Below are 72089 nucleotides of genomic sequence, written 5' to 3'. Positions count from 1 at the left end.
CTTTTAGCCATAACAAGCCTTACATTCATTTTCTTCTAATTGGTTAAAAACTCTATTATTCAAAAAAGGCTGAGCTTAAAATTTTTAGTGCTATTCACCCCCTTTTAGCACTCTATTGGGACCAACAAGTAGTATCAAAGCCATACCCTCAAATTTAAGACTTAACATCCTTAAGAAAGGTCCATATGGTTTTACAAAAGTCAGTTGTTGCTGAGGGTCATGCTAGAATTCGACCTCATGCTCAAATATGAAAATAATCAATAAATTAAAAATATAACGTAGCAAAAAAATAAACTAGCATATAATCAGAGAAACAGCCAAATCCTATAAGATCAATGTTTGTGTTTTTCATGTAATTTTCTAATTATTTATGAACATTCATAAGTTTAACAGTTACATACCTTGCTTTTGATATTGTAATCAAGAGCCAGTTAAATCCAAAAGGCTTATGATGAAGCAAGTAACTCGAAAAAAGAATAAGACAGTTTAAAATCTTGCAGTCGAAATCTTTGCTTCTTCACCTTTAGGATTGGTCAAATCTTCAACCATCCAAGTGTTTGGCCTTTAATAATAATCCACACACTGACCGAATAAGATCTTCTCAATGGTAGGATTATTACTTGTGCTTACAAGTTTTGTTTCTAAGACAAAAAGATAAAAAATTCTTATCGAATCCTATTTTTGTCAGACAAAGAAAACTATTTTTCCTTTCTTATTTTATGAAACGACTGAGAAATGGCTGAAGACTTAGAGTTTTAGTTGGCTAACATAACATATATATATAACCAAACTAAGTTGTAACCCTACATACAATAGTTGTATTTTAATTCAATTAAGTCTTTGTGAACTTAATTAATTTTTTACTTTATTTTGGTCTGTTTCAATTAAGTCCAACTTAATTAATTATCCTTATTTAATCCCAATCGTGTCACTTAATGTGTGTGACCCATTAGGCTCCTAACATATTGGTAATAAATATAAATCCTAATCAAATATTAATTTGATAATTGATTTATATTTATAGATCATGAGCGGCATCTAGCAATACATCATGACCATCCGAATGTTAAAAAGTCAATTAAAGAATTTAACAAAGCCCTTCAATGGTAAGCCTCTCAGTGCAATACGATTCTTTCATCAAATATCCGGAATATGTCATAAAGCATGGCTCAGTGTCTACTTATAACATTCCATATTAGTTCTCATAACTCATGACTAACTCTGTGAATTTAGGAAACTAACTTTCCTTAAATTCATCATGCTTTGGCCAAAAACTTTATACAGTTAATCAAGAATTAAAAACAAGTGAGATACATTCCCTCATATCACTTAGAGTGATGAATCCTCTTTTAACCACTCATTCACCTTCATATGCTTCATGGCATACCCAAAAACATCATGTTTAGGCATTTGGTCACCTCTAGACCCGTAAGGGTGAAATCAAAATGTCATTCCCTATACAAAATGACCTGATGTCTCAAATCCAAAGACTTGTTGCATGGTTATCACATGAGAACATATTCCATTAACACTTGAGTGAAATACCAAATGAAGTTCTCATAGCGGATCATGTTTAGTGAACTTGTTTTTTAACAAGCACCTATATGTTATCCACAAGTATCCCATATACTTCAATCTATGAAATCGATTGCTTACTTCCCAAGTAAAGAGGCTTAACATGTACCAGTCTTTGAGCATTGTCAATGCCTTGTCTTAATAATAAAATGACCATTAACAATTTTAGGAACATGGCTTTGATGTAAAATGATCTCATAATTGTAACAACTTTACAATTTTCTTACAAGGCCTTTATATTCCATAGGCTTCATCCAATTAGTACTTAATAACTCATTATTATTACACTAACATGAAGGAAAACCTCTATCACATATAGTTATGTGATTAAGTATGTATTAAATGACAATCTATATTCCTTGACCAATCCAATTGGCTTAAGAGCATATACCAACAGGTCAATCCACAAATAAGCCTCCTCTATTTGATGGATTAAACTATGGTTATTGGAGCACTAGGATATGTATATACATTAAAGCCCTTTACTATGAAATGTGGGATATTATCACAAAAAAACCCTATTCTCCCACCTCACTTAGTTTTGTCACTAATGAGAAAATGCATAAACCAAAAGCTGAATGGACCTACGTTGAAGTCAAAAATGTCCAAACAAATTTTAAAGCCATCAACACCCTTCATTATGCATTGACTCCCTTAGAATTCAACAAAATCTCTAGCTATACTACAATTAAAGAGATATGGGAAAAACTTAAAGTCATTCATGAAGGGATTTCATAAGTAAAGAAGTCCAAAATTGCCCTACTCACCTTTAATTATAAATGTTTAAAATGGAACTAAGGTGAAGATGCCTCTACCATGTTCTATAGGTTTACCAATATTACAAACAAGCTTAATCAACTTGGAAAAATCATCCCTAAACATGAGTTAGTTGAAAGGCTACTTAGATATGTCCCAAAAAGCTAGAAACCAAAAGTCAATGCTATCTAAGAAGCCAAGGATCTCAATGTGGTCACACTTTATAAAATTTATGGCTCCTTCCTCACACATGAACTTGTAATGAAGGAAGAAAAAGAGGAAAAAAAGAAATAAGCCAAGGAGAAGAGGAAAAACCTTGCACTCAAGATTAGTTGACTTGAGGAAGAACTTGAAGAATTATCAAGTAATGATGATGAAGAATTAGCAATGATGGCCAGAAGGTTTAAGAAGCTGATAGGACAAAAAGCTAAAAGGTTTGGAAAGAAAAATTACAAGAAAGACCAAGGTCACTCTTAAAAAATAAGCACAAGGGTGATCTCAACAAAAAAGATGAAATGATCTGCTTTAAATGTAAGAAATCAGGACATTTCAAATCTGATTATCTAATGCTGAAAGAAGAATCTTCAAAAGGAATGAAGAAATCAGAGGAAGCAATGGTAGCAATAACTTGGTCCAATAATGACTCTTCAAGCTTAGAAGAAGAAAAAGAAAGCTAAAAGAAAAGGCTAATTTCTACTTAATGGCAAAAAAAGAAAAAATTAAGGTAGCTTCTAGTTCATTTGATATTTCCTATGATGACTTGCAAGATGAATATGACTACTTATATGCTGAATTTGAAAAACTTGCCTTGAAATATAAAACTATGAGGAAAAAAACTATTGCATTGAATAAAGAATTAAAAAAAATTAAGCATGAGTACAACTCTGTTTTTAATCAAAGAAACATGCTTCAAATTGAACTTGAACAATCCAAAACTGATTTTGAATTCTTGAAGCTTGAATTGGAAAGTAAGAATTTAGGATTACAAAGAGTTTGTGATGAAATAGAAGAGAGATCGAAACTAAAATCAGAAGGTGAAGAAAAGGCTTAAAGAAACCCAAAATTTAGAAGGAAAGTTAATACATTTGCATGTCATTGTTATATATTTGATAAGAAAGGACATTTGTCTTATGATTGCTTCTTTTATGATAGAACTTGTCCAAAAACCAAGTTAGTTTGGGTTTTTAAAGGATCCCATGTGATTGCTAACCCCAAATACCCATTAAAGTATGGGTACCTTTAAAGAAAAACTAAAAAGCTATCTTGTAGGTTGAGCAAGGACAAAAGAAATAATATTTTGAAGCTCAACCAAGGAAAAACAGCTTTAGTTCTTGGACAGTGGCTATTCAGGGCACGTGACTGATAATGAGAACTTGTTTTCCAAGCTTGATAGAAACAAAAGTGGTAATATCTCCTTTGGTGATGACTCCAAAGGTGTTATTGATAACTCTATTATATAGAGTTATTTTGACACATTTTGAGAGCTTAAGTAATTAGATCTTTGAGATTTTAAGTTCGAGTTGTAGCATTTTAGGTATTTTTCTAGATTAAGTTTGATTACATGTTGAGTAGTTAATTTAAGTTATTTTAGCTTAATTTTATGTTATTTTTTTAATTACTTTAAGAGTAGTTATTGCTAATTTCTCTTATTGCTTTTGTAGGAAATTTGATGAAAAAAGCTCATTTGATGAAAATTTGTGCAAGAATGGTAATGGCTTCATTCATATATGTTTCGGTATTCTGACCATATCTCTCTCTACAGAGGTCCAAATGAGGTTATTCTTGAACCAATATAATTATAAGAGGAAGGCTACAACTTTTATGTTTACCACTTTGCCATGTTCTGATTGAATCATGGTCAAAATATTTGTCTAATTTGGAGCACTGCAATAGTATGCATGGACTGAATATGATGCGGTATTTGGAGAATATCTTTCAACCCAGAAGTCCAATTGATGTGATTATTAAGCCATTAGAAATCTAAGGAATAGGGCTACAACTTCTATGTTTACCACATTTCTCATTTTGGAACAGATCAGGGTTAAAATCACATTCGAAGTTGATAGACCGCTACAGCATTAGGAGAACAAGGTTGCAACGTTTGTGAAAGGAAGCGCACCATACATTTTCTCGAGGCTAGAGTGTTGCAATGCTACTGCAGTAAAAATTCAACACCACAGCACTAAGAAATCAAGGCTGTAGCATCAGGCGATTTTCCAAAATAAAAATTTCAAAAGATTTTGGAAGTTAGGTTACTTGGAGCCTATTTAAAGGACTTTTCTAAGAGGTTTTGTGGGGGAGGCAGTAAGTAACTATTCTAGAGATTTGGAGCCAAGAACAAAGCAAGAAAATAAGAGAATTTGATAGAGAATTGAGATTGTAAAGCTTCAATAGTTAGTTTCTTTCTCTATTTTTGTGTTTCTTTTATTTTCTTTGACTTAGATTCATGGCTAAATTTCTTTGGATGTTGTTTTTATTAGGGATTATAAGCTAAATTATCTTTTCTAGGATTGTGGTGGATTTCAACATGTAGTTTGAATATTAGTTGCTTTTTTATTTATCATGAATGGGTGTAGTTTTGCTTATTCAAATATGTTCTTATTGCTTTTGATTGTCTAGCCAACAATTAACTAATTTATGAATCTAATTGAGACTCGATAGAGAAATTTTATATTAGACTAATGTTTGAATAGTGCATGTTCACGTCATTTAGGTGATCTGATTCATGATTCGGGTAGACATGCACCAATTGTCGTACATAACCACATTAGGACAATGGCTTAATGAACTTAATTTAATTGATTTCTATAGACATGTAATGAACTAATTAAGTTAGGTATTTGTACAAGCAACTCGACGGAGACTTGTTCATAGCTTTGGATTCTAGGTTAGTAAAACCACCCAGGAAAGATAAATAACAAGAAAAGCTAGTATCATATGAAATGTTGAATAAACTCATAATAATAGGTATTTAATATACTGCTTTTCATAGCTTTTTTAGTTTGTCAGTTTATTTAATGTTTATTTTTAATTAGTTTTTCTTCAACTTCAGATTACTTAAATAAGATTAATTTATCATAAATTTTAGTGCTTAATAAAGATTTAGGAACAAATTTTCGTGGGACCGATACTCTACTTCATCACTATATTTCTTATTCGATACGTATACTTGCGTGTGCAAAATAGATAACAGTTATCCAAGGAATTAGAACCATTGTACTTCTTGATGATGATGCATATGACATTGAGAAGAAAATGGAGAAAATGAGCTTAGATAGCAAAAAGAATGATGGAGAAGGATGATGATGAACCACCACTAAAAGACTTGCAAAGAGTTGAAGAACAACACAATGATCTTCTTAGTAGCTGGAGATTTGTACGAAATCATCCTCAAGAACTTATCATTGATAAGGAGATTAAGATAAGCTTGTGAGTATCTTGCATTCATATCACAAGTGGAACCAAAGAACTTTGAGGAAGCTGAAAAAAAAGAAAGTTGGATGATAGCTATTCAAGAAAAGTTGGGCCAATTTGAAAAAAACAAGGTTTGATCCTTACTTTCAAGGCCAACCAACCATCCAATTGTTGGAACAAAATGGGTATTTAAGAAAAAGATTGATAAGTTGGGAAATATGGTAAGAAACAAGGCAAGGTTAGTTTTTCAAGGCTACAATAAAGAGGAAGGTATTGATTATGATGAAACCTTTGCCTCAGTAGCTAGATTATAAGCTATTAGACTTTTACTTACTTATGCATGATTTATGAACTTTAAATTGTTTCAAATGGTTGTTAAAAATGCATTTCTAAATGGTTTTATTCAAGAAAAAATATATGTGAAACAACCCCCGATTTTGAAGATTTTGAAAAGATTAATCATGCTTATAAATTGTACAAAGCATTACATGGATTGAAGAAAGCTCGTAGAGCTTGGTATGACAAGCTTTCAAAATTTTTAATTAAAAAGGGATATACTAGGGGGAGTGTAGATAATACTTTGTTTATTAAGAAAAAAAAAGAATGATTTGATTGTAGTTCAAATTTATGTTAATGATATAGTATTTGGTGCAACTAATGAAAGGTTTTGTAGAATTTTGCTACGGAAATGCAAGGAGAATTTGAAGTGAGCATGATGGGATGTGAGAATTTTTCTAAAGTTCTTCCTTAGTTTACAAATCAAGCACTATGAGGATGGAATATTCATCAACCAAGAGAAATACACCAAGGAAATGCTAAAAAAAAATTTGGTGGGATGAATCTGAAGTCAATTGGAACTCCCATGAGTCCTTCCACAAAGCTTGACAAAGATGAGAAAAGAAAAGAAGTGGACCAAAAACTCTATAGAGGTATGATTAGCCCACTTCTTTATTTGACTGCAAGTAGACCTGATGTCTTATTTAGTGTATTCCTATATGCAAGATTCCAATCATGTCCCAAGGAATCACATTTGACTACTGTAAAAAGGATTTTTAGATATCTCTTGGATACTTAAGCTTAGGCCTATAATATCTAAAAGGATCATCTTTTAATCTTTTTGGATATTCTAATGCTAATTTTGCTGGTAGCAATACTGATCGGAAAAAAACTAGTGGTACTTGTCAATTCCTTGGAAGCATGCTTGTATCTTAGTCTTGCAAGAAACAAAATTATGTTACTCTATCAACTACTGAAGCTGAATATATATCACTAGGTAGTAGTTGTGCACATATACTATGGATTAGACAACAACTAAATGACTTTGGAATGACTATTCATAAAGTTCCCATATATTGTGATAATATGAGTGCCATTAATATCTCCAAAAATCATGTTCAACATTCTAGAACATAGCACATAGAAATAAATCATTTCATTAGAGATCATGTGTTTAAGGGAGATATTGAAATAGATTTTGTGGACATTGATAACTCTATAATATATAGTTATTTGGGCTTAATTTTGATAGTAATTTAGCTTAGTTCGTGAAGTAATGCATAGAAATTAGTAAATTTTATTTCATTATTTTAAATTAGTTATTTTAGGTAAGTCAATCTAATCTTAATTAATTTTATGCTTAATTTGGTGTTAATTTGGATAAGATAGGTTGTTATTGATTTATTTGTGCTTCTATCAATGTTTGAAAGAAGAATTTTAGTAAAAAAAAAATAGCAATTTCAAGGTGCAGACTTCCACTACATATATTTTGGTATTGTGGTTATAACTGTCTCTAAAGAGATCTAAATGAAGTGATTCTTAACTATTGGAAAGATAAGAGAAAAATCTACAACTTTTATGTTTACCACTTCACCCAGTTCGGCTTGGAAGATGGTCAAAAATCTTGTCAAAGTTGACACACTGTAGCAGTCCTAGAGTAATTATAAGTTTTTTTAAGTAATTGGGCAAGGCTGTGACTCACATAGTCTGATGTGGAAATCCTAGTTCAAATTGAATTCTTTCTTCAACCAACTTGGCCTAACTTCAAAGCCTATAAAAACGACCTTTCAGAGGACTTAAATAGGGGAGAACGAAGAAACACCAAATTAACAACTAAAAGTCAAGCCATAAGAGTCATTGAAGCTAAGAAGAATTTGAAGAATTTCAGTAGATTTGGAGATCAAGAATACAATTCTTGAGTTTTTCTATCTTTTCTTTTATTTTCTTATTTTCTTGGTTTTGTTTTTAATGTTTAACATTTATTCAATGATGATGTGTGACTTGATGGGGAACTAAATTGTTAATCTAAGATTATGATTGAACTCATTATGTAGTTTGAATTATTTATCTCTCTTTTGATTATGTTTGATAGATTTAGGTTGCTTATTTATTCTATTCTTAATGTTTCTAATTGTCTGGTCACCAATTAGAGTGATTTGGAAACCTAAGTTAAACCTTGGCCAAGGAGATTTAGGTAAACCTTGAATAGAATAGCTTATGATTGAATATACTTAGTTGATTAGGTGGTTTGATTTGCATATAGGGTAGACATACACCTATAAGCTATACGTAGTCAAAATTAGAGCACAAACTTAATAAATCTTTCTTCAATATAATTTGCATAGATATATAATAAATTAATTGGGATAGGTATTTTTATGAGAAACTCGACAGAGACTTATAAATAATTTAGGACTCTAGGTTAGCAACTTAATCCATTAAACTAAGTTAAGAAGAGAGACAATAATCATATGAAGTATTGAGAGATATTATAATCTTAGGTCTGGTAGTTGATTGAAGTTTCAGTAGTTTTAATTTTTCTTTTTAATAATTTTAAAATTTGATTGTTTGAATAAAATTAGGGCGTATTAATTTTAGTAGTTAATAGTAGGAATTAAAACAATTCTCCATGGGAACGATACTCTATTCATTACTATATTACTCTGTTCAACAACAGACACCTTGCATCAATTGGTTGATATTTTCACAAAACCATTGAATGAAGAACAATTTTCTAGAATTAGGAGAAATTCCAGAATGATTGATGTCAATGAACTTTAATTTATGTTGAATTCATCATGTTTTGATGATGTGTTGTATGATAATCATGGTCTCATCTTAACATAATTGATTAGAAAATGGGTTGATGAATGATAAAAGAGAGATAAGGTTCACCATAATCAGTTAAGTCCCCCCTCTAATCGATTAGAACATTTCTGTCCTAGGATAGCTAAGTAAGTCAGTAAATTCATAATCGGTTAAAGGTGTTGCTAATTGGTTAATAAAAATTTCACCCTTTAGAAAACCTTAAGTTAGAGACATAGTAACCTATTAAGACATGGGCTAATCAATTAGAAGACCTTTGGCATTTAAAGGACTTTGGTATAGGAAATTTTGGAAAATTAAAAAAAAAATTGGGCAAATGGTACAAGAACCACCCACTCAAAATGTGGGTAACCGATTAATAACCCTTCATAAAAGACCTCTCCATCTACTAAGAATCATACCTTGAAAAGCCAAAAAGTCCCAAGAAATTACTAAATTCTCTTTTCTGCTTCTCCCTTTAAAACCCGAGAAACCCTAGAAAAAGAATCCCATGGCAAAAACATTTTTTACCCACAAATTAACTGAGAAAAGAAAAAGAAAGAGGAAAGCTGATGACTCTTCCACGCTTTCCTTTAAGAAGAAAAGAAAAATCAAAGAACCTTCAGCCGTGAAGATGAAGGGAGGCAAAAAGAAAATGACAAAAAAAATGAAATGATCGACAGATGCAAGAACCACCTCAGGCAAAGGTATTGGTTTTCGAAATCACTTGCATGTTGACACGTTTAGAAAAATTAAGAATGCCACAATCTTTTTTGGAAGTTTTTTTACTAGAATAGTTTCAGTGATTCATCAGCAGTGAAAGAAGATTTGGAAAGGTATTTTGAAATATTGAAGCTAAGGTATATGAGTACATTTAGAGATAGAATGTTTATCCCTTCTTTGGCTAAGGAATTATACTCTAGAATGGCTATTGATGAAACTGAATTGGAAGATCAAGAAGGATTTGCAAAGGATGGCTTGAATGTGTTCTTAGAAGGTAGAGATTTTCAAATCAATGCCCAAGATTTAAAAGAACTTCTCAGGACTGAATTTGAAGTAGAAGAGTACAAGATGCTTGAAAAATATGACTCAAGCCATCTTTGGGAGATTGTAACTGAAAAAAAAGAAAAGTTTCCTTGTAGAAGTTATGCCAGTGAGATTAAGAATGCTTATCTTAGGATTCTACATTATTTCATAGCAACCACTCTGCATGGAAGAAGTAACAGTTTTAGCTACGTTAGTGCACAGAACTTGTGGCTGATGGAAGTTGTTTTCAAAGAAATTCCATTGAATGTGGGAAGGTATATGGTAAAAAGAATCAAGGCAACCTTACTAGGGGATAAAGCAAACTTGTCTTATGGAAACATTCTTACAGCTTTGGTAAAAAGGAAAGAAACTTGGAATGTAAGATTTCAATATGATATTGCAAGGAATAACGATCAGGGGATATTTCTAGAAAGTGTACTGAATATGGGATACAAGATAAAAAGAAATGAATGCATTAAAGTCACAAAAGTTACACCTCTGCCCCTTCCAACTGGATGTCCTTCAACACCTTTCACCAGGGCTAGTCACTTCCTCAAAGTGACATGATATTTAATCTCCTCATGAGAATTGATGAGAAGTTTATTGATCAAGCTAAGAAGATTATGAAGATTGAAGAGAAACTTCAACAGCTTGAAGCCCTGTTACATCCAACCAAAGAAATAGAATCTCCTGAAGCCCTAGCCACTGTTGCAAGTCAGTCTAGTAAGAGAACAGCTCCAGAACAGTTTGAAGTTACTGCTTTTGATCATGAAAGGGAAATTGAAATAGAAATGCCAGAGAATGAAGATGAGAATCAAAATAAAATGGAGGATTTTGAAAGAGAACCAACTAAACAAAAAGAAAAGGAAAAGCACAAGGAACCAACTACAGAAGAGAATAAGAAAGAAGAAGAAATTGAAACAAAATCGACAGATGAACCAATTTAGCTTAATGAAGAACAATCACTAGTAGAGAAGAAGAACAATGACTCTCCCACAGATTCAGAAGAAATTAAGGTGTCCAAGTTCATTGATGATATCTTAAAAGAGGCCAAAGCTTATCAGGAAAGAGAAAAAGCAAGAATGGAGGAAGAAACTCAGTTGGCTAAAAAAAAAATTTGAAGAGACTGTCATTCAACCAGTCCAGAACAAAGGCAAAACTATAGCAACTAGCCAAAACCTCCTAGAGACCTACTAGTAAAGGCAAAAAACCTATGGCCACTAAGACTAAAACCTTTAGAAGAAGAAAGTCTACCAGACTGGCATTGAACTCTACTTAAAAGCCTTCTAAACTTGCAATCCCCTAGCCCATTTCATCCATCTCATCCTCATCATCGGACCATTCATCCCGTTCCTCTCCCAAAACTCTCAATCTTCATTTGGCACTGATGAATCCTCACCCTCCTCAAAATCAAATTGGGATCTTTTTTAAATGGTGCAAAAAATGGGGAGAAAAATAGGGAGGTAAAACAATAGAAAGAGGAAAAAAAGTTGGTAATAAAGATAGGAAAGCTAAATCAATCCTTTAAGATATGCTTTTATTGGTTTTGTTTTGGGATGTTTTATGGTATGGTTTATGAGACAATGTTTTATGCTATGAGCAATGGTTGAATGATGGAATTATATTTATGTTTATGTAGTTTATATTGTGCTGAGATCTTATATTTGTATGTTGAAATTATATTGAATGGCTGGACATTGGTTTCTATATATATGTTCTTGTGATTGAATGTCTTTATGTTGGATAATTTTATTAGCGCATATATTTAAGGGGAGCACATATCTAGGGTGAGCACATATCTAGGGGGAGCAATCCCAAATCTGCACATAAATTCTTTTTACAGACATTATACTCTTAATCTATGAGTGTTTTGTCATCATTAAAAAAAGGACAAGATGTTGACTTCATATGTTTTTAATGATCACAAATCATTCCTCATTCATTAATGTCTAATCTTGTTATTTAAGTATGCAGGATTTAATTTAATTCCTTTAACAAAATTGGTAATTCAAGGCAAGTCAATAAGCTTGCTAAGTTTAAAGAAAAGTTAATCAATCAAAGAAGGAAGGAGCAAAGTAATCAACAAAAACAGAACTTTAGTAACTGATTAACAAGGGACCTTAATCAATTAAGGCATGGCTGTGTGATAAGTTGAAGCAAAAAAGAAATATGCTAATTGATTAAGAAGTTTGGTTAATCAGTTAGAGCACAAGGTCCTAGTATATTCAAGCGCCAAAAACAAGTTTGAAAATATAGTTGACCATTGAAGGGAGCCAAAATGGAGAAGTTCAAAATTTGAAGAATTTCTAGTTAATCTTAATCGATTATGGTTGAAGGAAATATATCTTCAATCAGTTAAAGGAAGAGCTAACCAATTAGAAAAAGACTGTTGTGTAAAGAATAATGAAAACGGAAAGTTTGTAATAAGTTAGAGTCTCTTATAATTAGTTAGAGTAAAGAACTCAGCAACAAGATAGTGCAAGGCAGAGAAGTTATAATCGGTTAGAGCTGTTTGTAATCGGTTAGTCGAAGTTTGTCTCTCTTTTTGAATTTAACACTAGAGGACAAATTAATAACTCGAAATGCATCAAAGTTGTTTCTAACGACTAAAAACTATTTCCAATAGAAAAATCAAACTCCTCAAGAATAAAGGAAGCCCCAACAATCAAAGAAAGAATTTTTGGAGAGAGAATAGCCATTTTGAGCAAAAAGCAAAATATTCTTCACCAAAAACACTTGATCCTCATTTCAAATCTAGAAAAAGTATTTGAGCTTGATTGTAATCAGTCCGAACTTGTAAAGGTACTTAGCAGTACCTTTTTTTTCTTGTTCTTGGGAAATTAGAGTGTGGGAAGCACTCTAAAGTTTGTTGTAAAGTATTAGAGCTTGGGTTGAGAGCTCACCTTGTAAAAGCTTGGTGAAAGCTATTAATTCCACTAGTATAGTGAAGTTGGGTTAAAAATCCTTAACTAGGAGATTAAGGTAATGGATGTTGGTCAAAAGGACCGAACCACTATAAATAGTCTTGCATTGTCCACTTCTCTTTACCTTTCTTTACTTAGTGTCTTTTAGCCACTACAAGCCTTACATTCATTTTCCTCTAATCGGTTAGAAGCTCTATTATTCAAAAAGGGCTGAGCTTAAAATTTTTAGTACTATTCACCCCCATTTAGCACTCCATTAAGACCAATAATATTGTTTGTAAATACAAATTCTACTAAGTCAATGTTAGTTCATAATGTTTGTTCAAAGTCTGCTTATAGTTCTTTAAGTCATGGATTTGATATATGGCATTATAGGCTAAGCCACGTATCACCACAAAAAATAAAATAGATTCATAAATGTTGTTCATATGTGAATTGTACAGAAGATTTTCAATGCAATGTACGTCCTTTAGCTAAACAACAAAAATTACCTTTTCCTTTACACAAATAATCCATAATAAAACCTTTTGTGTTTATTCACGTTGACATATGGGAACCATATAGCACACCCACATTAACAGGACATCATTTGTTCTTAACAATTATTGATGATTATTTTCAATTTACTTAGTAATTTTTTATGAGAGTCAAATTTGATGTTAGGACTATAATTCTTACATTTTGTCAAATGATACATACTCAATTTCATGCATCAATAAAAATCTTAAGATTTGATAACGAACAAAAATTTGAATTGGATGATTTTTATTCAAAACATGGTATTGTGCATCATTTGTCTTGTGTGGAAACTCCACAACAGAATGGCATAATGAAAAGAAAACATCAGCATCTTCTAAATGTTGCTAAAACCTTTTTATTTCAAGCCTTTATTCCTACTAGGTTCTGGGGAGATTCTGTTATCGCAACCACACATATTATCAATAGAATTCCCTCACCAATTCTTCACAATAAATGAAATACCCCATACTTTGATATGGTGATAAATAAAATTGATCGAATGCATATTGAGGTCAATTAAAATGTTTAGAAGTGATAAAAGATGAAAGGAGTAGTTTAGGATAAAATGTTTCTCAAGTGAGAAAATAATAATAAAATAATAATAATTTTATCAAAGGAAAATTTGTGAGATAAAAGGCGATTTGGAAGTCAAGTGAGGCATAATAAGGTATTTTGGGTACCAAGGAGACAAGATAAAATTTTTAGAATAAAATAATATTTTATTAATAAAATATTATTAAAATATTAATATTTAGCCGGATGTCGAAGTCAATCAAGAAGAAAGATCATATGGTTGATCCAAGTGGGGGAGAAGATGACAAGCTCGACTCTATAAAAATATTTATCATGACATACATGTGGTGGATAGCATGTTTACATGCTAAGAGAGTCTTGAAAAATTTACAAAAGTCGGTATTGTACCTAGAGGTACAATAAAGTTGATTTAAGCCTCGAACTAGATCAAATAGAGAATTTACAATGAAATTAAGAATTTTAAAGTCCCAGAATGGGTTAATATGGTGATTCGGAGTTCGAGGATCAATTTGGAGTCAAACTGGAATTTTCGCTATCCAGGGGCAAAATGGTCATTTGCCACCTGGGGACAAAATGGAAATTTTTAGAAAAGATTTTTGGCCCCATTTGACTTATTGGAGTAAGATTTGAGGTTTAGAAGTGAAAAATTTTAATTTCGGTATAATTTGGAGTAAAAGGGTAAAATAGTAATTTTACCATTCGAAATCAAAAATTTAATTTTTTGAAAGGATTTTGATCAAATTTAATTATTTGGAGTGTGAAATGAGTATGAGGAGTGAAAATTATGCATTATGGAAAATTTTCAATTTTTGGGGTAAAAATGTAATTTTTGAAAAGTTCAGGGGCAAAAGTGTAATTTTGAAAATTTTGCTCCACCAAAACTTTGGAAAAATCTGGAAATTTCACTTAAGACTTGGATAAGTCAAAGGGAATGCATGGTGAAAAAAATAGGACAAGTGAATGGCTAGAAAAAAAAAATGAATTAATAAAATATTTAAAATATGAATAAAATAATATTATTTCATTAAACAATAAAAAGGCATAAAAAAAATCAGCCCACCCATTCTTCTTCTTCAACAGTCGGCCAAGCAAGAAACAAGAGAGAGAAAGGAGAAAACAAAACCCTAGAGAGAGAAAATCAAAGAAAAAGTGTGAATTTTCAAGGAAATTAAGTGAAAAAGGTGAGATTTTTTCTATTAAGCTTGAGTTTTCTTATTCCCAAGCATTTCTCTTTATTTTCCATGATTAAATTACATGTTTTCATGATGAATTCAATTCTGAAAAAATGGGTTAGGAGAGAGAAAGTTGTTGGATTTATTTGATTTTAATTTATGTTAGTGTTTTTAGTTAGTTTAGCATATTTAGAAACAAAACAACAAGAAAAGAATTTATTTTCTCTCCCAACCATTAATGGCTGAATTTACCATGTAGTGAGTGAGGATGAGTTTGATTTTATTCTAGGAGAATTGGTTAAGGAATAATGAATTATGAGCCTAGAAAAATAATGGGAATTTTCGGAGCAAAAATACGAATTTTTACCCACTAGGGGTATTTTCGTAATTTGCTATTGGGACTGATAATTTGCATCACACTGAGGGACATTAAGTTAATTTGGGTGCAATTGAGGTATAGAAACTGAAAAAAATTAAATTGGAGTTTAAACGAACCCGTTAGGAATTTAATCGGGTGATAAGACGAATTAGGCTAATACCGGATTTAGATAGTTACCAGTGCATTTTTGCATTCCATATCATGCATTGGTAGTCCAAATTAGTTTAATTTTGATTTAGTACCAACTTAGTGAAATTCTCGATTTTGCATTGTGTCAAGGTGGTGAGTCCTCTAATAAAGGCAAAGAAATTGCATCCGAGGACCAATAGACAGAGTGCTTCGAAAGTCTGCATTCTAGACATTGTGAGTAAACTTATTATCGTCTTAATTATCTAGAGTAGTTTTATACAACTATGTGATTTTATGAAAAATGGGTTTAAATGGTAAATTGTTATGTTTTAAGGGAAATTGTGATTTTATAAAATGATTTTATAAATTTTCTGAAAAATCGAATATTGGTTTTGAAAATAGAGTAATTGGAGACTGCTAGTTTGTGTTGCAAATTTATGGTTCTGAATTGAATGGCTTATGACAATAAATGAGCATGAATGGCTAAACTGATTTTGGTGTTATAATTATTTATACTGTGTATTCAGCCTTGAGAGGCTAGGTTGTGATAAATTGCCATGACATGCTAGAATGAATTTTATTGATTGGTGGATTATATATTAATTATTTACTGCAGAGGGGGTTCCGTGGACTAGCCTATTAGAGAGGCACGGTAAACTCCATTATATTATTACCTCGAACGGAGAGGCGCGTAGGGTATCTCCTGGGGTATAGCTTAGGGTTCACTTCACGCCAAACCACCACGTGAAGGGGAACTCAGCCAACGCCAAGGAACGGCTGTATTTTTTTCAAACAAAAATATATTTTAAGTGTACACAAAATTTTAACAGCCTTGGCGGACTCGGTTAGATGCCCTGCGCAAGGTATCACCGAGTATGAGTTTTGGCACGAGCCAAAGTTTTAAGAAATTCATAAGCCAAGTTGATTACTCGATTTTTATGAATTGATTTTATTTGGTTGAAATGAGTTGAATGGTAATGAAATTACAGTATGATGATTTATTTTAATTGTCTCCATTTACTCGACTTTAGATAGTTTAGATGGTATCTGTTTACTCGTTGGGATTTTATAATCTCACCACCCTCATTTCCTCACATTTCAGGCTCAGGGAATTTCGTAGTTAGCTGACTTGAACAAGGACCTTCATTTGGACTCGAATCGGTAAAAGCTGTAGGTTTCCAGCTTCCGATGCATTTTGGATAGATATGGGCCCACGTGTCACTGTAAAAGAAATTTTATGCTTTGGTTATTTGCTTTATAGTATATATGAATATAATTATCTTTTACGCTATAAGAATTATGTACCGATAGTTTTATGAAAATTATTTTACAAGAAAATAGTTTATTTTATTGAATATTTTTATCATATTCAAATGGTCAAATTTTCACTTCAAATGAACGTTTTAGATACTTAATTTTTTTTAATCATTAAATATATATTTTCGGCTTACCTACTACATTTTTAGCAAGTTTCGAGGTTTTCGATAAAAATGACGAAAATGCCCCTGTGAGCAAAAAAAAAAAAAAACAATATGTTATGTTATAATTTGGAAATGATTTGTAATCCTTCGTATTTTGATTATTTGATAACTATTGCTCACCGGGGAAGTGCGAAAGCTGATACGAGAGCTTTGCGAGGTTTCGATCGACATTCGGGGTGAAGAATGTTTGTCGAGGCTTCGCGGCGGTTGTCACGGGCTCGATGGGGAGTTCCGGGTCGTGACAATAAAACTCTTTTTGAATAGATATATCAAAAACCTAGATCATATTCTCATTTCAAGGTTTTTGGTTCCTTATGTTTTGCAAATACTTTATCACAACATAGAAGAAAATTTAACCCTAGAGCCAAACCATGTATCTTTGTTGGCTATTCAATTGGTGTTAAGGGATACAAGCTCTGTGATTTAAACAGTCATAATTGTTTAGTTTCCAGAAATGTTGTGTTTCATGAAACAATGTTTCCTTTTCAAAATTTAGGAACCAGAATTTATTCTCTTAAAACAGAATTTTCTCCAAACATTTCTTTACCCACACCACATTCTTATTTTAATGAACTAGTTTCCTTTCCTACAAATTCATATTCTTTTCAATATTTTACCACACAACCAAAATCTTTTTCTAATCCTACCAAACAACCAAAACCTTCTTCTACATCACATAGCTCTTTTAGTCCCAGGAAAAGTGGTAGAATAAGAAAAATACAAAAACAAAAAGAGAATAAAAAAATACCAAAATATCTAGATTCTTATCAATGTGACTTGCCTTCACTAACCTCTAATGTCACAACATATCCTATTAGTAAATATATGTTAGTCAATCAGCTTTCTATAAATCAAAGGACTTTCACTACCAACTTGTCACATATTCCTAAGCCTACCACATATGCACAAGTCGTTTAACATGTTCAGTGGAAAAGCGCTATGCAAACTAAATTGAATGCTTTAGAAGAGAACAAAACTTGGGTTATGGTTACTATTCCTTATAATTTTCCAGTTATTGGTTGCAAATGGGTATATAAACTTAAACTTCTTGTCGATGGCAACCGTATGGGTTTTTTTAGCATTAGCTACCACTCATGGTTGGTCATTATCACAATTAGATATTAAAAATGCTTTTCTCAGTGGTAACATTGTTAAAGATGTTTATATGGAGCTAAATCAAGGGTTTGTCACTCAAGGGGAGTATCCATTAAGTGCTAAGTTTGTTTGCAAGCTACAGAAGTCAGTGTATGGTCTTAAACAAGCTTCCAGACAGTGGAATACTAAGTTTACAGAGACTTTAGTTTAGCATGTGTTGGTCCCAATAATATGTGCTAGAGGGGGGTGAATAGCACAATTTGGCTCTTTCAAATATTACCTCAAAGTCTAGATAAGGGCGAGACAAATGAAAGAAAAAAAAATGAAACAAAACAGAGTAAATAAGAGACAGCAAAATTTAGAGTGGTTCGGTCCAAGACCTACATCCACTACCTTGATTATTCAACCAAGGATTTTCCTAACAAATCCACTAAGAACTAGTGAAATTCACTAGCTTTCACCAAGCTTACAATGGCTTTTACCAAGCTCAGCCAAAACCTTTTATGTAAAGCCTGACCTTATAAAATACTTGTCATGACATACATGTGATGGATAGCATGTTTGCATGCTAGGAGAGTTTTGAAAAATTTACAAAAGTCAGTATTGTACCTAGAGGTACAACAAAGTTAATTTAAGCCTCGAACTAGATCAAATAGAGATTTTAGGGTGAAATTGAAAATTTTATAGTTCAGGAATGACTTAAAATGGTGATTTAGAGTTCGATGATCAATTTGGAGTCAAACCGAAAATTTTACTATCTAGGGGTAAAATGGTAGTTTTGCCACTCGAGGACAAAATGGAAAATTTTTTGAAAGATTTTGATCACATTTGACTTATTGGAGTATGATTTGAGGTTGAGAAGTGAAAAATTATAATCTCGGTATTTTTCGGAACATAGAGGTAAAATGGTAATTTTGCCACCTTATGAGCAAAATTGTAATTTTACACCACCCGACACTTGTCCAGCACATGAATTTTATCCAATATTATCATGGATAATTGAAGGAATTTAAGTGGTGGAGAGAGAAAGCTTAATAGTTAAGAAATTACAAATGGACCAATAATGTGGTGACATGTGTCAAGTTTATATCCATCATTTATTTAGCTTTAAAATAAGCATAAAATCAGCCTATTTTCTTTCATATGGCCGGCCAAACCAAGAACAAAGAAGAACATAAGAAGAAAAGGAAGAAAACAAACCCTAGGTGGAAAAAATTCAAGGGAAAAGTGTGAAAATTCAAGGAAACAAGTGAAAAAAAGGTAAAATTTTCAATTAAGCTTGAGATATTTCTTTCCCATGCATTTTTCCTTATTTTTCATGGTTAAATTTCATGTTTTCATGGTGAATTCATGGCTAGCCAAATGGGTATGGAGAGAGAATGATGTTGGATTGATTTGATTTCAAGTTATGTTGGTTTTTTTAGTTAGTTTACCATGTCTAGAAGAAAAACAACAAGAAAAGAATCCATTTTTCCCATGAATCTTCATTGGCCGAATCTTCCTTGATGTGTGTGGGTGATGGATTGTTATTATTTCAAGAGAAATGGCTTAGAAACTGATGAATAATGGTGAGAAAATTAAGTAGGAAAAATCACAGTGTTAATGCACCATTATTGATCGAAAATTTTAAGAAGAAAAGTGAAGATTATTTTGCCAAATTTTAGGTTATTTGACTTTTGTTTAGTGAATTAAGGTATTGGAAAAAAAATGGAGCAATTTAGAGCTAAATTGGATGCATTGGCCAATTAATCGGGTGATAAGACGAATTAGGCCAATACCAGGGATTAGATGGTTACCCGTGCATTTTGCATTCCATATCATGCATTAGTAGTCTAAATTAGTTTAATTTCGATTTAGTACCAAAGTAGTAAGTTTCTCGATTTTGTACTATGTCAAGGTGGTGAGTCCTCCGATAAAGGCAAGGAAATTGCATCCGAGGACCAGTAGTCAGAGTACTTCGAAAATTCGTACACTAGACATTGTGAGTAACCTTACTATCATCTTACTTATTTAAAGTGGTTTTTATCCGATTTTATGATTTTATGAAAAATGAGTTTAAATGGTAAACCTTTATGTTAATAAACAAAATGTGTTTAAATGAAAAGATTTTATAAATTGTCTTGAAATTGAATGATGATTTTGAAAATAGAGTAATTGGAAACCCTTGATGTGTTGTAAATTTATGATCTGAATTGATGGCTTATGTTAATGTGTTGGCATGACTGACTGGGTTGTGTTTTTGGTGAATTGTATGAATTGTCATGTTTTACATTTACAGGCTGGATAGTATTATATTAGTCATGTCATGTTGTCAAAATTTTATTATATGGTGGGTTTAACCTGCTGCAGGGGGCGAGTTTTCTGTGGACCAGCCTATTAGAGGGGCACCTAATCCTGATATATTTTACCTCTGTTGGAAAAGTGAGTAGGGTAACTCTCGAGGTATGACCTTAGAGTTCACTTCACGTCAAACCACCTCGTGATGATGAACTCAGCCAACGCCAAGGAACGACTATGTTTTCTAAATAAAAACATGATTTATGAGTATATAACTTTTTAATAACCTTGGCGGACTTGGTTTGGGATAGCCCTCGACCAAGTATCCCTGATAACTAAGTATGAGAATAATATTTGGCATGAGCCAAGTTTTAAGAAATTCATAAGCCATGTTAATTACTCGAGTTATATGAATTAATTTTATTTCGTTGAAACAAAATGAAAGGTGATGAATTTCAGTATGTTAAATTGTTTTATCTGTCTCCATTTACTCAACTTTAGATATTTTAGATGGTATTTGTTTACTCACTGAGATTTTATAATCTCACCACCCTCCTTTTTACCCATTTCAAGCTTAATATAGACTGTAGATAGCTGATATTGTCAAACGCTACAGTTGGCTTTCCTTCCTCAAAAACTGTAGGTTTGCAGCCTTCGTTCATTTTTGTCATTTGGGGGTCCACTTGTTACTATAAATTAAATTAAATACTCTGGCTTACTGTATTACAGTATATATGAATTTATTTGTCTTTAACGCTACAAAAATTATTTACGCAATGTTCTAAAAATATTGTTTTATGAGAAAATTGAATATTTTATTCTATATCTTTATTATATTCAAATAGTTATAATTTCATTTTAAATAAAAGTTTTATACGTTTAAATTTATTTTTTATTATGAATTATGTGTTTTATACTTGCATACTACATTTTTAGCTAGTTTCAAAACTTTTGAAGGAAAATGACCAAAATGCCCCTGTGAGACAGAAATCATTTTTTATTGATTTCAGTTGGAAAAAGCTTAAAATTCTTTAAAAACAAGGTTTGGTGATGATTACTCACAGGGGAGACGAGAAAAACGGTACTAAAGCCTTGCGGGGTTTCGGTTGGCATTCCGGGTAACGAATGTACCGAGTTGTGACATTTTACACTAGTTTTTCACGGGCTAAACTAAAATCCAACACCTAACTTTTGAAGGCTAAGTTAGAACCTTAACACTTTCAAGTAATCCTAGCTTGAAATAATCACTTAGAGTGACTCCCTCACTCTAAGAATACAAGAAGAGAAGTAGAAGAAAGTACCTATGATCAGAAGTTGATCTAAATGGTATAAGGTTGAGTGCAGAATACAAGTACAAAGAATGGGTGTTAAGGTGCAGCAGGGTACAAGAGAGATTTTTTGGTTTTTCAACTCTTATGTGACTTAAATCTCTTTAATCATTCTAAAAACTGGTTTCTAACTATGGAGAAACCCTTTTGTACCTGGAGAAACATCTCTGATGGGAGTTTGATAGTTTTCTAACCGTTGGAGACAGTTGGGAGTTGGTTCTAGCCGTTACTCTATCTTTTAGTGTAGTTTTCAAACTTGCAAGCAAAATGCTCTTAGCCGACTAAATGATATCTTAGTCGACTAAGTCGTCTCTATTTTCTACTCCCTGTCTCTGGCAGTTCTAGCAGTGTGCACTTAGTCGACTAACCCATTTCTTGGTCGACTAAGTTGGTTCTGTCTCTCAATATTCTTCAGCCCACCATTTCTCTAATTTAAACTTTAGTCAACCAACATTCTTCATTATTCAGCCAAAGATCTTTCTTCTTGTTGATCAACCATTTTTCTTTATTTTTTATGGTTTTTGATATACATATTTGAAGGGTTGATTCATTATTTTTCATATGACTTTTTGTCCTGCACACTTAGATAGAAATGTTAAACATAAATGAAATAGGAATGTTTTACTATCATCAAAAACTAATGGAGCCAACAATCTCCCCCTTTTTGATGATGACAAAACATTCCTTGGTTAATCAGCACAGTGTCCTTTTTATTCTTTTTGATTTCAGCAAATAATGAGTATTGCTCCCCTTAAGTGTGCTTATTTAGCTTATTCATTTCAGCAGGTTTTATTCATGAAAAAAAATGTCACTATAAATTCAGAGCGTATATATATATGTAGATCTTTTAAAGGAATTTGTAGTAGATGAATATTGACAATTTCTCATCAACATTTCAGCAGTATCTGTCAACAGCCTATTATTATACAATTTTGTCTATATCGTTCATTATTCAACTGATATACTATATACAACATCCATATCCATCCATAAGTATAATTCATTCTAAAGATCAGTAATCAGTATACAAATCTCAACATCAGTGCAGTGACAGACTTTTATCATCAGCAGTTAAAATGTTATAAGCAGTAGGATATTAGCAAGCATTCAATTATCACCATCAAAATACTATAAACATATCAGCAAAATACCATAAGCATCCACAAAAATATCAACAGCAAAACTACAGTAAAGTGTTTGATTGTCATCATGGCAAAACTAGTAGGAAAACAAAAACAACAGTTAATATTCTTAAAATGCCCTTTGTTCATTTCTGATAATTCTTGGTACCTCTACTCTAACATTTTTTTTTAATTTATTCTTTGGTTCTTGCACCCCTGGTTCTGCCATTTTACTCTCCCTTTTTGTCAGCATCAAATCAAGGGGTTTCTAGTCATCTGAGGTGTTAAAGGGTGAGGATTCAGTGCCATAAAAAGGATTCAGAGGAAAATGAAAGGGTTCTCTTAGAGGTGATATTTTTTATGCAAAGGTTCTTGTGAAGATTTGTTAGAGACATTGATTGGATCCTAAGGAGAAGAGACTATAGCTGGTTTGGATTTCTCTGCCAATCGAGAAGACTTCCTTCTCTTGAGAAATGTTGTCTTTGTGGCCATAGTTTTCTTCCTCGTCAGTGGTGCTGTAGTGGCTTCCTTCTCTTGTGATAGTACAGTGACTTTATGCTTCTCTTTCCCAAAGTTTACTTTTACTTTAGGAACTGAAAGAGATGCTGCTTTTTGTCTTTTCCCTTAACTACCCCTTTCTCAACTTGTTCCTCCTGAACCATTTATTGGAACAAACTCATGATTGAAACCTCTTCAGAGTATAGAGGAGAGGGTTGAGGTTCTGGTTGAGGCTGAGGTTTAGTGGGGATATTTTCTTGCTCAGATGCAATCACTTTGGTACCTTAATCAGATTCATCCTTATCCTGTAACTCAGGTGAAGGTCATTTTCTTGGCTGTTCCTCTTTTGGCTCATGACTTTCAACCGGAACACCATAACTTACACCATGAGGATCAAACCCTTCTGCTTGCAAGCCTGAACTTCCAGCACCTTACTGTGTTGGTGAAGCACTTGGTGTTTCAAAAGAAACTGCAATAGCAGGTTCTGATGGCTTTTCTTTCCCTTTCAGTTCATTCTCCAGTTCAGCAATTTTCTCTTCAATTTTCCATAATTTAGCTCCTTGATCAGTGAGCTTTCCATCTATCCTCATCAATAGATTCAAAATCATTTCACTAGAAAATTGAGAGGATGGTGCCTTAGTTGGTGCAGGAATTGCAGAGACTTTGGGTGTTTTAGTAAATTTTTCACCATCTAGCTTATAACCCATTTTAGGTAGGCTACCCAAGTAGATAGCCTGGTCTCTATTCTTCACCATATCAAATTCATATCTTTTTGCCCGAACACCTTTCTTTTGCACTAAGGATGTGATCACATTTCCATAATGCAGATTGATTTTCTCAAGTTTGCATGCACCTCTCATATTTTCAATCATAAATTTGCCTACATTCAAAGCAACCCCATTAAAGGCATGTTCCATCAGCCAAAGATCTTAAAGGCTGATGTAACTTAAACTCCCACTTCTACCATGTATATTAGCTACCACAAAGTAGTGCAAAATCCTTATCTGTGGACTGGTTATCAAACCAGCATTGCTCTTTGATGAATATTTTTCCTTTCTCCCGGTTATGATTTCCCGCAATGAGGATGGGTCATGCTTTTCTGGAAACTCGAATTCTCCCTTCTCACATTCAACTTTCAGAAGATTTCCAAGATCATCAGCTGTCACTACCCGAAACCTCCCTCAGGCCCATGACAATCGCCGTAACGTCCCGATTGACACTCATTATCCGGAATGCTAACCGAAACCCCGCAAGGCTTACATATCAATTTCTTTCCTTTCTTGTGAGCAATCGTTGTTAAATTTTGAGTTTTTAGAGAATATACACTATTTTAGATCAAAAACAATCAAAATAAAATTTTTGCCACATAGGGGTATTTTGGTCATTTTTTTCTCAAAAATTTTGAAATTGGCTAAAACGTAATATACAAGTACAAAACACATAATTCATATTCAAAATGAGTTTAAAAGTCTAAAATCTTCATTTAAAATGAAATTACGGTTATTTAAATATAATAAGAAAATAAAAGAAATATTAAGGAAAATATTCTATTTTCTTATAAAACAATATTTATAGAGTTATACGTGAATAAATTTTATAGCGTAAAAGCTAAATAAATTTATACATACTAAAATACAGTAAGCCAAAAATATTTAATTTAATTTACAATAACAAGAGGGCCCCTAAATAAACAAAAGTAAAGAAGACTGTGAACCTACGATTTGGAAAATGCAGATCCAATGGTAGTCCTCGATGAGATCAGCTATCTACAGTCTATACTAAACCTGAAATGGGTGGAAAGGAGGGTGGTGAGATTATAAAATCCCAATGAGTAAACAGATATTATCATAAATATCTAAAGGCGAGTAAAATGGAGCCAAGTTTAAACAACAAATTTCAACCCATTTCATAATGTTTCCAATTTATTTCTTAAACCATAAAATATTTGTAATTTACCAAAACAGTTGTTAAGGCTTATGTCTTTTATTAAAACAAGGCTCAAGCCAAAACTAATCCTCGGGGATACCTTGGCCGAGGCATTTAACCGAGTCCACCAAGGGTGTCAAAATATTCACACGTGAAACACATTTTTATTTTTAAAACAAGTTGTTCCTTGACGTTGGCCGAGTTACATATTCACGTGGGGGTTCAACGTGAAGTGAGTTCTAATACTACCCCGGGAGTTACCCTCATCGCCTCTACAACCGGAGTAACTATATAACTGGGTTTACCGTGCCACACAAATAGGCAGTCCACGAAAACCCGTCACTGCAGTGACCAACCCACCAATTTTAATAAATTTCGACAATATAACGTGGCTTTTATTTATTTATCCAGCCTGCATAGTAAAAACAACTTACATAAATTTCCCAATACACTCACAAAATATAGCCACATATACTCATTTCTCATAAGCCATTCCTAGGAAAATATATAATTTTTAAGACAGTTAACAGCCTCCAATTACTCAATTTCATAATCAATACAATATATTTTTATTTGTCACATTTATTCCTAAAACATCAAAAATCCTGTTTTAATCTCGTTCTCATTTCATAAAATACATAAAGGGCATTTAAAAATAAACTCTAGATAATTTACAATAATAATAAGTTTACTCACCGTTTGTACAAACTAAAAGTTTTCTAAGCGCCCCGATCACTACTCGTCGGGTACGACTTCTTTGCCTTTTCTGGAAGGCTCTCCTCCTAGACACATTACAAAAATTTACACAATTCATCACATTGATGCTAAATTACTATATAATTAACTTAAATCCTACTAATGCATGGTATGAAATGCAATAGCCTAAAACGGCTTAAACGCGGTATTAACCTATTTTTGGCACTTTGCACGATAAATTGCTAACCCGCTCCATTTTAGCTCTAAATCATCCCATTCTCTCTCCAACATTTCTAACCATTAAATATCAGCCAATAACCTTCTAAAAATAACAAAATCAGCTCACTCCCTTCCTTGGAAAATTCGGCCAAAAATGGGACATTAACTCGGTAAATTTTCTACTTTGTTTTTCTATCACATTTAATCATTTTTCATCATTTTCTCTTCATTTCTCTTAGAATAAATTTCATATCATCATCATTATACCTCATTGCAGATTCAGCCAAGGGTGGGTATTGTGAAAATTTAATGATTTCTTGCCCAATTTAATTTCTAAATACATTTAACTAACTAAAACTATCAATTTAACTAAAAATCAAAACCTAAAAATTTCAATTTCTCTCCCCTAGAATTTCGTCCAGCCCTTGATATCACTTTTTGATCTCTCTCCTCAAGCATGCTAAATGGAAATAAAGGCATAGGAAAGGTAGAAATCAAGCTAAAATCGAAAAATCTTACCGTTAGACGCGTAAATGGGCAAAAAACGCGAATTCCCCTTTGAATTTTCTTGTTTCTCTCTGGTTTTTCTTTTTTTCTTCCTTTCCTCTCTATTTCCTCTCTTGTTCTTCCTTATGGCTGGCCAGCACTTAAAATGGGGTTTAAATGGGCTGACTTTTCATTAAAATAATATTATTTTACTTTTAAAATGCCACGTGTCACTTTCCCATTGGCCCATTTTTAAAATTTCATGCATTTGTTTCCAAATTTTCACCATACACTTGTCCCACATATCCATAGCTTAGATAAAATTCTCAGACTTATCCGAAGTCTCGATGGAGTAATTTTTGAAATTTACACTTTTGCCCCCGTAAAAGTGAAAAATTACATTTTAGCCCAAAAAACTGAAAAAATTCCCATAGAAATATTTTTCATCCCTTATACTCATACCATTCTTCAATTTGTCAAATTTGATCTAAATTCTCTCAAAATCTCAAATTTTATCCGTGTTGGTAAAATTACGATTTTGCCCCTACACTCCAAAAATCACCAAAATTAAACTTTTTCACTTCCTATCATTAAATTATACTCCAAATAGTTAATCTTGGTCAAAAATTTCACTCCCTGATCAAATTATTATCTTAGGTGGCAAAATGACGACTTTTGCCCCTTAACATCAAAATTTTCAATTTTACCCCTAATGAACCCTCGAACTCCAAACAATCACTTTTAGTCATTCCTTGACTATAAAATATTAAATTTCATCCTATAATTCCTATTTGAACTAGTTTGAGGTTAAATCAATTTAAGTGTACCGTTAGGTACAATATCGGGTTTCATCTATTTTTAGGTGTTTTTCTAGCGTAATAACATGCTACTCAGTTTATGTATGTCATGACATGTGTTTATAGGGTCAGGTTTTACAACTTTACCCCCCTTAAAAATAAAATTTTGACCTCAAAATTTCACTTACCAGATTCGACAAATAGATGCGGGTATTGGTTCCTCATCTGATGCTCTACTTCCCATGTCATTTCTTTCATTCAAGCATTATTCCACAATACTTTCACCATTGGAATGCTCTTGTTCCTCAGCACTCGATCCTTTCGATATAGAATACGTAACGACTGCACCTCGAATTTCAAATCTTCATGCAGTTCAATCGGTGGTGTCTCTAGAATGTGGGAAGGATCGGGAACATACTTTTTCAACATCGAGACGTGGAAGACATTATGGATCCGATCTAACTCCGGGGGTAATTCAAGTCTATAAGCCATTGGTCCAATCCTTTCAATGATCTGGAATGGTCCAATATATCTCAAGTTGAGCTTTCCCCTCTTCGCAAATCGAATCACACCTTTCATTATCCAATAAAACACCATAATTTACCACAATAATATAATCAAATAAAACTTAATACCACAAAGTATTCAGATTATTACCTTTCCAAGGAGAAACCTGAAGAAAAACTTTATCATCGATCTCAAACTCCAAGTCTTTTCTCCGTTTATTTGCATAGCACTTCTACCTATCCTGGGCTACCTTTAGCCTCTCTCGTATAACCTTGATCTTGTCATTAGTTAGCTCGATCAATTCCACACTCACTAACTTTCTTTCACCCACTTCATCCCAACAAAGTGGAGTACGACATTTTCTTCCATATAAAGCTTCGTACGGTGCCATACCAATGCTAGACTGAAAGCTATTGTTGTAAGCAAATTCCACCAATGGCAAATGTCTGTCCCAACTCTCAATAAAGTCAATGACACAAGCCCGTAACATATCCTCCAAGGTCTGGATAGTCCTCTCTGATTGACCATCCGTCTATGGGTGAAAAGTAGTGCTAAATTTCAATTTGGTTTCGAGAGCTTCTTGAAATTTCAACTAGAATCGAGAAGTGAATCGAGGATCTCGGTCTGACACTATAGAAACGAGAACTCCATGTAGCCTCAAAATTTCATCTATATAGAGCTGAGCCAGCTTCTCAATAAAGTATGTACTATGGACATCTAAAAAGTGAGTGGACTTAGTCAATCGATCTACGATCACCCAGATTACATCCTTTCCCCTCTGTGTCTGCGGTAGTCCCAAAACAAAATCCATAGTCACGAGTTCCCACTTCCATTTCGAAATCGGTAAAGGTTGAAGAGTACTTGACAGTTTTTGATGCTCCGCCTTGATCTGTTGGCATGTGAGACATTTGGCTACAAACTCTGCTATGTCTCGTTTCATACCCGACCACCAATAACTTGCTTTAATAGTCCGATACATCTTGGTGCTTCCGGGATGTAAAGCATAGGCAGAAGAATGAGCTTCCTTCAAAATAGCTCGTCTCAACTGATCATCCTTAGGGACACAAATTCGATCTCTAAGCATCAAAGTACCATCATCGTTGAGTCTAAACTCACTAGTTTCTCCATCTTGCAGCTTTTGAACTTCCTGTTTCAACCAATCATCAGATTTCTACAATTCTCTGATCTGATTCAACAATGAAGGTCTCACAACGAAACTAGCAAGCAGGGTTCCATCCTCACCATTATTCAATTGGATCCCTAGAGATTTCATCTCAAGTAACATCGAAAAATAAGAACTCCAGAGTGTTGCTAACAACGATGAAGATTTACGACTTAAGGTATCCGCTACCACATTTGCCTTTCCTGAATGATAATCAATCATCAAGTCGTAATCCTTAATCAACTCCAACCATCGTCTCTGTCTCAAATTAAGCTCTTTCTGGGTGAGCAAATATTTCAAGCTTTTATGATCAGTAAAAATCTGACAACGCTCACCATATAAACAATGTCTCCAAATCTTCAATGCGAAGACTATTGCTGCTAACTCCAAGTCATGAGTAGGGTAATTCGTCCCGTGCTTCTTCAACTGTCGGGAAGCATAAGCTATTACTTTTTCATCTTGCATCAATACGCACCCTAATCCCAACTTAGATGCATCACTGTATACCACAAATTATTTTCCATTAACAGGAAGTGTTAAGACAAGAGCGGAGGTTAACCGGTTCTTTAGCTCTTGAAATCGATTTTCATAAACATCATCCCACTCATACTTAACTCCTTTACGAGTCAAACGAGTCAGAGGAGCTGCTATCAAAGAAAATTCCTGAACAAATCTCCGGTAATAACCAGCTAAGCCAAGGAAACTACAAATCTCAATTACCATTCTCGGTTCCTCCCATTGTAAGATTGCCTCAATCTTCTTGGGATCGACATAAATTCCAGCTTCAGACACCACATGTCCCAAGAAAACCACTTCCTTCAACCAGAATTCACATTTAGAGAACTTGGCATAGAGTTGTCTCTCACGCAAAGTTTACAACACAATGCGCAAATGAACAGCATGTTCATCATCATTCTACGAATAAACCAGGATGTCATCTATGAATACTATCACAAACTTATCCAAGTATGGATGGAATACCCTATTCATAAGATCCATAAAAACTACCGAGGCATTAGTCAAACAAAACGGCATCACCAGAAACTCATAATGCCCATAACGCGTCCTGAAGGCAATCTTGGAAACATCCTGCTCCTTAATCCTCAACTGATAGTACCCAGATCTCAAATCAATCTTAGAGAATACCATAACGCCTCGTAATTGATCAAAAAGATCATCTATCCGGGGTAAAGGATATTTATTCTTGATGGTCACTCGGTTCAGTTGACGGTAATCAATACACAATCGAAGAATGTCATCTTTCTTCTTGACAAATAGGACTAGTGCTCCTCAAGGAGAAATGCTAGGGCGAATGAAACCTTTATCCACTAAATCTTACAACTGGACTTTCAGTTCCTTCAACTCTGCCAGAGCCATTCTATATGGAAGGATAAAAATAGATGCAGTACCCGGAAGTAAATCAATAGGGAACTCAAGCTCTCGATCAGGAGGCAGTCCCGGTAAATTATTAGGAAATACATCAGGAAACTCACTTACTATTGGGACATCCTCTAACTTAGGTTCCCCCTTTGAAGTATCAATCACGTATGCCGGACACCCTTTCTGCACTAATTTCGAAGCTTTGATGGCCGAGATTACATAGGACGGTAATACTCGACGTTCCCCTACAAACACAATCTCTGCTCCCTTTGAATTTCGAAGAACAACTTCCTTTCGAAAACAATCCAGGTTCACCCGATGTGTAGTTAACCAGTCCATACCCAATATTAGATCAAAACCAAGATCTCTAGAGGAATTAAGTCACCCCTAAATTCTTCCTCGCCTACCCTTACCCCACAATCTCTATAACAATTATTTCTAACTAGTTTTTCTCCTAAAGGGGTGTGAATTATAATTTCTTCCTCTAATGGTGACAGGTTTCTATCAGCAATCGATGCAAATGTGGTGCTTACATAAGACCTATATGAGCCAGAATCTATCAAAATATAAGCATCTTTATCAAATAAAGACATAGTACCTGTCACTGCTCCAAGTCGGACCCGTGCCTCATCTTCCGTCACAGCGAAAACTCTTGTCGAGGTACGAGTTTGTGGTCTCAAAGGTGGATGTGCCGGGGTATTACTCTCCACATCGGACCATATGGCCACTCTCTGTCTCGGTGGTAACCCAAAAGAATCTCTCCTCTGCATATCAGTGTGTGAGCTAGTGAAGATGATGCAACTATCGTGGCTCGTCCTAACCTTGGGCAATTACTCCTAATATGACCCGTCTATCCACATTGGAAACATCTTGTTGGCCCTCTACATAGCCCACTATGATAATTCCCACAATTTTTGCATCGGTCAGAACCTCCAAAACTCTTCCCAGAACCAGTCATAGCAGATCTGCTAAACCTTGAAGGTTTCTGTTGTGATGGTGGAAATGGAGGTCGAGGAGATGTCACGAAAACAGAAGTAGTACTCCCTAAAATCGCTGAGTCCTTGCCTCTTTTTACTGGCTGACTAGAAAACATACCAGGATTTCTCCTTTTTGCAAACTTAATCCGAATCCTCCTATTCTCAGCCCGTAAAGCCATCTGTACCACCTCCTTATGTGGCTCCCTACCAGTCACTGTCATCCGCTCTCTAATCTCATTACGGAGCCCTTCCTTGAAATAACTAGCCTGATCCTGCTCAGATTTCACCAGATCTGGCACATATAACATCAACTCGTTAAAACGAGTCTCGTACTCCTCTACAATTAGATTCCCTTGTTTCAAACTCAGAAATTCTCTATTCTTTTCTTTCTGATGAAAATAAGTGAAATACTGACCATCGAATTCTTTGAGAAAATCAAACCACGTCTGAGGAGTAGTGAAACGAGACTTCACTGAATTCCACCAAGTACGAGCCCTCTTCTCTAATAATCTCGTAGCCACCATCAGCTTCATGTCGTCATCTAATCTCATATCAGAAAGGGTCTCTGAAACCTGATTAATCCAGTCCTTTACCACAGTGGCATCCAACTCACCCGCGAAAGACACACAACCGAGCTGTCTAGCCTCCTTTAGCTTCTTGGAAATGGATACATAGGTGGAACTTGACCAGTCTGAGCTCCATCAGCCATTGCGATAAAGAAAGCTACCAATGCCTGTGCTGCCTCAGTAGGCATGACGGGAATACTAGTAGGTGGCGGAGGAGGTGGAGGATGTGGAGGACTATTGGCCTACTCAGCAGCAAGTGTTGCCCGAATGGTAGACGCAGTTGATTCTTCCCCTACTGCATCTAGTTGACGACGTTGGGAATGATCTTTTCCCCTCCCAAACGATCTAGTGAGAGGTGGGCGTCCGCGTCGAGGAGGCATAATAATCTATAAGAGAAAATGAGCAAACTTAGGGAACCTTAGGCTCTATATGAAAATGCATGCATTCTATTCAACCTAACAAAACTTAATCCGGGGCCGCACTGATACTTTAAATTTTTAAAACCACTTTAAAACCAAAAAATCTTATCTTTAAAATCAAAAGCTCTGATACCAATCGAATTGTCATGACCCAGAACCTCCCTCAGGCCTATGACAATCGCCTTAACGTCCCGATTGACACTCATTATTCGGAATGCCAACCGAAACCCCGCAAGGCTTACATATCAATTTCTTTCCTTTCCTGTGAGCAATCGTTGTTAAATTTCGAGTTTTTAGAGAATATACATTATTTTAGATCAAAAACAATCGAAATAAAATTTTCGCCACACAGGGGTATTTTTGTTATTTTTTTCTCAAAAATTTCGAAACTGGCTAAAACATAATATACAAGTACAAAACACATAATTCATATTTTAAATGAGTTTAAAAGTCTAAAATCTTCATTTAAAATGAAATTACGGTTATTTGAATATAATAAAAAAATAAAAGAAATATTAAGGGAAATATTATATTTTCTTATAAAATAATATTTATAGAGTTATACGTGAATAATTTTTATAGCGTAAAAGCTAAATAAATTTATACATATTAAAATACAGTAAGCCAAAAATATTTAATTTAATTTACAATAACAAGAAGGCCCCCGAATAAACAAAAGTAAAGAGGACTGTGAACCTACGGTTTGGAAAATGCAGATCCAATGGTAGTCCTCGATGAAATCAGCTATCTACAATCTATACTGAACCTGAAATGGGTGAAAAGGAGGATGGTGAGATTATAAAATCCCAATGAGTAAACAGACATTATCATAAATATCTAAAGGCGAGTAAAATTGAGGTAAGTTTAAACAACAAATTTCAACCCATTTCATAATGTTTCTAATTTATTTCTTAAACCATAAAATATTTGTAATTTACCAAAACAGTTGTTAAGGTTGTCTTTTATTAAAACAAGGCTCAAGCCAAAACCAATCCTTGGGGATACCTTGGCAGAGGCATCTAACCGAGTCCGCCAAGGGTGTCAAAATATTCACACGTGAAACACATTTTTATTTTTAAAACAAGTCGTTCCTTGGTGTTGGCCGAGTTACACATTCACGTGGGGGTTCAACGTGAAGTGAGCTCTAATACTACCTCAGGAGTTACCCTCCTCGCCTCTACAACCGGAGTAACTATATAACTGGGTTTACCGTGCCCCTCTAATAGACAGTCCACGGAAACCCGTCACTGCAGTGACTAACCCACCAATTTTAATAAAATTTCGACAGTATAACGTGGCTTTTATTTATTATCCAGCCTGCATAGTAAAAATAACTTAGATAAATTTCCCAATGCACTCACAAAATATAGCCACATATACTCATTTCTCATAAGCCATTCCTAGGAAAATATATAATTTTCAAGACAGTTAATAGTCTCCAATTACTCAATTTCATAATCAATATAATATATTTTTATTTGTTACATTTATTCCTAATACATCAAAAATCTCGTTTTAATCTCGTTCTCATTTCATAAAATACATAAAGGGCATTTAAAAATAAACTCTAGATAATTTATAATAATAATAAGTTTACTCATCGTTTGTACAAACTAAAAGCTTTCTAAGCGCCCCGATCACTACTCATCGGGTACGACTTCTTTGCTTTTTTCGGAAGGCTCTCCTCCTAGACACATTACAAAAATTTACACAATTCATCACATTGATGCTAAATCACTATATAATTAACTTAAATCCTATACTAATGCATGGTATGAAATGAAATAGCCTAAAACGGCTTAAACGCGATATTAACCTATTTTTGGCACTTTGCCCGATAAATTGCTAACGTGCTCCATTTTAGCTCTAAATCATCCCATTCTCTCTCCAACATTTCTAACCATTAAATATCAGCCAATAACCTTCTAAAAACAACAAAATCAGCTCACTCCCTTCCTTGGAAAATTCGGCAAAAAATGGGACATTAACTCGATAAATTTTCTACTTTGTTTTTCTATCACATTTAATCATTTTTCATCATTTTCTCTTCATTTCTCTTAGAATAAATTTCATATCATCATCATTGTACCTCATTGCAGATTCAGCCAAGGGTGGGTATTGTGAAAATTTAATGATTTCTTGCCCAATTTAATTTCTAAACACATTTAACTAACTAAAACTATCAATTTAACTAAAAATCAAAACCTAAAAATTTCAATTTCTCTCCCCTAGAATTTCATCCAGCCCTTGATATCACTTTTTGATCTCTCTCCTCAAGCATGCTAAATGGAAATAAAGGCATAAGAAAGGTAGAAATCAAGTTAAAATCGAAAAATCTTACCGTTAGACACGTAAATGAGCGAAAAACACGAATTCCCCTTTGAATTTTCTTGTTTCTCTTTGGTTTTTCTTTTTTTCTTCCTTTCCTCTCTTGTTCTTCCTTATGGCTGGCCAGCACTTAAAATGGGGTTTAAATGGGCTGACTTTTTATTAAAATAATATTATTTTATTTTTAAAAATGCCACGTGTCAATTTCCCATTGGCCCATTTTTAAAATTTCATCCATTTGTTTCCAAATTTTCACCATACACTTGTCCCACATATCCATAGCTTAGATAAAATTCTCAGACTTATCCAAAGTCTTGGTGGAGTAATTTTTGAAATTTACACTTTTGCCCCCGTAAAAGTGAAAAATTACATTTTGCCCAAAAAACTGAAAAATTGCTCATAGACATATTTTTCATCCCTTATACTCATACCATTCTTCAATTTGTCAAATTTGATCTAAATTCTCTCAAAATCTGAAATTTTGTCCGTGAGTGGTAAAATTACAATTTTACCCCTACACTCTAAAAATCACCAGAATTAAACTTTTTCACTTCCTATCATTAAATTATACTCCAAATAGTTAATCTTGGTCAAAAATTTCACTCCCTTATCAAATTATTATCTTAGATGGCAAAATGACGACTTTTGCCCCTAAACATCAAAATTTTCAATTTTACCCCTAATGAACCCTCGAACTCCGAGTAATCATTTTTAGTCATTCCTTGACTATAAAATATTAAATTTCATCCTACAATTCCTATTTGAACTAGTTCGAGGTTAAATCAATTTAAGTGTACCGTTAGGTACTATATCAGGTTTCGTCTATTCTTAGGTGCTTTTCTAGCGTAATAACATGCTACTCAGTGCATATATGTCATGACATGTATTTATAGGATCAGGTTTTACATCAGCGGTGACCACAAATTCTTTCCCATTCAAAAATATATTCAGTCCATTTTAAACATAATCATGTGAATCATCTAATTTTTCTTCTCCTAAAGCTATACTAGCATAAAACTCCTTCACCAGGCTTGCACTATAGGATTTATTCCTAAAAGTGCTATATTCTTTCAATTTCAAATCCTCAAAATAATCTGATAGGCTAGTATGAATTTCTGGATATTCACTAAAGCTTTCCCAATCTATATATTTCCCGCAGGTAATGGGAGCATTTTCTATTTTTCTAAACCTTTCCTCATGCATTCTATTTTTGAACTTAGAAGAAGAGGAAGTACCTTTCCTGAGCGTTGTCTCTTTATCCTTCTTCTTCCCTGCTTTCTGTTTCTTCTCTTTTTGCGACTTTCAAGATTTTCCACTCTTTGATGCAAACTCGATTTTCTGTTTCTTCTTCAACATTTTTTCTTCTGACCCTTTTACCAGTGGCCTTTTTTTCCTTCTTCTTTTTAATGATTTCCTTACTTTGAGAGGTCTTAGCCATTTTGATTCTGAAGATTTCTAACTAGGGCACGAGGGTTTTGGTTTTGTGTGAGTAGGTTTCAAAGGTGAGAATATAAAGAGACTGAGTTTCAGTTTCAGGGGAGAGAAAATGTAAAGAAAAAGGAAGTTGTCAACAGTTTTAATTTCACTTGAAAAACTGTTTGTCTCACCCTTAAAGACTGCCTCACTTTAAAAATTTTAAAATTCCCTCTACATTTTGGTTATTCTCCTAGGTGATTTTTCTTCTTTTGTTTATTGTCCAGTACACATTATTTTATTCTTTCTTCATTCATTTGACTGAGTCTTATTATTTAAGACTAACGGAACACTCTTAGTTGACTAAGTTTCACCTTAGTCGACTAAATGCATTCTGTTTTATGAGCATAAGCCAAGATTTTTCTCACAATTCCTGCTGACAAATCATACCTAAATTCCTTCTAATTTCACAGAATCTATCTTCATTTAGGGGTTTGGTAAAAATATTTGCTAATTGATGCAATGTATTCACAAAATCAATCTTAATATCATTTTTCACTACATGGTCTCTTACAAAATGGTGCCTAATCTCAATATGCTTTGTCCTAGAATGCTGCACAGGATTCCTTGAAATATTAATCGCACTTGTATTGTCACAGTATATTGGTATATTATGCATTGATAACCCATAGTCCTTTAGTTTTTGTTTAATCCATAATATTTAGGCACAGCAACTACCTAGTGATACATACTCTGCTTTTGCTGTAGATAAAGCCACTGAATTTTGCTTTTTGCTGGACCATGACACTAGCATACTACCAATAAATTTGGCATGTTCCACTAGTGCTTTTTCAGTCAGTTTTGCTACCAGCAAAGTCAGCATCAGAATATCCAACTAAGCTAAGAGTTGATTCTCTAGAATACAATAATCCTAAAGTTTGAGTTTCTAAAAGGTATCTAAAAATTCTCTTAACAGCTGTTAGGTGTGATTCTTTAGGCTGTGATTGAAATCTAGCACACAAACACACACTAAACTGAATATCCGGTCTACTTGCTGTTAAATAGAGTAGTGAACTGATCATATCTCTATAAAGCTTTTGATCTACATTTTTTTTCTTTTTCATCTAGATCAAGTTTGATGGATGGACTCATTGGTGTTGAGATTGGTTTCAACTTTAGCATATCGAACTTTTTGAGCATATCTTGAGTGTATCTTTCTTGGTTGATGAAGATTCCTTCCTCACTTTGCTTAATTTGAAGACCAAGAAAGTACTTCAACTCTCCCATCATGCTCATCTCAAATTCACCCTGCATTTCTTTGGCCAAGTTCTTGTATAAAGCCTCATTAGTTGCACCAAATACAATGTCATCCACATATATTTGTATAATAATTAAATCTTTTAAGTATCTTTTAATGAATAATGCAGTATCAATGCTGCCTCTAACATAACCTTTTTCAACCAAAAATTTTGAAAGCCTCTCATACCAAGCTCTAAGAGCTTGTTTCAATTCATACAAGGCTTTGTGGAGTTTGAAAACATGGTGTGGTTTTTTAAAATCTTCAAAACCTAGTGGTTGTTTAACATATACTTCCTCTTAAATGAATCCATTTAAAAATGCACTTTTTACATCCATTTGGTACAATTTGAATTTCATGAAGCATGCAAAAGCTAACAACAACCTTATGGCTTCAATCCTAACAACGGTTGCAAAGGTTTCATCATAGTTTATTCCTTCCTCTTGGTTGTATCCTTGGGCTACTAACCTAGCTTTATTTCTAACTACATTTCCTTACTCATCTACCTTATTTCTAAACACCTATTTTGTGCCAACAATAGGGTGATTTCAAGGTTTAGGTACTAGTGACCATACATGATTTCTTTTGAATTGGTTAAGTTCCTCTTGCATGGCTATTATCCAACTTTCCTCATTTTCAGCTTTTTCAAAACTTTTTGGGTTCAATTTGTGATATGAAGGCTGAAAATTCATAAGTTTCTCTTGTTGCTCTCCTATTTCTAACTCTTTGAGAAATGTCACCTATGATTTGATCTTATGGATGGTCTCTTACAAATCTCCAACTCCTTGGAAGGTCATTATGCTGATTTTCTGTTCTTTGCAAATCTTTTATAGATGGAGTTTCATTTTCTCTTCTAGTTGAGCTTTCTTCACTATTCTTATTGTTCTCTAAGCTCATTTCTTCCATTTGTTTATCTAGGATTTCTACATCATCATCATCAACATGAATTTCCTTTAGTAAATCATTGGGCTCATCAAAAACTACATGGATCGATTCTTCAACATTTAGAGTCCTTTTGTTGAAAACTCTATGAGCCTTGGAGTTTAATGCATATCCTAAAAATATTGCTTCATCACTCTTTGCATCAAACTTTCCTAGGGCCTCTTTTCCATTGTTCAATACAAAACATTTACAATGAAAACTCCTAAGGTGAGAAATGTTTGGTTTCTTACCCTTGTAAAGTTCATATGGTGCCTTAGATATCATGGGTCTTATTGAGACTCTATTAAGTATATAAGTTGTTGTGTTCACAGCCTCAGCCTAAAAATATTTTGATAAGTTTTTCTCACATAGCATAGTCCTAGCCATTTCTTTTAAGGTTCAATTTTTCCTCTCTACAACTCCATTTTGGTGGGGTGTTCTAGGTGTAGAGAAATTGTGATCCAACCCTTTTTCATTGCAAAATTCCTCAAATTCATCATTTTCAAATTTTCCTCCATGATCACTCCTTACGCTAACTATGGCTAGTCCTTTTTCATTCTCCACTTTCCTACAATGACTTATAAAAGCTGATAGTGCATCATTCTTATGAGCAAGAAAATAAACCCAAGTATATCTAGAATAGTCATCAACTATTACAAAGCCATAAGATTTTCCTCCTAAACTAGTTATGCTTATTGGACCAAATAGATCAATGTGTAATAATTCAAAAGGTCTAGATGTTGACACAATCTTCTTAGTCTTGAAGGATGTTCTAACTTGTTTTCTTAGTTGGCAAGCATCACATATTTTCTCATTTTCAAATTTTAAATCCAACAGCCCAACAACCAAGTTCTTTTTAATCAATTTTGACATAGTATGCAAGCTTACATGTCCTAATCTCCTATGCCATAACTAGCTGTCATTTTCAGCATTTGCAATAAGACATATTTCACTATTTATTTCAAGATCTTCAAGAAAAACAACCTACATATTCTTCAATCTCTTTTCTATAAATGAGACTTTGTTTGTACCTATGTCTATTACTTCACACTTATTTGAATTAAAACATACTTTAAATCCTTTGTCACATAATTGACTAATACTCAATAAATTATGCTTGAAGCCCTTAACTAACAACACATGACTAATTTGAGTTTGAGAGTTCTTACCAACCGTACCTATCTCATAAATTCTACCTTTTGAATCATCACCAAAGGATACGGTACCTCCTTTTCTTTTGTCCAGTTGAGCAAATAACATTTCATCTCCAGTCATATGTCGTAAGCAGCCACTGTCCATATACCAAGGCTACTTTTTCTTGAGTTGAGCTCTTGAACATGTATCTTTTGAGTGCAACTCAACCTACAATACAGATTTTCAAGTTTTCTTAAGAGGTATTCATACCTTGATGGGTCCTTGAAGGTTAGTAGCAATGTAGGATCCTTTTGGAACCCAAATCATTTTTTTTTTTTTTGTGTTTCTTCTTTTATAGCAGTTGTAAGATAAATGACCAAGTTTATCACATACAAAGCATCTAGGGGAGAAATCATTAGTGTTTCTTCTAAAATTTGTGCCCTTTCTTATGATTATTTTCTTAAATTCTTAAGAGCAGTATTTTCAGCAACTGCAGCTTGTAAAGCATCTGTTCTATTTTTTCAACTCCTATTGTAGATTTTCAAAATCTGTTTTTGAATGTTCTAATTCAATTTGCAAAAAATTTCTTTGCTCAAAAATAGAGTTGAAATCATGTCTTATCTTTTCCAAATCACTTTCAAGAGATGCAGCTTTTCTTTTCAAAGTTTTATATTTTGATGCAAGCTTTTCAAACTCATCATTGAGACATTCATATTCATTTTGCAGCTCATCAATTGAAATATCACAAGAAGCAGAAGACACCTCTGATTCATCATCTTTGGCCATCAAGCACAAGTTTGCTCTTTCTTCCACTTTCTCATTTAATAAATCTTCAAATTTTATTTTCACATCAAAATTTTCTTTTTCCAAAAATTCAATTTGCTCTTGGTACACTTTAAAATCCTTTTCTAAATTTTCATTATTTTTTCCAAATCAATTTTTGTTTTCATCAAAAATTCATTTTCAACATCGAGTGTGGAAATGATTTTCTTGTTCTTTATATTCATTTTCTCAAACTCAACAGCTAAATCCTCAAAAGCATCATGTAATTCATTGAAAGCACATGAATTAAGTTCACATGATGAAGAAGTTACCTTTAACTCTTCAAGAGCCATGAAGCATAATTCAATTCGATTTGAGGATACATCTTCACTTGATTCCTTGTCTCCATTTGTCATATTCCTTGTTGAGCATTGATTCCCATAAGAGTTGTCTTCCAATTCCTTTTTCATATTTGTTTCTCCATATAACTCTTCTAATTTTTGCCAAATTTCTTTGGCACTTTTACACATGAACACTTTATCATATTCTTTATAATTAAGTGCACAAATGAGAGTATACATGGCCATAGAGTTGATTTGTACTCTTTTTATTTCAGATTCTGTCCACTTACTTCTATGTTTGGGAGTTTTTTAACCATTTACCCAATTTGTAACTATTGGAATGAAAGGACCATCGGTAATGACATCCCACATCTCATAATCTATAGCTGTAATATATATTGACATCCTAATGCTCCAATAAGGATAGTTAGAGTTATCAAACAGATGTGGTCTTTTTATTAATTGTCCCTCAGTAACTACTAATTTTTGTAGAGCCATTTGGATCCTCCCAAAGGGTGTTAGACCTTAATAACAGGGAACTAGCTTTTATACCACTTGTTGGTCCCAATAATATGTGCTAGAGGTGGGGTGAATAGCACAATTTGGCTCTTTCAAATATTGTCTCAAAGTCTAGATAAGGGGGAGACAAATGAAGGAAAGAAAATGAAACAAAACAGAGTAAATAAGAGACAGCAGAATTTAGAGTGGTTCGGTCTAAGACCTACATCCACTACCTTGATTATTCAACCAAGGCTTTTCTCAACAAATCCACTAAGAACTTGTGAAATTCACAAGCTTTCACCAAGCTTACAATGGCTTTTACCAGGCTCAGCCAAAACCTTTTATACTAGTTTTTCACCGGCTAAACTAAAACCCAACACCTAACTTTTAAAGGCTAAGTTAGAACCTTAACACTTTCAAGCAATCCTAGCTTGAAACAATCACTTAGAGTGACTCCTTCACTTCAAGAATACTAGAAGAGAAGTATAATAAAGTACCTATGATCACAAGTTGATCTAAATGATACAAGGTTGAGTGCAAAATACAAGTACAAAGAATGGGTGTTAAGGTGCAGTAGAGTACAAGAGAGATTTTCTGGTTTTTCAACTCTTCTGTGACTCAAATCTCTCTAATCATTCTAAAAACTTGTTACTAACTATTGGGAGACCCTTTTATACCTGGAGAAACATCTTTGATGGGAGTTTGACAATTTTCTAGCCGTTGGAGACAATTGGGAGTCGGTTCTAGCCGTTACTCTATCTTTTAGTGCAGCTTTCAAACTTGCAGACAGAATGCTCTTAATCGACTAACTGATATCTTAGTCGACTAAGTCGTCTCTGTTTTCTGCTCTCTGTCTCTAGCAGTGTGCACTTAGTTGATTAACCCATTTCTTGGTCGACTAAGTTGGTTTTGTCTCTCAATATTCTTCAGCCTGCCATTTCTCCAATTTAAACTTTAGTCAACCAACATTCTTTATTATTCAGCCAAAGATCTTTCTTCTTGTTGATCAACCATTTTTCTTTATTTTTTTTATGGTTTTTGATATACATATTTGAAGGGTTGATTCATTATTTCCATATGACTTTTTGTCCTGCACACTTAGATAAAAATGTTAGACATAAATGAAATGAGAATGTTTTACTATCATCAAAAACTAATAAAGCCAACAGCATGTGTTTATACAATCAAAGGCACATTATTCTTTGTTTACAAAAAAGAATAAAAAAATGTGATTTGTAGCTTTATTGGTGTATGTGGGGTTTAGGGTGTGATATTTTGATTGTTAGCTCTAATTCACAAGCTAAAAATGAAGTGAAACAATATCTAAGGTCTAAGTTCAAGTTGAAAGATCTTGGTGCATCCAAATATTTTCTTAGTATTAAAATAGCTAGATCGCCCAAGGGCATTTTACTATGTCAAAGAAAATATGCATTGGATTTAATTGAAAAACATGGTTTATTAGGGTCCAAGCTAACATCAACCCTAATGGATTATAATCATGAATTAACAACAACAATTAAAAATGATCTACTGGCATATGGTACTATATACAGACAACTCATTAGAAAGTTTATATATTTGACTTTTACTAGGTAAAACATTGTATATGGGGTGCAAGTTTTATCACAGTTTATATACAAACCAAGAAACACACATTTGCAGGTTTCTTATAGGATTCTTAAATACTTTAAAGGATCTCCAAGATAGGGAATTTTACTGTCTGCGTCTTCAAAATTGAAACTAAAAGTTTATCGTGATAATGATCAGGTAGGCTACCTAACCACAAGGAAACCAATAACAAGTTTTCTTGGAGATTCTTTGATAAGTTGGAAGTCAAAGAAATAAAATGTTGTGGCAAACAGTTCAACTGAAGCAGAATATAAATCAATGTCTGCTACAAGCTGTGAGATTATTTGGTTATTGTTTTTGTTGAAAGATTTTGGGTTTACTCATTCTGATACAGTTGAATTGTGTTGTGACAATCAATTTGCCTTGAGCACATGTAAGATTCCAATGTTCCATGAGATAAGAAAACATATAGAGGTAGATTGTCACTTTGTGAGAGAAAAGGTGATTAAAGGTTTTATCAAGCCAAGCTATATTCAGACCAGCCTTCAACTAGCAAACTTGTTTACCAAAGTGTTATTACCAGGGCAGTTTCAATTTTTACTCAGCAAGATGAGCATTCCAAACGTTCATGCTCATAATACTCATCTTAAGCGGGAGTGTTAAGTTGATGGTTTGTATAAGAGGGTTGTTAGACACATGTTATACTACACTTGTGAGATGTGTATATAAAGACATGGATTATATACTTAATTATTCATGTAATTAGGATTAGCTTTCACTTAATGCAACATTAGCCTTGTATATAAATAGATGCAGCCAACTATTAACTGAATAAGAAATTCAGTTTCACTTTTCTCCTATTCTCGATCATTCTTATTTCCCTTCCAACAGATTATATTCTTGATTGTTAACAGATCTTGGTAAACTAACATAAACTCTATCCTCTTATCCAAGAGGCACAACTATGTACTATAAATTGATAGACTATGAAAAGCTATATGTCATAAATACATGTCACAATTTTTTTATTTTTTAAAATATTCAGCAAAAGCTATCAAAGCACCGATCAATTTCAGGTTAAGATATTACTGAGAAATCTTGACGGTGTTAAGAATTGGACCTAAAATAACAATCTTGTAAATTGTAAAGACTCAATTTGTATCAATATTAAATGAATAACTAAATCCGTAGCAGAGAAGTTAAATTAAGAATTTGACCATTTCCTTGTGCGATAAAAGTAGAAATTTTAAGCCTATTTCATTTAACAACGTATCAAGTGTCAACCTCATTTGAAATTGGATTTATAGTAACTGTAGCCCATTATAGGTGGCCTTGGCTGAGAGGGCAGATGATGCACTGGACCGATCTCAACAAGAGCCATCTTGAAAGCCGAAACCCAACCATGGATTTTATATAAACAGACCAACATTTTGTTTGTATCGTTTTACAAGATAATGAAGTTTGTATAAGGCCCCAATGGCGCACGGAAATGGCCCACCCTAAACTAAATCTTGCGAAATTAAGTACCAAGTTCTCTAGCAGTTATCTTGCTGGGGATATGAGACATGGAGCCAAGTAATCAACAGACAACAGGCAATGTGTATTGATCAGTTGCAAGGTACACATGTTTTTGTACTAAACAATATCTCAGTTGACCGAGAAATAACATAGTCTAGAAAAGTGGAAACTTCAACAACATCTTCCATGCCAGTACCCGTGAGATATAAAACAAGAAGTTTTAATTTCTGGTTCCTACACAGTAAAAAGAAAATTAATTGCCCAAACTATACGTACCTATTGGCGTATGGCAAAGGAGGAAAACAAAAAAGACAGCAAATTATAATCCATATAGATTTTAGTACACTATGATTATTAATTTGTGGAAGGAGACAGCTGATTAAAACAAGTCAATTTAAAGACCAATAGAAGGAAGAAGCTTTAAACAAATTTCAAAAGTTGGTTGAAAAGGGTGGCTAGTAAATAGATGTCATACCTTATACAAAGCAATGTGAAATTAATGCTGTTGCTTTGATACATTTAAAAAATCTTATAGTAATGAGGAGCTTTGGCTAATTGGTTGGTTCGCAAAGCCGTCATTCTTTTGCCTTATCAAAATAAGTTTAAAAAGTTTGGATGCTATACCCCATATACAGTAGTGCTCCACAGCCTCAAAGAACACGTTTCCATTCGTCATATGTTGCTGTACTAGCAAATGACAAATTCTGAAGACATGTTATAATCCACTACTACTTTACTTTTCTTGACAGCAATGTATAAAAGTAGCACATAAAAATCAATATATAATATATGTATACGTATATATCGGGTCTCCGATGCTCCAGCTTGATGATCAGAAGGTCTATTGCATGTCATCTCATACTGCTAATTTCTTGCTGCTTCATGCCCCTTTTTCCCCTTGTCGCCAAGTTAGGAAATATTTCCTGAGGTGGGATTTTGAGTTGGAATGCACTAGAATGGACATGTGTTTTTTTACTCTTTTTCTTCCTTTTACCATATTCTTATTTGCACCTGCCATAGCTCACATCAGACGAGACTAGTCAATCTGATCTATGTTAGACCAAAAGGATCTTCAAAAACGTTGAATCATTCTATATGAAAATGTAATGTGAACTTCGATATGTTTTCTTAGAGTCATCCATCCCCTTACTTGAAACTTGAGACAGCTGGCTAAGAAATAAAATTGTATGATTAAATTAAGAAAGATTGGGCTTTTGGAATAAACCAAGAATCCATGCATGCACCCGAATGTGATTAGTCTAATCTACACATGTTTGTTGTACTTTCAAAAACCTTTAAACTTTTCAATTGCCATCATTTTTATATAGCCATTCAGGTACAAGCTTTCGGCTAAACAGCTATTGCTTTTGGCTTCTCAGCTTTTCTTTTCTTACGTGTTGACCAAAACCCAGTGGTTTTTCTTTTCCTCTTCGGTCTAGTTAATGTAATTAATTCTAAGCATAGATTGATCTAATACATTACTCTCAGCTTTCACCTTTTGTTTGTTTGTCTTGAGCTAAACCGCGTGTAATTATGAACAAAACAAGGGTGATCTGATTAGGAGGGCATGGAGGTTCTTGAATGTTGATGATTAAACAGACGACTCTTTTGTCTCCACTCTTGGAAATGGAGGTCCAGGCACTATGACAAAGGCAAAATAAAGAACAACACGACACCCACGCTCCCTCGAGAGTAGTCACACACCATCCTTCCCCTTTCAGCTTTCTTTTGTGGCATCCAAAGACAGTAATTGTGAGTTGGAAAGCCAAAAACAGGCCCTCTCTCTACAAAAAGAACAATCTTTATAGCTTTACTCTATAGTCTACAATGACATGACGCCCACGCCCTCTTTCAAAAATATATATATCTATCTCACATGATTCATATATATCGATCAGACCATATGCATATATATATATATATACATGGGAATTGATTTATTAGGGATGGATGTCATTGTATCAAATGAATAAAACTGCAAAATGGATATTTGCGGCGGTCCATGTTCAAAAATGGACTTGCTCTCAGGTATATTGAGCGGGTATATGAATGTGATGAAGATATCATAGGTACGCTTTTTTTTTTTGTTTTTCTTTCTTATTTTGCTTTTCTTTAGATACCAACTGTGAGCTTAGATAGGGACATATTTTAAGTACCCAATGGAGTGGAAGAGAATGGTACTGTCTTGTATTCAGCATTAAACCAAGATCCATATCTGAGAAACTCAGCATCATTCTAGCTTTTGAACTCTTTAGTATATGGGCCAATATGAACTTTTACAGAGAACCCCACGAGCTTGTTTTTACAACCAAAAATCATCTTCAAAAGCCGAACTTTAAGGGGTCCTCCAAATTTGTCACTGCCATCTAAAGTCGAAATTGCTCAAGAAAATAAAAAGAGACTAGATTCTGCACCCTACACCCCCCCCGCTTTTCATTGGGAGGTGAAAAGAAATTTTGGCTTTTGGGATTATACTTAGGATTCCTTACTTTAAAGACCGTTTTTGGAGAAAAAGAGTGTGTGGGCATGTGTATTTTTTAAGTGCCACGATAAGCAAGTGCATGAGTCGGGGGCCCTTTAGCTCAACATCAAAAATCTCATGCAATTGAGATTAAATAAGCAGCCGTTAGGCAGTTGGGGACCTCCCCCTCCCCCTCCCATTGTTAGGTTTATTTGCCATGGCACTTGTCCGATTCTTACCACCGCCCTCTGCTTTTGACAGTAATGCTATTATAGGTGAATTATGGCCGCTGGTGAGCAAGTGAAAAAACCCAAACTCTCATAGGCCATCATTTGGTCCTCATGATGAGGAATAATGGTGGGAACCTGTTGCTGACAGACAAAATCCCAAATCTCTCTCCTTGGTGAAAACTGAAAAGCCCCACCTTTTTATATCCAATACGATAACGTCACGTCCTTATCAACGCCCCAAGTTGATAGTTACATAAATACGCTCCACCCCATCATGTGTTGTTAGGACCTTAAAACTTAAAAAACACAAAAAAGGTAAAATGTTTATGTACGTACACAATGTATAATTCCTTGATACAGGCGCCTAAACCCTTAAGGCCACATTTCTAGTAAGGCCATAATTGCTATCTAGGCGGACCTGTTTTACAGTGATAAGATCATGAAATTTTCCATCCTAATCAAAATCTTACTCTTTCTGAAGCAGATTTGTTTAAGCAGTTCAAATGGTATTTGGAATGCAATTGCGATTCTTTAAATGGAACTAATGTTTTTATGCAATGCACGTGGTTAAATTTTATAAAAAAAAGTTACATAATGGTATACAAATTAAATACTGATTGATTCCACCTTCGGAAATTACAGTAAAACTTTTATAAATTAATACTTTTGAAATCATAAAAATTTATTAATTAATCTAAATATTATTTAATCGATAAATTAATAATTTATAAATTTATACATTAATTAATAAAAATTAATTTATCAAGATATTTTTATTTTTTAAAAAAATATTCAACTTAATATTGTATATTGTGATTATACAAATATTTCCTAATTATCATTATTCATGACGAGCAAATTATTGAGAACATCATGAAAATAACATAGAAGATGAAGTTGAAGACAGTAGTTCTGTATTGGAGTCTGTCTCGCATAAAGATGCACTCAAAACAATAATTATATTACATAATTTTCTCTTACAATACAAGAACAGTATACCCAAGCTTCTTAATACACTAATAAAAGTTACTGATAAAGTCCAATGAGACATTAATTTCAAGAAAAAATAAGTAACATTGGAAAGATATTTTACAAAAGCTTCCTAATTGAGTCATATATATATAATTTTAATGTATAAAAAATTATTAATTTATATATCAAGTGAAACATATGTGTGTTTTTTAAAATGTATTATTTTCTAAATTTAATGAATTATTAATTTAATATGTTGATCTCAAATGAGATTGATTAAAAATATTATTTAATTGAATTTATTAATTTATCAAATATTAATTTATAGAAGTTTTACTGTACTTTGTTATAGACTCATTATAACATTATAGTTTTATTATTGTAACAAGTTATAGTGTATGAAATACAACGTAATTGTTCTTAAAAACTTTCTTTGGATACGGCATATATGGCATGTATTATAACTATTACACTACATATTATGCCAAGTTGTTTTAAATATCTCATGTGAAGACACGTGCTTTGCGCAACTTTCTTTTTTTTGTCCTTTTAAAAGTTGATCGAAATTGTGGTTATTTTTTAGCTAATAATTACGTCATTGTATTCCAACACTTGGCCTAGTGTCTGTCCCATTTTATGCTTTTGAATTAAATCCTAAAGATGAGGATTAATCCAAACCTTTTCCTTTTTTGTTTGGGTCACATAACCTCCACGGGAGTGGGCTGTTGAGGATTTAATATAGTTATCAGACATGAATTTAATTAGTTTAATGTGACCCTTTAGTGGGGAAGATGGTGGTTTTTATGAGGAAAATGTATGTGTGTGCATACATATATAGAGTCCAAAATCTTCATGGCTCCTTCATAGCTGTACTAATGAGCAAACGCCACATCTGATTAATTGATTGGTGAGCCGCTCCATACCCAGGATTTTATAAAAGGATTTCAAGATAATTAAATAACCCAAGTGGATTCTGACACGTTTGATTATGGGATCCACACTGTTGGAACAGCTAGAAATGACTTTTGTAAAGCCAGAACAGGACATGAGTGCTACCATTCTTCTATTCGTATTATAGCTGCTAGAACGATTAAACAAAAGACTTCATCAACGTTAAATTAATAAAAAACCATGGAGTTGTATCAATAATCCTAGTGGTTCTTACAGATTGATATATGTTCCAAGCTAAGAAGTAGAAGTGTAATTACATTCTTACAATGGAAAAAAAAAAAAAGAAGCTAAGAAGTAGAAATGCAAGGGAGAGTTAATTGTACTGATGAAGAATTGTGTCCGCGTATCGAGTTTCCTGTCACCGCAGTCCATGGAGGAACCTGGCATACAAAACTTTTTCATGTCAAATTGAGTGAGATTTATAAACAGGCCAGGCGGGGGATGTGATGGAGCATGGTTAACAGCTTAGATACCACGTGTGTGCGAGTAGAGGTGATAAGGTTTGCATGACGATTGCTGAAGTTGCCCTAAAATGCATGGTGACCTTTTTACGCACCATTTTTAAAGGGCCATCGTGTATGTTACCACATGCAAAGATGATATACCCTATGTCGGGGAAGATGACAACTTCCTTGATGGGCTTTTTCTGTTTGTAATGTTACAAAACAACTTGTATGCAATTGTTAGATGAAAAAGGAGCTTGCTTTTTTAAGCCTTGGCTTTTTCCTACAATGTCCACCCCCACTAATATAATTGGATGTAAAGAAGTTTCTAACCACAGACATATGTGTGTATATGGTTGGGATATGAGATAATTAAGAAATCCAAAAAACTTTTTAGTAAGAGAGATTATTGTTGATATATATGTATATATCATATCAAGGGAATGAGACAAGAAACCCTTGGAAATCGGCTATTTAAATTGGTTGACGACTAATCAGTTGAGATGTGTGGTTTTTAAGAGCTGGAAGAAATTAAGGAAACCAGGCACGGGCTGGGCGATCATGAATCACGAGTGACAATTGCATGCTAAGAGGGTCATGCTCATGAATGAAACGTCTTTATTGCCCGCGGGACCAACTGCCAGTCCCTTCACTGAGACGATGCCTCCGCAAAATTCCACAGCGATTCATAAAAATTTTCTTCCGTGATACAGTCGCAATAAAACCAATGGCAAACCTACAAATTATGCATTGTCAATCACGTGCAGTGCATAGACAAAGAGAGAAGACATGAAGTGAAAGAAGATATTTCTACTATATACATACATATCTGATAATTTCATTGTCTATTTATTCACGAATCAAATACAACACGCTTGAAAGGCCCCAAAGACCTTCGTATATGTTAGGCCAATCGCTGGCCATGAAAGAGTATTCTTTCTCATCTGAGGGAAAATTTCAATTAAAAAATTAAAAAAAATAAAATAAAAATAAAAAGTATACACACATGTGACCCTCACACGCATGAACACCATTGGAAAAAGTCCAGTATTGGTTAGGCCAAAGGTCAAGGCCATTAGAATAAGAGGCATTTCCCGCCAAAAAACCACACATACACACGTGCGTGCCACACATGCCGAATGCGTGTGCACACAAACCACTCAAAAGAAAATGAAGGCTATAAAGAAAGGAGCCGACCCATATTCCATATTTCATATTTATTTCTCCTTTTTCATCCAATATTTGTGCGTTGTCAATAGTACTCAATGGAGAGAAGAAGCAGATGTTGAAGCAATGATAGTGGGCTAGATGGGGAACCTTGACTTTAAAACCTCTCATCTCATCTTGCTGAACTTCAACGTTCAATCCCTAACTCCGCCGAACCATCTCAGAAATTTTCTCCCCTCTTTTCTCTATCCCTCTGCCTACTGCCTGGGGGACCCACCATCTCCTCCACCTTTCATTCAATAATCAATGCAGGCTTTGAATTCAATCCCCTCCCCACTTCTTTCACACTTCATGGCTCCCACTATATTAAACATGGCTTTTCCCCGTCTTTCCCTAACTTTCTCACACACATATGTTTATGTAAACAAATCCCCACTCCCTTGGGAATCTGCAAAGCCATTAACGTATTAATGGCAATGCCCACCAACAAAAAAATTAATAAATCTCCAAACTCACCAAACTCTTTCATACATACATATATATATATATATATATATATAGATATATATACTAAATAATCTACATCACTCAAGTCAATTTACTCTCTCAAAACCCTCCAAAAAAATATCGAGGTTTCTAGACAACTTGGGCCACCCCTTTTTGTTTTCTTTTTTCTCCCCCCACCTTTTTCTTTATTATTTCCCCCTTCACCTTACTCAGAGTTTCCTTTGTCATCATCTACCCACAAGCAGCTATTTAATTTTCTCCTTTTATAAGAAGGTGATGAGGAAGATGAGGATGATGACTCACTGGATCTCATTCTGCCCCTGATTGTTACCCGAAGCTGTGGTAAGATCTTTGGTGCTTTCCTCCTGGCATTGTCAAGCACAAGTTCTTGCATTAACCGGTAGCAGCTAAGGATTTTCTCCTGCAAAAATTAGATATTTTTCCAAGTTGGCATACTAGTTTCCTGTTAAGCATACGCCCAAGCATTAACTGAGAATTGCATTTACATATTGAGCTTACTTTGCTTAGTCCATCACACCATGACTCAGCATGTTCAGGATTAACAAGAGACAAGTTTGGAATTTCATTGGCTGCACATAGTATCGCTGCAGCAGCAATGCTTGACGGCCAATACTCTAGAAAGCTGGCCTCTGTTGACATTAGCAAACAAGTTTTTATTTGAACTGATTATTATAATCCTTGTGCTTTTTTTTTTCTTTATGTTTACTCATACAAATGTTGCTTATATGTGCATGTATATATATCAACCGACAGAAAGGGAATAAAATTCATTGCATCTACAATACCTTTGATATTGGATAAAATGATGTCCGTTGCCCTTGAGATCAGAAACCCGATAAAAGTTCCTGTTCGATCGAGCTTGCAAGCAAAGAAAGCAATGAAACTGAATGGCGTTACTGATCGTAGCCTCCAATCCAAAACCGTGAGCACAAGCAGCTCCATTCTGCGGATTGTTTTTGGTTCAAAAATATATTTGGCACCCTCTACCTGCATATATAGCATTATGTTGAAATTACACTAATGATCATTGAAAAGGAAAAATAGAACTAGCAATGATTTTAATTAAAAAGAAATATACCTGAAGATCTAAGAGAGATGGAACAAGAGGTTCCTCCATCTTAGCCGCTAACGACAAGCAAGCAACAGATAAAAGTTGCAATTGCCACCCACTAGTTTGCTGAAAAGCAAAAGATAAAAAAAAAAAAAACAAAAAAAGCCATCACATTAATTGCTAATCACCACAAATCATCATCCCATTAATAATAGTAGTACCAAAAATAATGAATATCTAACACATGTAGATATGAACTTTTTGTGGCATTATTAAGGTAAATTCCGTGCACATTTACTCAGCTCATTAGAAAAGGTACCAACCATCCATCAAAAGAACAAGAATAATACTAGTAAAACTTTATTCAGAGTATATACCATCATATATAAAAGAAATAGTACGACATACCAATTTTAAAAAAGGGCTTTATAAATACACTTAAATAAAAGTCTCATACTGTAGTTAATGCATAGGCAAGCCACTTTTTTCTATTTTTAGTTTTTGGAGAAGAAGGCAAGCCACTGTTTGATTCAACCCAAAAAAAAAAAAAAGAAGCTTACTCTTTTTATTTATTAGTGTAGTAAAGTACTCGAGTCCTTTTCAAGTTTTATCGTTGTTGAAAAGTCAAATATAATTACACCAAATAGTCAAAATTCATCACTCAAATTCCGCCAACATAATTTTATTCAGCGAATAGTCCTTCACTTGTAACTTTTACTAAACTTAACACTGACGGAAACGCAAAGCTCACCGGCAAGCGGCGGGAATACAGAAACCGATCCAGGTAGTTAACGGAGAGATACGCCGTCAAAGGCTGGAAATTATAGTATGCTTGCACCTGCACAAAAACGAAAAGGAAATATTAGCATTATTACATGACAAAATGAAAAAGTTGTAAGTAGAAGCCGCCAATCGACAATTCATCTCGGTCAATCGAACGGCTGTTATTAGATCTCTTTACTTTTGATATTGAGAGCATAACCTAACTAGCGCGTTATAGCAAAAACTGTGAGGGGTTCAGCTAACGTACGCCAGTGGTATTAACGTAATATCAAAGAAGAGAGATAGTGAGTAGTACAGTTTAGTCAGTTACAGTTAACCTTGAGAATCCATGCAACAGATTCTTCTCGAGCCGATGCGTCAAGAGACTGGGACTGAAACCGAGCCAGGTAATCGAATCCGGGGACGAAGTTCCTTTCATCTTCAATAAAGCCAGCGATGGAGGATTCCTCGATGAACGACGCCGGAGAGTCCAGCTCCGACGAGCATTCCGGGGACTCGCCGGAGAATATCTCGTCGGAATCCTCGCAGCAGAGTAAGTCCGTGAAGCAATCGGAACACGATACCGACATATTGATAGTGGTTTTGACGCTAGTAATGATGACGAAAACGACGACGACGATGACGGCAATCGTAGCCGTTGGTTCTTCCTCATTCTCTCTCCATCACCACCGTTGATTTTGTAATCTCGACGACAAAGCGACGGAGTTGTTCTTGTTAAAACGTGTGCGCGTGCGCGTGTGCGTGTGTGTGGGATAGAGAGAGGAGAAGAAGAGAAAGAGAAATGGTTTAGGCTTTGGTGTTTTGTTTGTAGTTTTTCTGATACTTCTATTCTATCTATCTGTTAGTTTGGGATATAAATATCTGAGTTTTTCCTTTTTTGTTTTTTTTTTTTTTTTTTTTTGGGTTTTGGTTGGGGGTAAGTTTTTCCCGGGAAAACGGGCTTCCATTTTGGCCGGGGCGGGTACTGAAGCAGTTCTTTTGTTGGGGTTTTTAAGGATTAGGGGAGGAGTTATTAGGATTAAAAGACTGAAAAGCGAAAGTTTATTTGGCTTCTTGTCACTATTCGCCTAAGGCGTTAGGGTAATAGGTTTCTAAGGTTGTTAGGTAAGGGTTTGAGCGATGGCTGCTGCCTCCTGCTGCTGGGGACAGCCTGCGACTTTTGTAGGGGTAATGTAAACCAGCAGGTGAGACGAGCAATTTTGCACTTGCATTCCACTTATCTTATTCCACTGCCACGTGGACTATCCCGTTTTGTTTTAGGCACGTCTCCCGTTTTTGTTTTTTCTTTTTCTACTTTTATTTTCGGTAAAAAATTCGAGTGATGGAACAAAAAGGGTCTGAAATTCGGGTGGTAAAAGACACCCAATCCTATTCAAAGGACTCACTCGGTCTGAAAATCTTGATGATATGATTACACATTTGTAAATTTTCTAATTAATATTTAAATTTACTTCAAATCTTGATCTAGATTAGATTATTAGTCACTTGCACAGTATAATACATATAAGATTCAATAATAAATGCATTATTATTATTTTATTTATATTTAAATATTTGATTCATTAGTTAATACTCTTTATTTAAAAAACGATGCAGAGTTCAAATTACCTTTCTTTAATTTTAAAATAATAATAATAATAATAAAAATAAATACATATATTTCATTCACTTCTCCAATTTAATAATAAGAATAATAAATGCATATATTTCATTTTAAAAGGTTAAGTTCAAATCTTTATTTTTTTAAAAAAAAATATTGCAAAGTTAATTCATATTCAAAAAAAACCAAAATCAACCAATCAATGATCTTTACCAAAAAACAAAGCATATAATCAAAGCCAATTGCACCATTAAAAGCCCATAATCAAGTGAGATTTATGAATTTATTATAAAATATGGGAAGAAAATATTCCTTGTGGGATTAAAAAAAAGGAGAAGAATATTACACAACATGATTTATATATAAGTTCATTTCTTCCTTAACCTTCTCTCCATTTATTGAAATATTCTATATTCTACCATAATTTTTTTTTTTTGCCAAAACCATAATGATTCACTAACAATGATATTTTATATTTAAAAAAATCTAGAATTGAAGTTAATATTGAGGCTCTTTCTAACTGTTTTTGTTATAAGATTCCGAATAATATCTAATCTAATTAACCATGAGTTGTTTGTTATAGTGGTAGAATGTTGCTTTGATGGCGAGTATTGTCATCAAGGTTATTTATCACGCGCATTGTAAGTAAGCAGTAGGCAGTTTCTTCCCTGATTGGTTCAAGCGTTTTGTGACAAGGATCTTTAAGAGAACGATTTCTCGCAGCCTTCACTGGTGGATTTCTTTGGATACCAATGTCTATTACAAACCCTCAAGCCTCTTTTTAGGCATTCCAAACCATCAAAATAAAAAGGTTTCAAAATCCAACCAACCATTAATTATTATATATATATATATATATATATGCATGCATATATAACAATCATGTACTTTTTAAAATTCAATTAATCACACTCATGGACAACCAGGGTGAAAATTAGGATCAGATTGTTATATATTATAATAATAATAATATCTTCCTTGGGAGTTGAGACCCAAAAAGAGGTGTAGTGATAGTGTAAATAGTGAATAAAATTACACTTGTCTTGACTTAATCTTAACATTTTGGGTGGAATAATGCGGGATTAAATTCCTGGAGCAAAATAATTGTTTAAAAAAATACCAAAAGAAAATTATTCAAAAAGAGAGAGAGAGAGAGAGAGAAAGTGAGCCCAATTGTCAGATAAGTGTTAGTGTAAAGAATTCTAGTACTCCTATCAGTTGTTAGGAAGTTTCTACGTATTAATCCTGTAAAGACAGACAGGGACTTGGAATGAACAAAAAACAAAGGCCGTAGATACTTCAATAATTGATACATTTCACTTGTCAGTCAATGGCAGGATATTCAAAGTCCATATATAAAAATATATTCAACTGTAGAAGGTGCTGATTTGGAAAATCTTGTTTCCCGAATTTCCTTGACAAGGAAACTACAGAACAGTGGGCATCACTTTCCCCGAGAATTGGTTGGTTTCCTTTCCTAATGCTTTTTGAGATGCCGTCTTTGTCATTATCTCAAGGAGCAAAGCAAGCTAAACTCTGAACTCAACTCCTGTTAAAGTGATTTAGCTTATATAAACACGATTTTGATCTTGCCGTCCAAGTGTTAAAAGAGACTAGAGTCTTGGATGAAATATTGTTGGTGGCCCACTGCTTGCTTTTGGGTGTAGCCCACCCACACCCCCATTGGCAGTAAATTTTGGTCATTTCATTCATATAGCAGTAGCAGGGCATTCATCAAATGATGGGCATGTGAAAACATGTTGCAATTTGCATATGCCAATGACAATTATGTTGAAATCTTTTCTAGACTATCATTATTACTGAATCCAGTTAAAAGGTATTTTGGTGGCTCCATGTGCAAAATGAAAACCACCTACTCACCCTCCCCACCATTGAAGTTGAGTTTTGCGTGCAAGGAATCAAGACGTTATAGATGAAAACAATAGTCAACTTTTTAAGGCTCTCATTAGATGTGTGTAATTTAGGGAAAAAAATATATTGCTTAATTAATCCTGCATTCGAAGGATTGATCATTACAAAAACCAAAAGTTTAATCTAATCTATCCCCAAACATTGTTCATTCTCAAACTAGCAATGCACGTAATTCTTTTCAGATAAAACATTAACTTGAATATGCAATTTTGGAACTATTCAAAACCCACAAAATACATAATCAAAATGCAGGCCAACGATAGAAGTCTTGACTCAGGTTCATTTGCTTCGCAATCACTGCCATATTCTCTTTGGGAAGAGGCCAATGTAAAGGTACAAATTGAGCCACTTCTCCCTGATACATTGGCATACCATTGGGCAAATTAATGATATCTGATCTCTGTGCAGTTTGAACCCAAAAAAAAAAAAAGAAAATCTTAATTAGGACCTGGCATCACTTTGTTTCTTTGGCTTCCATAAAATGTCAAACTTTCTAATTAACGTGTCGAAAACGCATTTATATTGAAAATACTTGCCGGCCATCGGGAAGCAAGATTCCACCCGTGGCCTTCAGTTTCAATTGGAGATTAAATCACCTCCCATGTACCTCAATAATTGCCCCCTACATCTACTTTTCATTCAAGTTTAGGGAACTAACAAAACAATAAAAGGTAGATTATGGGGTAAATCTTACACATGCAATTGCATTTAGATTTAGGCTTCTCTACTCGTACGAAGTAGGAAGTACTTTTTGTCCATCCAATTAGCCAATAGGAATATGACAATATTTACACATTTAAAATCTGTTTGATTTAGTTTTTTTTTAATTTAAAAATTATTATAAAACTCTTATGAAGAATAATAGTTTTTAAAATTAAATTAAGATTTTTTGATAAGCTATTTAGTAAAATAAATTATATAAGCTCTAATTTTGATTAAAATTACCATAAAGGATATTTATGCCATCTTCAATCACTTAGTAAATCAAAGCATAACAAATCTACTTTGAATTTATATACAATTTCAGATATAAAACTCGAAAAAATTCATAAAGAAACGGAATAACAATTAAACTCTTAAACATGTATAGTATTAGATTTTTTTTGTGAAAAAGAGAGAAAACTTTTAAATAGTACCTTAATACAACTTTGAATTTTGAGTAGTCTTTTCTCTTAATCTTTGTAAAAATAAAAAATTTTTAAATTTTGCTATTTTGTTGCTGGGCCTTCAGTTTTTTTTTTTTTAGTAATCTTTGTAGAGAGAAATATAGATAAAAAGGAGATCTCGATTTTGTGTTGGAGAATGGTGACTTGCAAAGAGAGGGAGGGGAAAAGGAGATTGATTGAGAAAGGGATATTTCATTAAAAGCTTACATGTTTTTAAAAGAAGAGAAGAGAAAGTTCCTCTCTGAAGCTTTTCTTTAAACTTTTTTGTTTAAAAAAAAATTTTGTTTTTTAAAAAAAACTGCTTTTCTTAAGAGATTCTCAAAAATCTTGTTTAATCTGGCTTTTGCTTTTAAGAGATAGATAAACTAAAAAAAATCAGGCTAAGCAACTTCAACTTCGAAATTGCTTTGTTTCCCCTTTTGGAAAGCTAGGAAAAAAAACATTGAAAGTGATATTCAATTCAAATCGGAGAGATTTTAGTGAATTCGTTTTAGATTTAATTTGGATACTCAATATGTCTCTTCGATTCAATTTATAAAGTGAAAAAGTGAAATTATTTGAACAAAATCAAATTATATTTTTCTTATTAATTTTTGTATAATTTCGTATATTTCATTTAAGCTAAATATGTAAACAAATCCCCGAATTATACCAATAAAGCCAATTTAATCCATATTCTTTTATTACGTTCAAATAAACTCATGAACTCTTATTTTGAGTTAAATAAGTCACTTTCACTAGCCATTGATAACGAAAGTTAGTCAACAGTATAGTCACTAATTTTTTATACCACGTCATTTACTACATGGCATGTTGATATGTCATTTTGATGACGTCAATGCCAAGTGGCATTAAAAATTGCTAATTAAAAATTGAGTTTTTTCCTTTTATCTATTCAAATATTCAAAAATGATTGATTAGAGATTTGAAAAAGAATTAAAGAAATTACCTAATCATTTCAAACCGATTACCAACTTCTTAATTGAAGTCATCTTTCCTAACAAAAAAAAAATCTAATCCAACTTTTTCAGTTTGATTGAAGCCATTGTTGTTCGATTGAAAGTTGGTGTATAGAAATTTAAAAATATCCAAAAACGATTTTGAGAAGAGGACGTTAGATTCTCACTCCACATCTTTCACAGTTTTTGAAAATTCATGATTACTCAAAGAACGATTTTTAGAAGAGGAATAGGAATTAAGATAAGAAGAGGACATTTTGATTATAAGATGCGTTGGCTTAGAAAATATAAAGAAATCTGAGAATGCCCAAATATGATTTTGAGAAGAGGAAGTCAATAATAGATTCTCTCTTCACATCTTTCGTAGTTTTTGAAAATTCAAGATTACTCAAAGAATGATTTTTAAAAGAGAAATAGGAATTATGGAAAGAGAGAAGACATTCTAACTACGAGGGATGTTGGGTTTAGGGAATGTTGAAGAAAGTGAATATTTGTTTGTGAGCAACAATGGCTTCAATCAAACTGCAAAAATTGGATTAGGTTTTTTTTTTTTTTTGTTAAGAATAATAGTTTCAATTAAAAAGATGGCAACTAGTTAAGAAAGAATGGTAAGTTTGAAGCAGTTAATTTTTTTTAAAATTTTTTGTTTAAATTTTTAACTAATAATTTTTGAACATTTGGATAAGTAAAAAAGAAAAAACCTAATTCTTAGTGAATAATTTTTTTATACCACGTCATTTGTCATGTGACATTAATGTCATCAAGATGACATGTCAATGTGCCACGTGGCTGATGACGTGAGATAAAAAATTACTAATTTTACTGTTAACTAACGGAAGTTAGTCAACGGTTAATGAAAGGGACTTATTTGACTCAAAATAAAAAATTTAAAAGTTTATTTGAACATAATAAAAGGACATAGGCTAAATTGGCTTTCTTGATATATTTCGAAGGCTTATTTGGGTGTTTAGCCTTCCATTTATTACATTCATAAATTTAAGTGAATAAAACTAAAAAGGCATAATGTACATAAAAACCCTTAAACTAACAAGAAAATTTATATAAGCTTTTATACTTTTATTGCGTTCAATCAAACTTTTATACTTTTATTTTGAGCTAAATAGACCTTTATACTTTTTATTTTGAGTCAAATAAGTCTTTATAACTAATTATTGATTTAATCAAAATGTCATTTGTTAGTTTATGTCGTGTGACATTAACGTGGTGTATTAAAATATCATAATTGATTATAATATGGTATATTGGAGTATTATAATTGATAATGACATAACATATTAATTTGAGATGATAATATGCTCATGTGGTATTTCTCACGCTTCACATCAATGTTATATCATTGACATGTGGATATAAAATGATAAGTAACATTTTTACTAATGACAATTAGTCAATCATTAGTAATAAAAACTTATTTGACTCAAAATAAAAATATGAGGGTTTCATTAAACGCAATAAAAGAATAAAAGTTTACTTAAATATTCTTGAATAGTTTAAAGACTTATTTAAGCATTATATCAATTGAAAATAATATTTTAAAAATTAGAAAGCTTTGAAATTAAAAAATAAAAAAGAATGAATCGACAGAATTTGTGCAGATATTTTTTATTATAAGAAACATTTTTTATTCAATTACAATTTGATTTTTGAAAAACCTAAATGCAAATTAATCAAAATTTTGTTGAAAATCAAATTGAACAGAATCGTATCCAATCCTAGTTCAAGCACATAGCTATAATTTGATTACTTTAATTGGCTAAGTGTTTTATGATGAAAGAACGTTCTAAATAGATTATACATGTATTTACTATTGAGTTAAATACTTGTATATAATTTCATTGGTTATGTGAACCTCTTGTTCACTTTTTTATCACATTTGTTATCAAATATTTAGAGATGGTTTTAAACTCAAGAAAATGTATTTTTACTTTATTTATTGGCTAATTTCCACTCATAAAAAAAATGTGTTTATCGGTAAAATTATGTAAATTTCGACAAAAATTGATAAAATTTTAAAGTATTAAACAAAAGTTTAAAAGTAATTTCTATATTAAGTTTATGTATAAATTTAAGTTTTGTTTGATTCATACTTTTACATTTTATTTTTATTTTTTAAAAATAAAATGAATAGAAAGCAAAAAATAAAAAAAACTTTTCGTAATTAAAATAAAGCATATTTGTTTTGTCTCTTTTTCTGAAAAGAGAAACCAAACATCAGTAACTTGATAGCGAAACAATTGTCCTTAAGCTGCTTTTTGAAATTAGTGCATCAAAATTTAGCTGGAAACAAATCAGTCGCATCGGAGGTTGAAAAACTTATGTTTATTTCTTCGGATTCTACCGACTCCGTAGCCATTTCCATATATAAAACTTTTGAAAATAGTTACTGCAAAACCCGAAAAAGTTTTCAAAAGCAACCAGCCATACATTACACTAGCATAAGATAAACAAATTTGGCCCACCTTAATGTTGAGAATTTGATTTCCATTTGAAGGAAATTCGAAGGAGCAGAAATGGAATGTGAAGAGTGGAGTATGTTGTATCAAAGTTAAAGTTAGCTGGAGCTTGGAAATTAATTCCTATTGGAGCAATGGACATGACATAAATCATTGAAACCCAAAAAGTTATGCATAGTTTCTGCAATGATGTAAAGTCTGCCGCCCTTATCACTCATATTTTTGCAAATGATTTAACATTTTGAACTGCCCAAAAAGTTGCACACACTGATTGTATATATCTTTTTTCAATAATTATAAATTACATATCATTCAAAATCTTACTGCAATATTATCCTTTGATTCTGTTTAGCCAAAGGCTGGATTCCAATCTCTCGGAACTGAAAACTAATTGAAGCTTTTACTAGATCCTCCAGAAAAAAAAAAAAAAAAAAACCAACATTACAGAATAATTGGGAATAGCTCTGATCTGTCCCTTTGCACAAAGCATAATGATTTGGCCATGGAAAATGCAACACTGTTTCGCCCTCCCAACCAACACAGAAACCAATTAATTCAAACAGATATCTTATCACAAACCTCCCCCCTCAGGTAGGTACAAACTTTGCATAAATCATCTTCTTCTTTTTAATTATTGCTTGATTAGATGTCTTCATACACTGAAGTAGAATTATGCAACTATATATACATTTTTGCTCATATATGTATTTCACTTTGGCCACTATTTCATTTTTCCTTTCGGCCCTTTGGGGCCGATCTATGCCATATGAATGGCACACATATAGGATAATATGTGACCTAAGGATTACTTTATTTATTTCTTGATTCAGCAATATTATCATCAATGATTTCATATCACCTTCATATATAATATAAAAATTTTGATATCTATACATATATATTCCATTTCTTGGAATAATAGTTAAATTTATCACTTGAGAAACTAGCACTCTTTTTTGCTTATGGGAGAGAGAGTTGGTGACCATCACAAAGACAAATAACAATTGAAAAGGGTTGTTCTTCCTATATGTTCTCCTACTTTTGAACTTATAAATCATAAGCTCTTGACTCCTGCACACCCAACATATAGTGGAAGCATGGTGTGCTATTTCCCTTTTTTTTTTCTCCACATTATAGAGACAATTGCTCCTAGCCCTAGAGCTGGCATGATATGTTTGTCAATAGCCTATATATAAGAAACTAAAAATGAAAAGCGAACTAAGAAAAAATCCAAACCCCTGTATCAAGATGAAAGAAAAAGTTATTAATGGATCCTACTGTATCATCATATATATATATATATATATTGATGAACCAATTAGGACCTGGTGAAATCAGCAGATTCAAATTTAAGGATTAAGGTATAGTAAAAGACCAGAATCCAGGGAGGCAGACTTTGGATGCTCACCTTTGTGCTAATTATGGAAATGTTATATCTGTGGGGTAATCTTTCACAAGATTGTTGTCTGTGTATTGTGAGGTGGTCTATCTCAATTGTTTGTCTGATTAGAGAGACTCTTTCCATCAGCATGTGGTGAAGTGCCCCACAACTAATCCTTCTGCTAAAACATTGCTACATATGTATGCATGTATACTTTTATCATGGCATTAATAAAAGCAATATAGTATCCCTATTTTGAAGCAAAAAATAGTAATAAAAAAAAAACTCATCAGATTCGCAATTCAGTACCCCTATTTTGATGTCTACTGGTTGTTGCATTGAGCTTAGCTTTTTTTTGATAAGACAATATGAAGGGTCCTTGTTTCCATTAGGTGACTAATTACTTTTCTTTTTCTCAATTTCCCCTGGAGATCAGCATCATATATACCAGTAAATGTCTGGCTGCAATGTCTTTCATTTGTTTCATGGTCTTTCGTAATTGATTTTTGAAGATATATACATGTATATGTATGTATGTTAGTATGCTTATAAGGCATACATTTGTTTATTCGACTCGGGAGACGTATATCCGAATATATAGTATGAACAGAATATTACATGTATAGCCTAAGACACGAGCATGCTGCCCATCCTGGCGATGAAAAATGGGGATGTGTTCGGGGGCGGGGAGTTGATTGTTATTCTTTAATTATTGATCTGGACAGGATCAGAGGACCATACTTTAATTTGTCTCATAGCATATAGTCTATAATCATCCAAATTAATTAAAAATACAAAAGTGGGAACATCGTTTTCATTCCTGTATACATTAATCATTTCATCTTTTCTAGTTCAGTTTCATCCTTGTACATTTCCCTCTTGCAACAAAGGAAAGACCAGAGAGATGGCTTTACATTTTCTTTCTTCTTTTGCTAGACAAAGAGAAAATGAACCTTGATGGTGATACATATAAGATGAGAGATAAGTGTAGTTTTAGGCCTTCGGATTCTGGTATCAGTTTCTATCCAAGATTATTCTGCACTCACAGAAGTAAGCATATGTATGCCTATAGAGGACCCACAACCTGCTTTTGGACTTTGGTCGGTAAGGAAGAGATTCAGACATCCATTGGATATTTCAAGTCTAACCCTGTTGAACAACCGTTTAGAATATCTGGTCTGTATGCCTTTTTGAATGACTATATTTTCCTAAACAAATATCAAGTGCAAACAATGATGAAATTTGTGAATGTATCAACCAGCATATGATGACGCTATACACTGTGGCCGGGATAAGGTTATTTTGAGCACTAATTAAATTAAACCTCCTTAGGTTGTTATAGCATGCTGTAAAGTTAATTTGTTAGCTTCATTGGTTTAATTAAACTAATATGATTTCTAGAAATCAATAATAATGGACCCTATCTTCCTTTTTCAAGTGGCTACAACGACATATAGATTCTACTAAAATCTTTGTTTAAATCTACGCCATTCACGCCACCACTGCAATGTCACCTAGTTGTTGTTAGCTGACTTAGATTTAGTATTAAGTAATCATCCCTCAGTTACAATAATCTTTGCCACAACCATATAGTTTATGATCTTCAAGGCAATTGGCTTCAACTCTTCCAACTAGGTCTGTTGCCAAGATGTTCATATTTCAAAGTATGGGAACAAAACGAGGAATCATAGTTACCTAATTCAGGATTTTATATAAACAGTCGAAACAATCAGTAGTACACATTATTCACCTCACTTGTTCACCATACCCAATTATTGGGCGTATCTGACCATTCCAGTACATACTGTCAATTCCCAAGAGCTATGTCTGATATAAATCCGAAAAAAAATACCATAATAAGTTTAGAAAATTAGAAAAACATTTCTTTATTTTTGGGTTCAAAGTACAGATTCATAACTCATTGCTGTCCTCTTCAATCTTTCACCTTTTCGTTTTCCCCGGGAGCCTTGTTTAGTCAACATCATTGACATATATGTACACATATATAATATAAGGGTGGATGAGATGACCGTCTACCTAAAATTTTTTCAAGACAGAAAATTAAGCAAAAGTGGGAATGAGTTCAGCGTTTGTGCTTATGGTCACGCAACTGACAAATCGGCTTGTCCATGTTTAGAACTCTTTCTATGCATTTAATAGTGTTTAAGAGCATTTGATTCATGAGTGGGCATGCTTAGCTAATTTGTGTGATATTGTAACCCAGTTTTTTAAACCGAAATCACAACCACCTTGTTGGATAAGGGAGCCTAATAACATAAATTGCGTAAATTCTGAAAGAGTTAGAAGAGAATTCCATTTCTTAATAATGTTAAATTTGACGAGTTGTGCATCATTTATTCATTCATTTTAATGCAGATATAAAACCTGTCAACCACCAGATAGAGACCAATTTGCCTCATAGCCATAAAATGCTGGAGAAAGTTTCAAACCTCTCTAATTGACTATTGAAAGAGCTATGCCAATCAAACTGAAAGCAAAAGAGGAAAAACAAAAAACATAAAAAAGATTCGAGGCCCTGAAGGAAACCTCTACTTACCAAATACCAACATCCATGGAACTATGCCTCCCAATCCTATCCCATCCCACGCACAAATTCTAAATCAAGAATGGTATGGACACCCTAGTACTGGTTAACTGCTGGGGTCTACACAGCCTAGCATCTCTGGTTCTGTCTACTCAAATAACACTTTTTTTTTCTATATAATGTTCAATTCATTTGCATTTGCCACTTCACTTCTGTCATGTTTCTTTAACATCAAATCAGCAAGAAAGGCGAGATATATATGCAGCATCCAGTAGGAATGGACTTGAGAATATGTCACCTAGTAGCAGGGAATAAGATGATCCTATCTAGCACTAGCAGTCCCAACTCTGAACAAATGAGCTAGAGTTTGGTTATTTTCCGGCAACATCCGATCAAATTAGAAAAGATGCAATAGATTAACATGATATCTAGGTTCTCCATGCATTAATGAGCAGCATTGTACAAAATGGGCCACGGACAGACACGTAAGTGGGCTAGCCTGCCCTGAACTTGGGTTTTACGGGAAGGATGTGGACACGAACTGCAGGTGCTCCTTGTATCAATACCAATGCCGTCGGTTACCTACCTCAAGAATATGATACAACCTTTCATCATTTTATTTATTCTGCTTTTCTGATATTTTTGAGTTTGGTTGGGACCAGCACAGTGCCTGGTGGAGGTGCAGTATCATTTTCTTTACTTCATATAGTATCATTTTCTACTTGAATCTTTCTCAACTCCAACAACTCCATTCATTCTCATGCGGCTCAAATTCAAAGATTAATGACCAAATAATATGCAGCAAAGTTATTTTAAAGAGTCTCAACTCTCAGGTGATGTTCCTGGGCTACTCAAGTGTGTACGATTTTACTTTCTAATTAGGCCTGTGAGTAAATGGGCTTCCACATCAAGGCCCCATGCAGATTGGTTAAATAAATCCTTAGGCTTTTATTTATACTTTCTTTTTGATTTCTGATGCTGGAAACAATTTTTCTCTTTAGTTTTTCTTATGCATTTTATGATGGAAAATATATGAGTGTTTTTTTTAAATGGGCCTCATGCATAAAGCATTTTTAAGAATGATCCTCTTTATAATTTTAACTGTTTTTAGCTAAGAGAAAAAAAATTAAACAATATTGTCCTTAATGAAATCGACCCATTTGCTAGGCTCCGCGCCTCAACCCGAAACCTATTAATGGGTCAAGTATGTCCTTTATATGGACCACAACTCCTCGATTTTCATGGAGAGACCGTACATATCCTTAGAAGCAATTCTGTCAAAATCATTCATCGATAGTTCAACTTCCAAGCATTTTCGCAGTGGTAGGAGCATTTTGGAGTGGTTATTATTCGTATAAAGGTAGTTCATGTATTGAGTAGTGAGAGGAAGTTGACATTACGTTGAGAAAGGTATAATTTTTTTTATGAATTTTTTATTTTATTTTGAACCATGTGGAGAAATGGTTATTGTTCATGTTTAAGGTTAAGGTTTTTGAGCATAAACCTATACATATTGCTTGTTTATATTGATATTCTTGTTGTTTGAAATTTTTGAATATAAATATAAAGGTGGTATTGTTGGTGTTGTTGGGGTGGAAAGGTGACCGGTCATGCGTGACTGGTTGATATGTATGTGTTATGACCCTTTGTTAGGAATTTGGTTGAGGGTTTAGATATTGTGTGAGTGAGGGCTTGCTTAGGTGGTTGGCACCTTTTGCGTGAGTGGATTTTGACATGGGGTCACGTAGGGTTTGCGTGATTGCGAAAGGGTTTAACTTTGCGTGACTGATTGATAGGTCTTTGCGTGATTAGTTTCTAGGTTATGGCGTGAATATTGTTCAGGCATGGCATCAATTAGTGTGTGCGTGATTTGATTAGTTGTTCTTAGAATTACGTGACTTGTTTATAAATCATTGTGTGATTTAATGTTAGTAATTGCGTGACTAATTGATTAGGCATTGCGTGACTCTTATTATAGGAAAATGCACAGTGTCATAACTGCATGAAATTTATCTGCATGGCATTGCATGACTGACATTGGGTTCATTCTGTATTATTTTGGGTCAATTGTAATGCTTTAATGTGTATATGTTGATTTACTTAATAATCCATGCTCCACACTTGGATTAATTATTCTGTTTCAGGGTTGTCTAAAAATAGTTAAAAATATTGTGAGGGTTATTTTTTGAGTGAGCTTATGAGGAGGGCTATTGCTAAGAAATTCCTCTAGTTTTTTTGTTAATCTACAATGATGGTATTAATATGACTAAAATGGGAATGTAATCTATTTTATGTTGCAGATGGCCAGCACAAGAACAGAGCAGGATAACGTGGAGTTCTTACTTTGTGTGTTGAGGCACAAGGTGGGGTTCAATGCGGGCATTAACATCCACTGCAAGTGGTCGCATCTGCACATGATATGTGAGATGTTGTGTCAAGTAAACGAGTTGGAAAACTTTAAGGGAACATGCTTTGGGCACATGATGGATGTCGAATCAGACAAGAGTTTATTCTGCGCTAGTCTCGTGCACAACCTAATGCTGGGCAGAATCAATGAACCTGACACCATCAAGGTAGAGTTATGGTTTGCAATAGGGACAACTAAGCCCGTTTTTATAAGAGGGAGTTCTGTTTGGTGACAGAACTGAAGTTTGGTCCCCTACCGACCCTCATTGTTAATCCGTACGAGGCCCTCATAGAGGAATTCACCTACGATATTGGGGACCGGGGAAGGAGGTGACGATCCAACAAGTTTTAGATACATTCAAGGGAGGCAGTTTCAGCAGGAGGAAGACGCGACCAAGATGGCCCTCGTCTTGATCGCGACCAATGTTTTATTAGGTCAAGACTACAAATAATCAATGGTTCCATGGTTGTTGTCGCTGGTCGAGAACATCGACGAGTGGAATGCATTCCCATGGGGCACATATGTTTGGAGTCTGATCGTGGATTACTTGTTGAGGGGTTTCAAACCTCCTGCTGCGGGCGTAGCAGAGAAGAAGCGCTACCACCTTTACGGATTCATATGGGCATTTCAGGTAGTCTATCATACCCTAATGTTTATCATTATCATTATTTTTTTCGCATAAGAATTTATGAGGTGAGTAAAAATGTTACACAATTGATGTGTAGTTTTGAGCGTTGGAAGCAATACTTGAAATCAGAAGCTTGTTCGGAATGCAGTGGCAGTTCGGACAGGTTTGGCCAAGAATGCTTAAATGGCAATGTGACGAGAAGCCAACAGGTTTCCATGCAAATGTTGCAAGTTTGGACAAAGAGGACAAGGTGAGTAAAAAAACCATATTTTTTTTATTTTATTAAATTTTATTTTTATTGTCATAAATAGTGAGGGTTATACTTAATGGCAATGTATATTTTGGTGCAGTTATGGGCAGTGAGGATGTTGTTGCCAACGACAGAAGAGATGTTGACCGCATACTGGGTGGACATTGAAGTCAATAACTTCGAGGGGTAGCAATACGTTCCATTATGGAAGTTAGAGGGTTGCCCAGAATTCGATCCTCAACAAAAGAGGAAAATAATGGAACGTAAAGGGAAAAATCCGTTACGATAAGCCGTTAAGCAAAGACGCACCACAAACGAAGAGGCCCATTCTGAGTTTGGTGCTGTTGAGGCACCTAATTCTCCTTCTGTAGCTCTTCATGGTGCTTCTCTTGCTGCTCATCATGATGCTACTCTTGTTTCTCCTTCTCCTACTTTTGCTGCTGCCCTTCCTCCTACTTCAGGTGCTACCCCTCATGCTGAGCTGCGCAACCCGCCGCTGCGTCTACAAATGACTACAAGCATTAAGCGAGAGTTGCAAAAGATGCGAACACAGTGAAAGAAAGACCTCTAGTCATTGAAGATGAATATGCAGATGCAGATGCATGCAATAACGTTGGAGATCCAACAGTCAATGCAGTTGGAGATCCAGCAGGTGATGCAGATGCAGATGCAGTCACTGCATGAGCATATCCAGCACTCACTGCAAAGGCTAGAGGACGAATTGTCGGTTGGCTGATCGACCGTTTTGAGGGATGAGGTTTTATGTTATTCATCACGTGAGTTATAACATGCACGATGTATACACTATTCTAATGTGTTTTATTTTTTTGATAATTTAGGGTCGAAGCTCACCTCCCCGATAGCCCGATCGAACATCATCCTACTCCTATCCCATCTCTAGTAGAGGCAGCCCAGCATTCTCAACCCACACTTTCTCCCTAGGCTCCACCTTCTCCATCTGAGGTCGAAAAGGGACCTCATCCTACGAGTAGTCGAACTACAACTTTCGCGTGTCCTACTCCTGTCTCAACTTCAGTAGAAGCCCCTCCGCATGGTGAGATCACACATTTTCTTAAGGCTTCACCTCGACTTGAGCCCGAAGATGAGCGTGTGAGCTTGGCCAGCAAATACCTTCGAAGCTCGTACGTTAACCCACTATTAGTCCAGTGCAAAACGAAGGACGATTTGAAGGAAAGATATGAGTTCTTCATGAAAAACGACCAAGCTAGGTAAAATAAAAACAGTAAACGATATTAGGGTTAACTGTTCTAGGGTATTTATTACATAGACCTTTTGACATGGGTATTATTACAAAGAGGAAATTGTGAGAAATGACCTTTGTAGTAAGGGCACTTCACTATAATTTTAATTTAACTTTATTATAAATATGCAGGGTTAACATTTTAGGCATCGTAGGGCAAGAGGGCCCTAATTTTTTTTTTGACGATTGGATATGCCGACAGAGTTGATGGACAACCAACAGATTGATACATGCATTAGTGTGTTGTGTAAGCGGGTGCACGAGCACCATCCACAACACTATAAGTAGAGAATATGCATCGTTGACCCCAACTTCTATGTAAGTATATTATATTTTACTGAGTTGTAATTATTCAAATGTATGGGGTGTGTATTAGTTAATTGCATCTAACTATTGTGCATAATTTAGTTGATAGCTTATTTTGCTGGGTTTGAGCAAAGAAATGCAGCCTTTCTCTATTGAGAAGACATTCAAGCAAAGTAAGGCGGTAATGCCAGACGATGTGCTTCAGTATGCAAGGGGTGGGAGACCTCCATGGGGTTTGCCATGGCATGAGGTTGACTCAATTCTCGTACCGTGCTATTTCAACGGTCACTGGGTGGTAATGCACGTTAACTTGCTGAAATGGACAATGATGTTAGTGGACTCATCGTACAGTCGAATAGAAGCACTGAAGTTTGGCTTGCATGATAAGCATATGAGTCCACTAACATCATTGTTTCCCATTATATGCCACCAGGCGGGGTACTTTGTTAGCTCACATTGTCAAAAGCGAGCTTTGACGCGGATGGGGTATAGGTTAAATGAAAAAACCCCAATACAGCAAGATTTGCACAGTTGCGGGGATTGGGTTATAACCTCGTTGCAGTGGTTGATAGGGTCGGAGGATCAAACGCTGAAGGTAAACGCGATAGAGGGCATTCGAAAAAAGTTTACCCTTGAGATTTTTGCAAATAGCATAAGTTGTAAAATTTTTTAATTTGTTTATTCTTTTTCAATCTGTAAATAACATTATTCTGTATCATTTCCATATTACTCTTTGTATTCATTCATGTGATAAGCATATGGGTCCAATTAGAGCAACATCGTTTTTTTCTTATTCATATCGTAAAGTCTGTTACTAATTTACACAATTTACATAACAGCGTTCATGCATTTGCAAATGTCAGCCCCCTTTATTTTTTTACTTTATAGCCTATATGACATGTTGAATTGCATTGCGTGATATAGGGTTGTAAGCAGTTGATATTGAATTGTGTGGATGGTGGAGATGGAATTGCGTCACCAGTTGATATTGATTCGTGGGAGTATTTGTTATGGAGTCACACGAGTACTAAATTTTGAATCACGTCAGTAGTTAATATGGAATCGCGTGACTAATCGACTTTGAATCACGTGAGTAGTAAATATGGATCGCGTGAACCGTTAAGATTTAAAATCGCGTGAGTAATTGATATTGACTCGCGTGAGTAATAAATATAGAGTGGCGTTACTAGTTATTATGGAAGCGCGTGACTAGTTTTTGTGGAATTGCATGACTAGTTGATATTGACTCGTGTGAGTAATATATATGGAGTGACGTTACTAGTTATTATGGAATGACGTGAGTATTTATTCTAAAATCACGTGAGTAGAAAAATGGAGTCGCGTGACTGGTTATTATGGAAATGTGTTACTATTTGATATGGAGTCGCGTGAGTAGTATATATGGAGTGACGTTACTAATTCTTATAGAATCGCGTGATTAGATGATATGGGATCGTGTGACTAGTTGATCTTGAATTGCGTGACTCACCTATTGTGTGTCATGTTCTTCAAAAAATGGTAAGCCAATTATCATGCACAATATCAAACCATAACTCAACCCCAAGCACCATCATAACAAAATATCGAGTTGAACACCCTAAACCCTCAACCAAAAGTTACCCTAAACACATGAAAGTTAAAGCACATGTTTAGCGAATTTAAAGAAAACAAAATTTATGGGTCAATTTTGAGAAATACAAACTACGATATCCGTAATCCAATTAACCCACAACTCTCAAATATGAATGTTCATCTGCTATGGTTGACTCAGCTAGAACCAATGACAACTAATTTCTTTTTTCTGTGAGGTTCATGTTGGAAAAACTCATCTCAGGATTGTTTCTTTCTGCAGCGCTTCTGCTGCTCAAACAGCTGTATCTTTTCTTTGCATTAGAAGATTCTCAACATTCTTTATCCTCAATTCTAATGCCTGCATTCTAGCAGTTTGATTACTGAGTTTCTCATTAATCCTCAGAAGCATATTATACATCACATCATTGGAAACAAGATCTAGAATAACTCTAGAAGGTTAACTAGATGGAGTATCATGGGCAGGATGAACTGGGCTACCTTCGACAGAGTTGAATGGCTCATCAAGACTCAAGTCATATCCTCTTTTCACGAGACATCGAATAGAGAGAGTACAAGGCCTGCGACTGGTCCAATCAGCTAGATACCTATTGCTCCATATCCCTTTCTTCTTAACTAGAGTCGATATGATGTTCCTGTATGGAAGGGTCGTCTCTTTCCGCATGGCAACTAGTCTAATTCTCATGATCATATATTTTGTAATATTCAGGCCAAACTGGGTTCCAATTGTTTCCATCATCCACAGATCCTCAGCGCTAACATGTCTTAAATGACTG

At 34.0% G+C, this 72089-nt stretch overlaps 1 protein-coding gene across 3 annotated transcripts; it reads right to left on the bottom strand.

Annotated features, from left to right (window-relative positions):
* Positions 1–49038: 49038 nt before the first annotated feature.
* CYCD1;1 (CYCLIN D1;1) lies at positions 49039–53948 on the bottom strand. 3 transcript variants are annotated; one of them, XM_007044471.3, is made up of 7 exons: positions 53132–53476; positions 52783–52869; positions 52059–52157; positions 51766–51967; positions 51479–51609; positions 51263–51380; positions 49039–49222 (listed from the first exon to the last, which is right to left on the bottom strand). In XM_007044471.3, exons 1-7 carry the CDS (start codon positions 53381–53383, stop codon positions 49104–49106), a joined length of 1008 nt encoding a protein of 335 aa, XP_007044533.3. In that variant the 5' UTR covers positions 53384–53476; the 3' UTR covers positions 49039–49103. The 3 variants fall into 3 exon arrangements, with proteins under 3 accessions (XP_007044533.3, XP_017971868.1, XP_017971867.1); XM_018116379.2 differs by lacking the exon at positions 49039–49222 and adding an exon at positions 49523–50021 and having other exon boundaries at positions 53132–53948; XM_018116378.2 differs by lacking the exon at positions 49039–49222 and having other exon boundaries at positions 50081–51380; positions 53132–53944.
* Between the last annotated feature and the right edge of the window lie 18141 nt (positions 53949–72089).

The sequence above is a fragment of the Theobroma cacao genome, chromosome 2 (assembly GCF_053813885.1).
Source record: "Theobroma cacao isolate CCN51 chromosome 2, ASM5381388v1, whole genome shotgun sequence".
Lineage (NCBI taxonomy): Eukaryota > Viridiplantae > Streptophyta > Magnoliopsida > Malvales > Malvaceae > Theobroma > Theobroma cacao.
This window is presented reverse-complemented; position numbering and strand designations above follow the sequence as displayed.